The sequence below is a fragment of the Ailuropoda melanoleuca genome, chromosome 8 (assembly GCF_002007445.2).
Source record: "Ailuropoda melanoleuca isolate Jingjing chromosome 8, ASM200744v2, whole genome shotgun sequence".
NCBI lineage: Eukaryota > Metazoa > Chordata > Mammalia > Carnivora > Ursidae > Ailuropoda > Ailuropoda melanoleuca.
This window is the reverse complement of record NC_048225.1, coordinates 91,177,969-91,250,057: the sequence shown is the minus strand read 5'-3', so window position 1 is coordinate 91,250,057 and position 72,089 is coordinate 91,177,969. Positions and strand designations below refer to the sequence as shown.

Sequence of the window (72,089 nt, the reverse complement as noted above, 5' to 3'; positions counted from 1 at the left end):
AACACTCTCACTCCACTCATTCCCATCTCTATTCACATATCGCCCCTTCTGGAAAGGCTTTCCCAGACCATCCCATTCTCGGGTAATACTTATCCCTTCACCCTGCTTTGCTTCATATGCTTACCAAAACGATAGCATATTATATAATCACGGGTGTGTTTACTATCTTTCAACAAGAATCTAAATTCTCTGAGGGTAAGGATTTTTGTTGGCTAGCTCGGTGCCCTATCCTAGCGTCTGGCACATAGTAGACACTCAAGAAATATTTGTTAAATGAATGACTGAACTGATGAATGAATGTGCAAGGCCCTTAGCTCTATACCCTGTGAGAGCCCAATAGACACTTGGTGATTGATCAGCTGGGCCAACAGTTTAAGAATGACATGGGACTAGGATTGTGCTTCTGCGTGAGTTTGTCATTCTTGGAACACTTTCCTTAACATGATGACCCCTACCTCTTTTTCCCATCAGGATGGAGGATTTCAGAGCAAGGGGCCAATTTCTCTCCTTCCATTCTGTCTATCCAAGGCATTAAGACTTTGTTCTTCACGCGGGGACTACGGGATCTTTGATGCTGGTTATTACAACCATACACACACACACACACGTGTGCGCGCACACACACGTGCGCACCAAGAATGATAGAAACAATCACAGGCTTTCGTTAAGATCTTACGAAGCACCAAGCACTATTCTAAGCTTGTTTACATAAACGACCTCATGTCTGCCTCGTCCTAACAGCTCTGTGAAGCAGGTATGAATGTCATCATCACGTTCAGATGCGGAAACTGAGGCACAGAAGGGACTAAAGTAGATCAAAGTTCACACAGCTGGTAAAAGAAAAGGTCAAATATCTTTGAGATTTTAGTTTTGGAAAAGGACTCATAGGAACTACTACCCACCGAGCAAGAGGTCTCCCCTCACCCTCACTCCTGTCAAGATTTAGCTCCGATTGCTCAAAGCTCTAAAGAATACCGTAAGCACATGAACAACAAACATTAGGGACATCTGACATCATAGTGAGAAAGACCCTGGATCTCCATGCCTCCTAAGGGAATACAGTTGCACCAACTGTCATCAAGTCACACCATGAGGCTCTCTTCCCTCACTGATCCTGCGAGGGCCCTCTGCCTCCCTCATGGCAGACCTTCTCTCCTAGCCCAGTTGTAGGGCTATGCCTGCCTCACACCCTCAAGTAAACAACCAAATCTATGCAGCAACTGGTTTACCCACCCCTCGTCCTGCCCCGACCTCACCTGTTAGCTCAGCTCCATCTGATAAACAGAGTCCTGATGCCTCAGGTTCTCAACCCCCTCACCTGACAGGTAGCACCTAAAAACACATACCTCTTGAAAAAAATCACAGCATCTACTCTGCCAAGAAATGGGGACCCCCCCCATGCCTGTGTGTTGATGCCCGCCTCCTGCTCTGCTGGCAGTGGTACAACTAGGCTGCCTGGAGGCCTGCTGCTTTTCTCAAGGGAAGAACTGACAGGAGCCACTGGGGCCTTGCTCCCAGCAGGCCTCTGCCCCCTCCAGGCAGTGCCAGACCAGAGAAGGAGTAAGGGAAGGGCAGGGATGTCTCTCCAAGTAAGAGAACAAGTAAAAAGATAAATGGAATCAATTTCAAAAGGAGTTACAGGGCTTCTGGAGAAGTAAGACTCCTGGGTTATAGTGAAGGCTCTGAAGCATCAATAATGTGCTTGACATCCATGCCACCCTTCTTTTCGATTCATCAAATGCTTCCAGGGATCACCCCCAGGTCCCCTCCTCACAGCTAGACAGGACTCACCTTTCACAGCACCAGAAACAAAGACAGCCAATACTCCAATATTATGTGCAAAGGCTGCTAGTCTAAATGGAAATATGGAAAGATTTGAAGACACACTTGTAGTGCATGTCTCCCGGAAAACATGTGGCTACCATGAACACAAGAGCTGGGAGACAGAAGACATTAGCTGAAGAAATGCCAAGCCTCTCCCCAGTGTGAGATGGAAACTGAGTCGGGACTGAGACGTCTCTGTCATTGTTCTATGAAGTAGTTAATGCCAGTCCTAGATGCTGCACCCGGCCCATCATCACTGGACTGCCCAAGGTAATCGTCTGTGCCCTGGGACGCTGCCCACCACAAGGACCATCCTCCGTCCCATGACCTAGGACACTGTGAAGCCCTTGTTAAACAACAATGAACTGTGTGACTTTCAGACAGCTCTCCCTTTGTGGGTGTCAGTCTCCTCAACTACAAAATGAGGCAACAAGGAAATGATTTCTGAAGTTCCACATTCCAGCTCTCATATGCTGGAATTTAATAAGGGCCGGTAGTGGAATATTATCAGGAAGAGCCTTTATTCTTCATGGAATGGTTGCTGGCAATTTCCATAAAAATAAGCAGCAGCACTCTCCCCACCCCCAACTTGGCTTTTAAATCTTAATCAAAGCTCACTAACCGAGCACAGTCCACATAGGTGATGGGCAAGGGGCTGATTGTATATTCACGTCATTGTTACTTGGATATATTCACCATCCCTCATGAGGTGGGTGGTCATCTTAGTGGATAACTTTAAAATTATTTCCTGACTAATCACTAGTTGCCAAGACTGTGATGGGCACTTTAGAGAATGCAGAGAACTTACATTATCTCCATCTTTAGAAGAAAAAATGATGAATCTATAAAAAACAACTAGAGGTTAATACAAGAAATTTAGAATCATACTTTAATTTTATTTTTTCCTTTTATTTTTTTAAAGATTGATTGCTTGCTTTGAAAGACAGAGAAAGACCATGGGGGGAGGGGCAGAAAGAGAGAAAAAATCCCAAGCAGACTCCCCACTGAGCATGGAGCCCGACACGGGGCTTGATCTCACAACCCTGAGGTCACGTCCTGAGCCAAAATCAAGATTCAGATGCTCAACCAACTGAGCCACCCAGGTGCCCCAGGATCATACTTGAATTTTTGAAGTTCAAGATCTCACTACTGTTCATTTCAATGTTGAGCAACCACAGAAGTCCAATTCTACCTTTGAAACACACATAGAAATGAACAATATTACTATCAAATTATATCACTAAAGGCAAGTAATCACTGGCTCCATGCAAATATGCATAAAATATTTATGTTAGCTCAAGTATCAAACAAATTCTCTTAAGGGAAAATCTGATCTTTCTCAACAAGGTAACGCTCTTACCTTTTGGCATCAACATTATACAGACTTGAGATCTCAGCACCATAGCCTTGCAGACAGGACCAGCTATATAACTTGTGGAATCCAGTACAAAATGAAAATGGAGGGTTTCTGGTGCAAACATTACTAAGACTTTCAAGCTAACAACACCAGAGTATTCGACATGCACGGAGCCTTCTGCTGCTGCACAACATACCCACGTGTTACCCGTCAGAGTTGATCCAGAATTAACCAAAGCGAACCTTTAACCAGTGCTTCCTGAGAACTTTCCATCCATTGACTCCTTTAATCCTCAGAATAGCTTTAGGGGAGAAGTGCTATTATTCTCCCTAGAAGAGGGAAACTGAGGCATGGGAAAGTGAAAGGTCCTGCCGTGGACGCACGGACATGAGGTAGAGCCAGGAAGGGCACAGAGGCGGGCTGGATCCAGGTTCTACACCGCCTCTAGGAACTGTGCTCCAGAACCGAGTCTGGAAATTACATGAATAGATTTCCACTCCGAAGTCTTCACTTTCTTCTCTGCTAAGATTAACACGGGGCTGGCCTGACTCCAAGGAGGTCACAGTTCCAGGGACCTGCCATGATGGGGTCTTCGGCATGTGTGTCACTGGGTGTATGTGGGCAAAGTAAGTGTAAGTGCAGGGAGCTGGGAATGGTTTCCCCAAAGCCCCCATTGGAAGCCTGCTGACGCTGGACAACTAAGGCTCCGGGGAAAAGCCATCCCTCCTGGCCACACTCCCTTTACCTTAAGAGCAGAGCACATTATAGTGCCACTTCCAGAAGAGTTTAAGTAGGTCTGCTGGTCCCCCTGAAGGGGCAAGGTGGCCCCAAGATGGGCAAGTGGATGGTAGATTCCAAGACCAAGTTTTGCTTTCTTTGGCCACTAATCTTAACCACTATTTTTCTTTTCACTGAAGAGTAACCCATGACCCCACATCCTGACTTGCCACCCACAAAATGCTAAGCTTTCTCAGGCAACCTCTACTCTTACAAACGGCTTTCAGGCCTCTTTCTCTCTCTACATGTTGGTTTCTCTAAAACCCATTTACCTTTAAAGGCTCTAATTTTGAGAAAATTCCTTTTTCTCAGAATGAATGAGAGTCATCAAAAGAAGCTGCTGAAACAGATGTGAGGGAACAGTCAGCCCAGTGCCTCCACTCTATAGACTGGGAACCAGGGACACAAACTGGGGTCCACTCTCACAGGTATAGGTGAGGCCACACGAGCAGAGCCCACATATCTGTCATCCACAGACCCCCCCAGGATGTCCCTTCTCCCTACAGGGCCACATCATACCAAGTAAGTGGACACCGCAGGGCATGTCTAGACTCTCTTCATTGGATTTCCCATTAAAGAGATGCTGAGACGGTTTTTTAAATCTCTGGGAATGAATAGCTATATCGTATAGCAAAAACACAGCAAAGGGGCCAGAAAAAATCCACTGTGCACATATAAAAAAAAAAAAGGTTATAAATAAACAGGATGGTCAGAAAGCAGATTAAATTTCCAAGTTGAAACTGGGAAATAGAAGATGAAAGAGCTGACCGACTCAGAACGATGGTACCAGCTCAATGGTATAACCCTTCCCTGGCTGCAAACTCAGAGATGGACTCTCAGACCCAAGAAAGATCTTCGAGGTCAGAGATGATCTGGACCGACTTCTCACCTTGGAGACGAAGCAACGCAGGCTCAGAGAAATGAGGACACTTGTCCAAGGTCACACAACTCAAGTCTGTTCATCAGCAGGGGCTATTCTTCCAGCCACTCAAGGAACCACAATGGATGGGTTATTTGGTCTCAGGCAAAGAAAACTTATTACCTAATAGCTGGATATCTTTTCTGGGTGGTATGAAAACTTCAAACACATCACCTAGTAGGGAAATGTAATCACAGTTTTTAATTAACATAAAGTCTCCATGACTTTTTTGTTGTTGTTGTTATATGACTTCTATACAGTGTAAATCAATTAGCTGAAATGGGCTAGTGGGTACAGAGACTGGCAGTCAGTCACTGGACAGATAATTGCTCTGTTGCTGAGATTAACACCTTATCATGCTATTAGGACTGCTTATGAATCTTGTAGTCCTGACAAAGCCTACAATTTAGGGACTATCCATTCCAGCTGTCTCCATTTCTGTGGCCTCCTACATGCAAACAATTGTTGCACTAAGTGCTGCATTTAATTAAAGGCTCTTCCCATGTCATGGCTATAGTCAAGACAAGAGACCTCGTTTGTTTAAAACACACACACACACACACACACACCCTTCTTGCTGGTGATTAGTTAGCTTTAAAGCAATCAGGATTGAAGTCAGGGAGGCCACCAAAGAAGGGTAAGATATTGATGACTTTCGAATTGGAAATTGCAAAGTACACATTGTCTCTGCTTTTAGGACTTAGGGGAAAGTCACAAACAAGAACTACGACCCTGGGTCTCTTTTCACTTTAAAGGGGCATTTCATCCCAACTTGGAGTTCTCTGCCACTTCCCAAAAGTCCAATGAAGCATCTCACTCACATTGTTTTTAACTCCTAGATTCTGATGCGGGAGGAGAGACCAGAAGTCTGTGACGGATGAGATCGGTCAGAGTACGGAAAGGCTGGACGAAGGCATTCAGATCGATTGTAATATCCGAGTAAAAAGAGAAACCCGTCTTCAGTGTAGCTTTGCTTCGATTTTTAACAAAGGGAAGCTTTTCCTGGGACAATTCTTACTGGAATAGGAGACAACCAAAAAAAAAAAAAATCAAACAGGCAACAAATAATTTTACCATTACCAGGTAATATGTGTTAATTGCTCAGTTTATATACTCAGAATGACATACCATTAGAGACTGTGTATGCATTGTAACTAGAGCATTAATAAATTTAAAATGTGCCTATTAGGATGACAGCTTTGAAGGTGCAAAGGAATAACAGTTATCACTTGGCAGAAGCTGCTCTCACCCCATCTGCTGAGACTTTGCATACATTTTCAGCTTCCTGAGCAATGATTAGGCCTGTCAGAACCTCTTTAACCTTCTAACTGCTGGTCCCCACTGGCCGTAATTAGAGACTAATGAATTCAGAAGATGCAGGCCGTGAGGAAAACTGCCTTGACAGTTTGTGTACAAATTAAGCCCCAATTACTTCATGCATCTTTTGCATCGCTGATACAAGTCTCTGTTATTATTTTTGAATATGGTCATTTTAGCAGAAACGAAGAACTTGGCTAATGTATTTTGTCATTTTTATGGCTCGTCATAAAGAAAAAACATACTGGGCGGGTCATGAATATGTGAAATAAACTACGGCGGATTATAAAAAGAAATTAATTTTCCTCTTGGGAATACCCTACCACCTTTTTATCCCCCCTGCTGGATATACTTATTAATATGGTTATTGTTATTCAGACACTAGCTGCCCCCGAAGGAGCCTGACTAACTAGCAGGTTGCTCGGTCTAGGTTTGGGCCCCGAGTTAAGGAGCATTTGCAAGTGAGATGTTCTTCATCTACGGTCTTGCCAGTAGAGGTTGTTCAGAGCACACTGGCTGAAAACGCTTTGTTCTCTGCCCTCAGTGGCCCCTCCACCTTCCAGGGCCCTGGCCAAAGTTTGCAACTCCAAGAGGTAGGACTTTAAAACCACAGTACTAAGGTCCAGTGTCATATTCCTTGAAAAACTCCTACGTGATGATATTTCATCTTGCTTCAATCTCCGCTGGTCAGCTCAACCCGGTATTCAATCTCAGTCTGTTGGGGGACCCATTCCCCTACTCCATGAGGTCATGCAAGAATCCTGGCAGATACGTTTCCAGAAAGCCAAGGGGAGTAGGCAGGCATTTCTACACGACGCTCATCTCCTTTATGGCTTCTTCTTTAGCTCCAAGATGCTGCTGCTGAGAACTGGTCCTGCCATCTGTCTCTAGACCCTACAGCTCTGGGCGGCTCAGAGACCCTTCTAGCAATGTACCTTCCTTACTGAGGACTGCTGTCCAGCAGGCTTCCTCCACTGAAGTTCCTGCATGCTGAGGGACTTCTGTCTCCGCCCCTTCTCCCTGCCCCACGTCAGCCTCGGAGGAATATAACAGTCTCCCTTCTGTCTGGTCACCTTTGCCTCCCTAGCTCAAAGCCCCTCCCTCCATTCCCTCCTGCGGTAGGCAGAATAGGTAGGCAAAGTCTACCTTCTAGTTTCCAGAACCTGCAAATATGTTATCTTACACAGTAAAAGGGAATTTGCTGATGTGACAAGTTAAGGATCTTGAGACGGGAGGACCATCTGGGGGGCCCTGTCTAATGTAAAAGTCCTTATAAGAGGGAAGCAGGAGATTAGAACCAATAGCAGGAGATGTAAAGGCAGAAGCAAGAGGCTGGAGTGATACAAGGAGAGGTCACAAGCCAAAGGATGCAAGTGGCCTCTGGAAGCCAAAAACACCAGGTAATGTATTCTGCCGTTAAGTCTCCAGAAGGAAGCAACCCGGCCAACACCTTGACTTTAGACTTCTGACCTCCAGAACCATAAGAGAATAAAGGTGTGTCATTTTAAGCCACTAAATTTGTGAAAATTTGTTATAGCAGCAATAGGAAACAAATACACCTTCTCCTATGGAAACATAAAGATTTGAATTTGTGTTCCAATAACTATTATTCCCATAATCTTGGATAAATTATTATACTCTCAGTCTTCTCAGATTGAAATGATAAACTATCAACATGAAGTTATTATGAGAATTAAGGGAATTAAAGAACCTAATTTGATATATGGAACATAGCAGATACTCAATAAAAAGCTGATGGAGTGCAGCTCAAAACTGAGTCTTAGTGTGAATATGAACCAAGAGTGTCAGCCCCTACTCGGTTCCTCCATACCTTTCATCCCCAGCTCCTCACAACCAGATCTATTGATGGTCTCCACATGCAGGTTCCAGCCTATCTGTTGCTGAACGGCAGGAAGCAATAGTCTGTGTCCAGTGGATTTGAACTTGACCTACTCTTAAGCTCTGAGTCCTGTGACCTAGATCCAGATCTCTGGTCTCACTGCAGGTATCTTTATCAGCCAAAAAATTATGTGGGTTGCACATCTGCTAAGGAAGATTCTGGCACTTGAGTAGCTCCAAGGTTCTAGCTGAACCTGCCTAGTATGTTGGCTTCATTTTAGGATTAGATGTCCACCCAAGCTGCACCTCAAGGAAGAAGCCTTAATTCTATTTGCTTGCCCTCTGAGGACTCCTGTCTAGGACCAGAACCCACACCCTCAACCCAACCCACTACAATAAGGGCATAAGGCCCCACCTAGTTCTTACCTATCTCCTTTCTGGACTCATTTCCTTCCCCTCGACCCCCAGATTTAATCACATACATTAGTCACCCTTGGAAAGATTCATGGATGACACTAAAATCTAACTTAACGTACGGGATTTGACCCACACCTTAATACCTTGCTGTTATACTCCAAGCAACTGATCAGATACTTTGGGGCCAACATTATTCAGAATTAGGACTGAGGTTCTTATACTCAGTGAATGTTCCTGGACCACTAAACTGTCCTCTTCATACCTACCTGGGTAGCAGATTTTCCCCAGATCGGGGAGTTCCCACCCTGGATACTCCCTTCCTCATGTTCTAGATTGCCATCAGCACATATAAAAGTTATGTTTACACTATACTGTAGTCTGTTAAGTGTGTAATAGCATTATGTCTAAAAAAAAAACAACGCACAAACCTTAATTTAAAAAAATACTTCATTGCTAAAAAATGCTAACCATCATCTGAGCTTTCAGTGAGTCACAGTCTTTTTCCTGGTGGAGGGCTTGCCTCAATGTTGATGGCTGCTGACCGTACAGGATGGTGGCTGCTGAAAGCTGGGGTGACTGTGGCAGTTTCTTAAAATAAGACAACAGTGACATTTGCTGCATCCATTGACTCTTCCTTTCATGAACAATTTGTAGCATGTGGTGCCATTTGATAGGACTTTATCCACAGGAGAATTTCTTTCAGAATTGGAATCCATTCTCTCAAGTGCTACTGCTGCTTACTAAGCTAAGTTGGTGTAATATTCTAAACCCTGGGTCGTCATGTCAGCAGCCTGCACAGCACCTTCACCAGGAGTAGATTCCATTTCAAGAAACCACTTTTCTTTGCTCACCCATATGAAGCAACTCCTTATCCCTTCAAGTTTTATCATAAGATTGTAGCAATTCAGTCCCATCTTCAGGCTCACTTCTAATTCTAGTTCTCTGGCTATTTCCACCACATCTGCAGTGACTTCCTCCCCTGAAGTCTTGAACCCCTCAGAGTCATCCATGAGGGTTGGAATCAGCTTCTTCCAAACTCCTGTTCATGTTGGTATTTGGACTTCTTCCCATGAATCATGAATGTTCCCAGTGGCATCTCGAATGGTTAGTCCTTTCTGGAAGGTTTTCAATTTGCTTTGTCCATATCTATCAAAAGAATCACCATCTATGGCAGCTACAGCTTTCAAAATAAATTTCTTTTTTTTTATTATATTATGTTAGTCACCATACAGTACATCCCTGGTTTCTGATGTAAAGCTCGATGATTCATTAGTTGCGTATAACACCCAGTGCACCATGCAATACAAATTTCTTAAATAATAAGCCTTGAAAGTCAGAATTACTGCTCGATCCCTGAGCTTCAGCATGGATGTTGTGTTCGCAGGCATGACAACAGCATGGATCTTGTTGTCCGGCTCCGTCGGAGCTCCCGGGTGAGCAGATGCACTGTCAATGAGCAGTAACATTTTGAAAGGAATCTTTTTTTTCTTTTTCTTCTTTCTTTCTTTCTTTCTTTCTTTCTTTCTTTCTTTCTTTCTTTCTTCTTTTTGTTTTTTTGAGTGGTAGGTCTCAACAGTGGGCTTAAAATCTTCAGTAAACCATGTTGCACACTGACGTGCTGCCAGCAGACTTCTTTATTCCATTTCTAGAGCACAGGCAGGGTAGAGTCAGCAACATTCTGAAGGGCGCTAGGATTCTCCGAATGGTACAAGAGTGTTGGCTTTAAGAGAAAGTCACCAGCTGCATTAGCTCCTAACAAGAGAGTCAGCCTGTCCTTTGAAGATTGGAAGACAGGCACTGACCTCTCCTCGTTAGCTCTGAAAGCCCTGGATGGCATCTTCTTCCAGTGTAAGGCTGTTTCATCTACGTTGAAACTCTGTTGTTTAGCATAACCACCTTCAGGAATGATCTTAGCTCGATCTTCTGGATGACTTGCTGCAGCTTCTCCACCAGCACCTGCTGCTTCACCTCGCACTGTTATGTTACAGAGACGGCTTCTCTCCCTAGACCTCATGAACCAACCTCTGCTAGCTTCAGACTTTTCTTCTGTAGCTTCCTCACCTCTCTCAGCCTGCATAGAATTGAAGAGAGTTAAGACCTTGCTCTGGATTAGGCTTTGGCTTAAGGGAAGGTTGTGGCTGGTTTGATCTTCATTCCAAACCACTAGAACTTTCTCCATATCAGCAATAAGGCTGTTTCCCTTTCTTCTCATTCATGTGTTCACTGGAGCAGCACTTTTAATTTCCTCCAAGAACTTGTCCTTTACATTCACAACCTGGCTAACTGTTTGGCACAAGAGGCCTAGATCTCAGCCCATCTCAGCTTTCGACATACCTTCCTTACTAAGCCTCATCATTTCTAGTTTTTGATTTCAAGTGAGCGATGTGCGGCTCTTCCTTTCAATTGAACGCTTAGAGGCCATTGCAGGGTTACTAACTGGCCTAATTTCAATATTGTTCTGTCTCGGAGACGAGGGAGCTCTGAAGGGGGTGGGGTGGGGGGATCGGTCAGTCAGTGGAACAGTCAGGACACACATAGCATTTATTGATTAAGTTATGTAAGCATGGTCCATGGCATCCCAAAACAGTTACTATAGTGATATCTAAGACCACTGATCACAGATCACCTTAACAAGGATAATAATCATGAAAAAGTATATTGCAAGAATGACCAAAATGTAATGCAGAGATGTGAAGCGAGGGAATGCTCTTGGAAAACCGGTGCTGATAGCCTTGTTCAATGCAAGTTTGCCAGAAACCTTCAATTTGTAAAAAAAAAAAATGCAAATCTGGGAAGCACAATAAAAGGAAGAATAATAAAAAAGAGGTATGCCTGTATTAAAGAGAAAACCTAAATAAAAACTTCAGCTGTGGCTTAAACATTCACTTAGAAACTCATTTCATCATAGACATTTATTAAAAAGCAATATCGAGAAGAAGATGCATTTCTTTAGCATTATTCTATTTTGTATAGGAATTGTGGCACGAATTGCAACTGAACAGCTTTTCTTGGCTCAACAGGATTCTATACTTGGCGGGATGCTTTGCATTATTCTTAGGGTGTGCAACAACAGAGTAGGTTAACTGTATGAAATTACTGATATTCAACTGTTTTTGACCTACAAAAACAGCAATTTCATATGGCCCAACTTAACAGAATGCTGTTTGCCGAGGAGCGGAATAAGACACCATTAGTTGAATTACTTGAAAATTTGCCCATGAAACTAACCCTTGTGGACTCTCCTCATTTCCTTAGATACTAGAGAAGGTCAAATTCAAATACTATAGAGAAAGTACAAACTGAAATTAACCAAATTACATAATTAGTGTAATATTGCAGACAGAGAGACCCTCTTTATCCGCTTTGTTGCTCATAAATTTAAAACCGGTGTTGCAGACTGGTCTGCCTTTACTTGTTGAAAGCCAATAAGAATCATAATCCTCCTTCTCTGTCCTGGTGCCATGTGAGGATAGTTCAGGTGTGGGAGATGATAAATACAGCCACACACAGCTCGGCGCAGAGCTCTCTCATTAGCAAATTTGAAGTCTAGTCTCACTGACTTTGCACAAAAATTTCTGTAGTCACCATGTAGAGGCCTTGCCAAAGACAGGTCATGAAAACCCTATGCAGTTCAGTTTTAAACTTTTTTTTTAAACGATTTGGTTAACTTACAAGTAAAAGTGATAATGTCTGTGTATACACACGGCAGGTAAGCCATGCCCTAAACAGTGAGATCTGGAAAACACCTATAGTGGCCCTTTCTTAGTAGCTGAAATTCTCATCATTCAGCACTCTTTAATTAACATTTGGAGGGCTTCATAAAATTTCAGGTGTGCCATATGGGAGAGATAACACATAACTTTATTTATTTATTTATTTGTTTATTTATTTATTTATTATTTTTACTGTTTTTATTTATTTAGTTAGTTTTAGTTTTTATTTGAATTCCAGTTAGTTAACACACGGTGCTATATTCGTTTCAGGTGTACAACGTAGTAATTCAACACTTCCTTACGTGACCCTGGATAGCACATAAATTTATAACTAAACATGTACTTATACCTTAGTGTGAGCTGTTTGGTATATCAGCTCTTTTGATAATCTGTGATATGTATGATAGCACACAATACAGTGAGAGGTAAGTAGGCAGTGAATGTAATGGTCTCGATCATAGAACACGGGACAGTTTAACTGGTATACCTCCACAGAGGGCCTATGGCCATGGGGTAAGAGCAGAGGGCCAAGGAAGTGATTGCAAAAGGGTGGATGCTCAACAATGATTTTCCCACATCATAATTTTCATAAAGTTCTTCTCTTTCCTATAGAGCAGAGTGACTGCCTTATAAAAGCAGTATATTTCAGAGGGATGAATGTTCTGAGCCATCTTGACAGAGCATGGCTAGCATATAGGGAAGGCTCCATGGTAATCACTAATCAAAAAATTCCTGGGCCATACTGGCACCACCACACAAAGGGAACACCTGAAAACCCTCTCCAGATAAGGATCAAGGCTCCCAGGTTATTCTTATTTGCATTAAAGTGACTTTCTAGGGATGCTTTTGGAGTTAGGTTTATGAAGGAATATATTCAGCCTCGTGGAAAATTATACCCAGAGAGCATCTTGCAGTGACAAGGTACAAACCACCACAAACTCAGGCTTCCTCATAGACTTCCCCTTTCTGTGAAGTCCTAACTTGGCTACTGCTTGACAGAATGGTAATGGAAAGTATTAGAACTGCGGAGAGGGGCGCCGGGCAGGGAAGAGCTCTCCAGCCTTCTTCAGCCAGGCTTCAGGGAGGGCTGAGGAGAAGAAGGAAGAGCAGATGACAAAGCTTGGAGCTGTGTGTTAGATTCACAGAACCCCACAGCAGGAAACTGTGGCCCAGAAAAAAGTCATGGCCATGTTTCCTTTTTTCCTCTGTGATAGAGACACGGCAGTCCTCTGACTCCCACTAAATGCTCAATGCCTAACTAGCAACTCAAGACACTCCTTATATAATCAGATGTTCACGGCAATAATCTTGAAATGAAACTCAAGAAGTGATGCTGGGGGCCGGGACCAGAAGGCTGCATCCCATTGGTAACCAGGAGCACCGGCTTCTCACACAGTCTCTGGGAAGCCAAGTGTTGTACCTTCATTGTCCCTCCTGGGAAAACGAAAATCATTTCAGATGTTCCTACTCAAATCCAGAATCATTCATTTGTTAGATAACATTTACGAGGCTACTAGCAGCCCTCACCCATGGTTGAAGCCCTGAGGTAATGGCCCCTCCATGCTGTCTGGAAGGGCTTCTCTTTATGTCTCTTCTATTCTCCATCCTCCACCTCTTGGCACTGAGATCTTTACACTCATGCAATCTCCTCCTATTTCAGAGGAGATTCTGTGGCCTTTATCAATGTAAAATTAATATACATGGAGGCGTGGTAAACAACTTAGGATCCAAGGGGAGGATCCGCCTGGCCCTCCCACACCCCAGCACTACTTTACACAGAAACGTCATCCAGTTCCAAAGCTAAAGGATTCTACAGACAGGCTGGTGCAAGCGGATGGAGGCCATACACAGGGAGCATGCTGAGCCACGGGCTCCGAGTCCGCCTCAGCCCCTGGGGGTGTGAGAGTCAGGGTAGCCTGCAACCGCAGGGGTGAGAGGCTTTTTCAGCTCATTCACATTACATTCATTGTTAGAACATATCCCAGGACTGTCCTTAGAAAGGCTCATTCATTCTCTGGGTTTGCCTTCAAAGTATAGATCAAATCACCATTCCTTCTTTTAGGAGGATTTGTTAGATTCATCCAAGATGAGTTTAAATAAATTAAAGTGTGATTGGTTGGTAATGGTTTGATATACCAAAGTCAAGGAAGTTCACCGCAATACTGGGACAGTCTGAGACAGGCCTGATGTCCCAGAACTACAAGAGCGTTGCTCCCATGGCTGTTCAAGGCCACTGCCTTATTGTGTTTTTACAAGTCTCTTTATCCCACTAAAAACGTTCTCCTTTAAAGATAGAGATTGGTTTATTTATCTGGGTATCTCGCCAGAGTTCCTGGTCTACCTCCAGGAAAGTCTTTGAAACTTTGTAAATCAAATGAAAAGAGATCCCCAACAATGAACATCTTCCTAGTGAAAATCTATTCTTAATAGTTCATTTCTAAAGGGCTCCCTTCCATGTAGTCCTGCTTATAGACACACGTATCCACAGTAAGACGACTTCAGAAAAGCGAGAGGCAATTTTCACAGTGTCACTGCCTTCCAAGTGTAGACTTTCTAAAGATAAGGACCATATATTTTCTGTGCCCCATAGTTGGTATACTACCTATTTTATAGGACTATCCATTAATTCCACAAATGTTTATTTAGTGTCTTTGTGGGGCTGGGGAGATAGCCATCACTGACATCCACGCACAAAGAGTTTGCATTCTTGTGTGCAGTGGGGAGGTGCGGGAGTGGGAAACAGATAATAAAGAAAGCAAATAAGAAAATCGCAGATACTATAGAGTCTTAAAAAAAGTCTTAAAATCTTAAAAAAGAAGACGATGCACAGAGAGCAGATGGGTGGAGAATGCCACTTCATATTGGGGTTCAGAAAACGCCTCTCAAAATCAAAATTTTAAAATGTATTGGGTGTCCATATGGCCAGAAGGATTTAGCCACATGAGCATCAGGGGCAGGAACATTCTGGAATAATAGGAATAGGCGACAGCCAACGTGCCAAAGGAGGCACAAGCTTGGAATGTTGAGGGCCTAAAGGAAAGCCAGTGTGGCCAAAGCATCACAAATGACGAGGAAAGGTCCAGAAGAAGAGGTCAGAGAAGTGAGCAGGAGCCATATCATGGGAAGCGTTGAGGGTCCTGAATGGCGTTTGGATGTTTGCAAAGGCAATAAAAGCCAGGAGGTGTCTTAGGGAGGAAAGTGACAGGATGTTGATTTATGTCTTTAAAGACCACCCCAATGGGGGCACCTGGGTGGCTCAGTCTCTAAGCGTCTGCCTTGGGCTCAGGGCGTGAACCCGGCGTTCTGGGATCGAGCCCCACATCAGGCTCCTCCACTGGAAGCCTGCTTCTTCCTCTCCCACTCCCCCTGCGTGTTCCCTCTCTCGCTGGCTGTCTCTCTCTGTCAAATAAATAAAAATAAAATCTTTTAAAAATAAAAAATAAAAAAATAAAGACCACCCCAATGGCTATGCAGGGAATGGCAGGCGGGTAAGAAGAGAAACTGAGAGACTCGTTAGTGAGTTATTGCCACAGTTCTCCCAAAAGACAGTTCTGCCTGGGGGTGCGGACAGTCCTCAGGCAGTGCAGGGAAAGGCTTTCTGCCAGCGGAACAGCATGAGCAGAAGCAGGAATGCATGGAAGACATCCACAAGTTTAGTGAGCCAGAGAGGTCAGTACATTTGAAAAAAAGAAGAGAAAATGGTATCAAGATGTAAAAAATACATATAGATATTCATAAGGGAACCAAATTATGCCAAGTACATAGGAGTCAAAAAGAAAGTGAAAAATGAGAAGCATTTGTAAAAAAAAGATAACATAAACAGAGCACAGGGATATAGGAAAAGACTAGAATAAGTGCAGACACGCCCTGCACACTTGGATTGGCAGATTCAATGAAGTAAAGATGTCAATTCTCTCCCAAGCTCTGTTATATAATGCAATGCCAATCAAATTCCAAAGGGTGTCCTTGGATGGCTAACTTGGCAAAAATGTTCTCAACTTCGTATGGAAGAATGTGCGTGTAAGAACCCTGGAGGAGCACACACACAGCTAACTGTGTGACTAGCCCTGGCATGTGTTCACAGGGGCGTGAGAAGTCCGGAGACTCCATCACCCCCGAACTTTCCAGCTGAGGTTGTCAGCTAAGGGGCAACTGTCCTCGTAGACTTCACCCTGCCACAGTATTTTTCAAACTTTTTTGACTGTGACCCATGTAAAGAAATATGATTTATATGAAGATGCACACTTATTATTGGAACAAAAATTTCATAAGTAATGCATACCCTTATGTGTGACTCACATTTATATTTTCTATTCAGTGTTGTTCTATTCTGTGCAACTCTACTGGGTTAAGAAATAATACGCAGTCAGAGCCCTCTTAATTGATTTCACAGTTCCCTAATGTGTCAGGACCCACAGTTTTAAAAACACTGTCCTTGGGGCATTGGCTCTGCGGCCTGGTCCCATAAGGTGATCTCATCGCCAACCCCTTCTCATTGGCCAAGCAGCCACGGCCCCTTTAGCTGAAGGTCTCACTTGCTTTGCTTAAATAGGAGATAAAGAAAGTGCTTCCTGTAGATTTCCTTCTAGCCCAAGAATTGTGAGAACAAGTAAATCTCCATTGACTGTGAAGCAAGGAAAGGGAAGTGAAATTTATGGTTTGTTTAGTTGTTTGTTTGATGATTAAATAAAGCTCTCAGGAGTTCCTTGCAGGGGACCCCAGTTCCCATCTCTGTGTGTAAGCTTTTCTCATCCATTTGGTAGGCCATTCAGCTCTTCCATTCCATCAGGCCAGTTTTTAAAAAATAAAAGGATTTAAGAACATATTCAACGTCATTGCATGGAAGACAGTAACCTTCTAATGCAAGATGTTTGTTTTTAAATGCGCAGAGCTAAAGTACCTTCTAAAAAAAAATCCAAGCTACAGCTCTGTTCTCTCTCTATAAAAATTTAGAATCACATCGATTACCCATCTGGCATATCTCCTAATTATGCATCTCTTAGTGGACTAATACTCCCTTCAGAAGCAAAACAGTAAATATACAAAGGGAAACATGATTAATAATTTCTTTTTGTTCTGTTTTTCAGGACAAGTCCCTGCTCATTCATGCTCTCCACTGAAAATGTTTCATAACTATACCCCGAAACAGATATGATAAACTGTCTCCTGATTCTCTTTGTAGCGGGAAGGGAGAGAGATGGGAGCAAAATTCACTTTTCAGCAGAAAGGCATTGATAAAGCAGGCACCCTTGACTGGTTTTTATATTTATTGCCGGGTGTGTGTGTGTGTGTGTGTGTGTGTGCACGTGCGTCTGTGTGTGCATTCTGAAACCTGTTTACTGACGTTTACCTCTATTCTATCATATACAAGTAAGTTCGGTTGTGCCTCCACAAGGCAGTTTTCTGGATAATCAGGTGAATGTATCCGGCTGAGCAAGCCAACCCTGTTTCCACTTGAAACAAAATGCTCTATCTTTAAAGAAGTTACAGCATCTTATAAGTCTCATAGTTCCAGAATATTTGACATCTTACTAGACAAATTATGTACATTCAGTCAAAATTGTCTGGAGTACCTTACATATTGCCAGTAATTTATCTTCAATGCTTTTCTACCATTTTCTTTACCCCTTTGTCCGTTTTTAGCACCCTTTCTCCATCAACAACCTACAGGGACCTGAACCTGCTTGCTCCCATCAAAAGGGAAGTCACCAGTTTCCCACTATAAGTTCTTTTGTTATGCAATTTCCATAACAAAACTTCAAGGTGTCATGTTTTTCTTCACGAAGTCCATAAGGAGAACAGCTGGGCTGTGGCTCACACGACCAGTTCCACAGCCACACCTGCGTTCTTCCTTGACAACACAACCCCAATATTCCTGGGAGTGGCGGCTGGGTTCACTAAATATTTCTTTTCCCAGAATCTTTTGCATCTTAGAGAGACCATGTGACCTGTTATTTCAGGTCAAAAATACCTAGGCAGAGGTCTACTGGAAGTTTTCAGGAAAGCCCTTATTTTCTTGATTTGAAGAAACAGATATGGCTGACACTGTCCTTCCATCTTCCTCCTTCCCTGAGCAGAAATGTGATGGCCGGGGCCGAAGCAATCTCCTTTTCTTTAGATCATGAGCCAAAAAACAGAACAAAACAAAACAAAACCAAAAATCACAAAGACATTTGCTCTGAGATCTCTGAGCCACTGAACCAACATTGGCAGCTCACTGCCTTCGACTTTTATTTTTACAGGAAAAAAAACGAAACCTGATTTCGTTAAGCTGTTGGTTAGTCAGGTGTTTGGTTGCAGGAAGTCCGCTTCTCCCTCTCCCTCTGCTGCTCCCCCTACTTGTGCTCTCTCTCTCTCTCCCTCTCTCTCTGTCAAATAAATAAATAAAATCTTTTAAAAAAATAATTCTTTTAAGAAAAATAACTTGTTCTGGGGCGCCTGGGTGGCACAGCGGTTAAGCGTCTGCCTTCGGCTCGGGGCGTGATCCCGGCGTTATGGGATCGAGCCCCACATCAGGCTCCTCCGCTATGAGCCTGCTTCTTCCTCTCCCGCTCCTCCTGCTTGCATTCCCTCTCTCGCTGGCTGTCTCTATCTCTGTCGAATAAATAAAAATAAAATCTTAAAAAAGAAAAAGAAAAATAACTTGTTCTGTTTAAGATGCTGTTTAAAACCACTGGGTTAGGTATTTTTTTCCATCGGAAGATTCGTTGGCTTTATTACGGAAAGAAGCCCAAAGAAATGAATCATTACTAAGGGAATTTTAGCAATATGGTGTCTATAAAAGGAAGGGCATTTGGATAAGGAAAAACTGATCTGGATCCCCTCTGATTACATCACTTTTTCTCTCTCCTCATTTAGCCTGTTAGCCGGCTCTGAGTACCAACCTGACATCATCGATTGCTTTTCCCAATTAGGTTGGTTATTCTACCACGAGATGCGAAGAGGGCCCACATGATCTATGTCTTCACTGAATTCCAGGAATCAAAGCCCCTGTAGAAGGTAAATACAGAGACCTACAGGATGTTTTAAAATTAATAACAGGTACTTCATAAGAGAAGAACCTGTGTGTGGGGGGGGGCACGTATTTGCTTTTCTGTCTGTCTTCTCTGGTGGGCCTGGCCTTCAAGGCTGAATGGGTGGGGCATCTTGAGACCAACGTTCTGATAAGTTTCCTTCTTTACCGGAAGGGCTCGCTGCGTATGTTATCTAACATTGGTGTCCTGAAATGGTTTGCAAAGCCTAGATCTCAGTGTCCAGACTCACACTTTCAATTCTTTATGGGCTCTCACACGTTCACACAAAGAATGGTTCAAGAATGAAACAGTGCCTGTCCACCTCTCTTTCCCTCTCCTTATGCAGCCCTTCCCCATCTTGACACCCCATCCCTCCTGCAAGGTCAATATTGTATTGCTCAACACGCTTCTTCTCTCCTCCTTCATTTAGCATCTTAGACTGTGGGCTTTGAACTGGAGAGGCTTGGGTTAACCCAGCTTAGCCACTGCCTGTGTGACCTTGGGCTCCTCTCTGAATTTCTGTTTCAGTGTCTCCATGCCTAAAGAGGGTATAACAATAGTACCCACCTGGTCGCCTCTGGCCATCCAGCTAGCCTGGAGAGAGCTGGGAGCCTGTGGGAGAGGTCTCTGGGACTGCACCTCTGGCCATCCCTCTACAAAGCCAGGGCCACTAATGCCAGCCCCTTGGACCCATACTGGCCTGACCCCCTGAGGCTGGACAGCTTGGGGCTTGTGATGAGCCATACATAATTTAAAACACACAAAGTGCCTAGAAACAGTTCCTGGAACATAGTAAGTACTAAATGAGTGTTAGCTGTTGTTGTTATTTATCTGTTACCAAGTTTCATCCATCCATTGGTAAATGGGGGTAACAATGTCCCACCCAATTAGCTCTTAGCCCATGGACAATCAATTGACATGATAATTGTCTTTGCCAGCTCCTGCAATTTTCTCCACTGGAAATGCACCTCTCCCAGGGCTCAGGGCTCCGCCTATTCAGAGCTTCTCAGCCCCTTAGATCCTGCATAATTCAAGCTTCCTTTTCTAAGCCTTCTATGGCTTCAGGGGCCCACCCTGCCTTCTCCTATTACAGATAACCGCAGCTACTAATATCAGTCCCTTACAATTTAGAACCAAATCTTAGGTTGTATTTTGTTGTTCTTTATCACCTCAATTCCCTCTTAAAACTTTGGGATCTCTCCAGGCAAGGACTCATTCCTCCACTCTTGTAATACGTTTTAGTGTCTTGCCCAGTGCTAGGCACATGGGAAGTGCTTCATATACGTTCGTTGATTGCTCTATTCATCTTTACTCTAAATTCACATTTTTATCTGCATGCGTGGGATTTCTTTCAAAGCAGGTTACATCTGTAGTAAAACAAAGTACCAGAAAAAGCGTCCACATGATCTCATCTAAACTAGAATTAGACATAAAGCCAGTATCAGGGGAAACTTGGATAGGGTTTCCTCCCTCTGCAAGGCTGGAGGGAGACAGGGTTTATACTCCCCGAAACAGAAAAAAAAAAAAAAATGAGGCAGCATCTTCTTGATCTTATTTCATCAATCGAAATTCCGCCTTCCCCTAGGCCTTACCCTGGCCAAATTCAAGAAACAGATGTTTGCATAAAAAAATCTCCCTGGAGTCAGCGTGGCTGTTTATCCGATTTTCACCCTGCCATGCAGACTTAGGTTATGTCCAACAGAGTCCAAACAACAAGTTGGAATGTTCAAACTTCAGCCTGTGGAAGGGTTCAAGGAGAGGTGAGATGGCCCCACATCAGGGATGCTGGAGACAAGGGCTCACTGTGGAGAGAAGTGGGACAAGAGAACTTCATTTCTCACGACAAGAAAAACCTCCTTCCTCAGCTGGGGATCCATAATCCTCTGAGCCCTACCATTTTCTACGTGAAGACCCTCTCTGGGCTGCCCCTCTCTGCGTCTATCACTCTCTCTGCCCTCCCCGCCACATACACACAAAGTACTGTTGAAATTTTCCCGAACCTTCTGAGTCTGCAAAACTGTTCCATGTTGATGAACCGAGTGTGTGCATCTTTCATTTTGATTCCCCTGTTGAATTTATATGTTTTGATTGTCACCTGAGCTGTGAGTAATTACATCAGCACAGATGATGGCTCTGTCTTAGCGATCTACAGATCGGTTAAGTTTGTCTATTTCAACTTCTTTCCCCAACATGACCCTAATAAGTTGTATGTAAAACATGAAGACTAGGAGAGATGCTTCTTAACACAATTTACAACATCTCAGAGGTGAGAATTGAAAGCCCAGCTCTGATTGCAACATCTGCTCTGAACATGGGCATCGAGGGACCTGCCATCAGATTTTTTTTGTCTTAAGGATGATCACCATGTATGTTCACAAATAAAAATGTGAAGCGTTCTGACAGCCAAGCAAACCGTGAAGAATTAAACTTCCCAAACAGGAAAACACACAGCAACATCCTTTCTGCTATTCATTTGAGAAAACTCTTTCATTGAGAGCCTCGCCACTTCCTGCCCCTGCTGGTCTGCCCAACCCCTGTCAGGTCACCCCCACAGACATGTTTCTGCAAGAGGGCAAGATTCCATCTGGAGGGGGAATGGCCCAATTTTGAAGGAATCAGTTTCTTAATGGTAAAATCAGACTTTTCCAGTAAAGATGTTTGAAGCAGTGTGTTCAGAGCAGTAAAAGGAAGTTTATAAAATAACCAGTACCTCCCTAGGCAAAAGTTTTTGGTGACTCACCAATACCTTCCCAACAAGTCCCTTGGAAAGGCAGTCCCTCTGTTCTCTGACCTCAGTCTACCCTTCTTACCACAGTCCCTGCTACGCTAAAGTGAACACCAGACACCCTGGATCAGCCTGTCTTCCCTGACCATTTCCAACCTGTGTTCTTCTCTCACTGCTTGTCCTATGCCAATCTTTATCCTGAAGATCGTTCCTGTCCTGTCACTGGCCAAACTCCCTCCCCGGTTCAGTGTCTAACGCAAGGGCTCCTTCTTCGGGAGCTTCTCCTGATCACCCAGCTGTATGCAACCACTCCATCCCTTACAGTCCTGTCGACCCTTGCTTTTAGCATTTATCACATTCTGCTTCGTGGTATAGGTGGTATAGACATTCGTACACTTGCCTAGTACCCCCCACAGCATTGCATCTCCCGGAGAGTACCCAAATAAAGACATAGCTTGAGTACTAAGCAGAGTGCCTTGTTGTCATGGACTGAATTGTGTCCCCGCCCCCACAAATTCATGTGTTAAAGCCCTAATTCCCAATGGGATTGTATTTGGAGACAGGGCTTTTACAGGTAATTAAGGTTAAATGAGATCATAAGGATGGAGTCTTTCTCTCCACATTCATGCACTGAAGAAAGGCCATGTAAGGACACAGCAAAATAGGTGGTTATCTGTAAGCTGGGAAGAGAGCCCTCAAAAGAAACTGAACTCTACTGGACCTTGACCTTGGACTTCCCAGTCTCCAAAAAATAAGTAACTGTTGTTTAGGCCACAGTCCATGGCACTTTTTATGGCCGGGGTAGAGCTGAGTAAGACACTTGTACACAATCAACCATCAATAAACACTGATTTTTTGTACACTGACCTCATGAAGAGGGTATCAGGAAGATGGGAAAGGTGACATCTGAGGGGTTTTGTCCCCATCTCCCATCATATTTTTGCCCCTTTCACTAGCTAACTAGTAGTGTGAGGCATTTGGGGGAAGTGGGTACAAGCAAAAGGGCCTCTTACATGCTTTTTAAATTTCATTTTGTCTTTTAAGACATTGACATGGTTCTAAACTTCATATAAGAAGGTATACATTACAAGTCAGGGTGAAAACTGCCGCTTGATATTTCCAAAAGCCACACCTTGCTGGGGTGATTCAGCCAATTCCAATAATAGCCACTCAATACTTCCACAGTCTTCAGACATCAAAAGATGCATTTAATTGACAAATCCTCAGGGACTTATTCTAACCAGATTGACCAGTAAAAATAATGTATGTATTTATCAAATAGGTTATCTGGTATCACGTAGGCAAAATCATTGTGATTGGCTCTTTAGTCCATTTGTTGTCTCAAGCAAACCCGGCCCCAAATCTAGTTTTCCCTCCTGAGAGGTCAAAAGTGTGGTTGGTACTATAAACTTACTACTAGTTTAACTTAATCAGTATGTTGGATTAGTCAGGGTTCTCCAGAGGAACAGAACCAATAGGATAGAGATGATGATGGTAGATAGATAGATAGATGATAGATGATAGATAGGAGAGAGAGAGATAAAGAGATTGAAAGATTATTTTAAAGAATTAACTCACAGGATCCCGGGGCCTGCTAAGTCTATAGAACAGGCTGATAGGTGGGAAATTCGGGATAGAGTTGGCATTGTAGTCTTGAGTCCAAAATCTGCAACTGCAAACTCAGGCAGGGTTTCCACACTGCAGTCCCAAGGCAGAATCTCCTTCTCTTTGGGAAACCTGTCTTTGCACTTCAGGCTTTTCAACTGATTAGATGAGGCCCACCCACATTATTGAGGGTCATCTGCTTGACTCAAAGTCCGCTGATCTAAATCACATCTAAAAAACATCTTCACGGTGACATTTACACTGGCCCAGTCTGTTAACTTTGACTAAACAACTGGACACTGTAACCCAGCCAATTTGACACATAAAATTAACTATGACAAATGGAGGCAAAACTCTGAAGGTCTTTAGCTAAGAGAGACTTTTAGCAGAGTAATATTGTTTCCCAACAGTCCTTAGAAATCCCTTCATCTTGGCTAAGTTCCTTGAAACATCTAAGCCAAAAAAACCTACGCATCCCAAACTGAAACGGTGGAAGGTTCTGGAAGTTCCTTCAGTGCAAAGTAGTAGAACCTAGTCCCAAAGTGTTTTTACTTCTGTGGAAAAAATTTCAGGGACCTTCCCAGTGAATCCTAGGAAAGTGCTGGCCAACCCAGCTCTCAAAGGAAAACTCCAGATCAATCCCATTTGAAGTAAAGTCTAACAATTTAGCCAAACAATTCTTCAATACTATAATAAGAAGTTCATGAGAGAATACAGTTGACGACGGAATAAAACTTAATGAATGAATGTACCGCTCAAGAAGAGAAAGGTCATTCTTCTCCTCTCCTCTTCCCTCCCCTTTTTTTTTCTCCCTCTTACTTTTAAATATTATTTTTATGGCTTCTTTGCAGGAGAAAAATACTCTTTAAAACTCTAACCCAATGCCAGGCAGAAAACAGACCAGTCTCTTAAACTAATGGCTGTTGTTGAGGGCTCCTTTAGCAATAGGGGGAAAAAAAAAAAGCAAAAAAAAAGAACTTTGCAATAAACGACCTTCACAGAAGACTCTCCATGTTAATTAGTAGCTCTTTTCAAATATGATTCATATATGCATTAGGCCATGCCATGCTGAACAATGCATGCATTGTAGTAAACATCAAGATAAGTCTCAAGTGTGGTTATCAAAAGTTTAGAAAACTCTAGCTAGGGAGGTTTTTTTCTTACGATTGTGACTTACCGCTCCTAGTGCACTGACAATGGTATACTTCCTAATGGCTTTTAGCTTTTGCCACTGCCAACTTGTATATTTAAAACCCATACAATTATGGACAATTTATGAACATTATGAGGCTTTTCTTTTTTGCATGGATCCTTACTGATTCGAGCCAGCTTTTATCCTCAGCAAACCAAATGCATTTGCTTACAACACTAGATTCGTTCTCACATATTCCACTTTATTCTTATTATTAGTATTCCTTATTATGCATATTTAATTTAAGAATGCATTTTCTCCATTAAAAAATTAGAATATGCTGAAAGAAGTATTAGAAAGTGATTATTTGCTTTAGTTTGCTTTTATTAACTGTGTAAGCCCTGATATGGTCCTCTCAAAGTTATAAGCAAGAGGCAAAAATCGCTAAAAAGCAAAACGAAATTTAAATAAAAATCTGCTTAGATATCACAGACCTTATTTATGTAATGATGGTATAGAAAGGGTCAAATTCAAATAAGAGAATGGCTGAAAATCTTTCATTATTACATCAAGGGAAGCTATAAATCTGCTAGAGTTTTTAAGCAAATACACCACTAAGTATGGTTCTTTAGAGATGAGTTCAGCGAGATATACCTTGAAAAAAGCAAAATGCACCTTACCCACGTCCGCACATCACACCCCACTTCACCACCCCACTCTCCCCAATAACACCAGGAAATTAATGGGGCAAGCCTCGGTGTTTGTCCTTACATTAGACTCCTTCAACGAAATAGCTGGGAGTTTAGGGTCTGAAAGAAAATAAGTAGCCAGTTCAAGTTGCTTTCTTAATTTTGTGAGCTTCGATTGGAGGTCATCAGCCAAGTTATTTGGTTGCTTTTTCTCTGTGTTGCCTGACAGGTATGAAACTGTCCACTTCCACTCCAAAGTAATTGATTTTACTGGTTGTTTTAAAATTGCCAGGGCAAACCAAAGAACTGAGGTCCCATCTCTATGTGACTGACGGGAGCAGTTTACCCTCCTCCCTACCTCACCACCAGACACACCGATGCAACTCTGGTTACAGAGTAGGGGTCCTCTATCAACCACGCTGACAGCGGCATGGAAGAACAAAGGGCACGTTTCTCAGTTTCTTGCTTGTACTGTATTTAAGGGTTATCATTTCCTATTGGCTTGAAACCTAGAAATCTGTAAATACCAGTTGACTTTGTCTTACTATGAAATCCAAATAAATTAGTACTACCTAATATATTCTGGCACCTACTGAACATCTATTCTAGGAAGGACATCATGCTAGCTACTTTTGCTAAACTAATTATAATAAACCTGTAAGAATTTCAGCCCACATCATAGGGATAAAAATCCTTATCAACCACTTACTAGCTCTGTGAATATGTACATGGTACTTAATCTCTCTATGCCTCAGTTTTCTCATCTGAAATATAGGGACAATAAGAAAACCTATCTCAGGGAGGAGTTGTGAGGATTAAATGTAATGCAGATAAAAACCCTCAGAACAAAGATTTTCAGGCCCAATTCTTTGTTGTATGTCTTGGATCCTATGCCTCTAGAGGCCCTCAGGATATTTCTTTCCACTTAATAATCCTTAGTATTTTGGAATTTTCAATCTCATTCTTAGCTTAAAAAAAAAAAAAAAGGATAGAGCACAGCCAGCTCCACAGGGCTCCCAGCTACACACTGTGCGTCAACTCAATGGCCTCACTGCCCCTTTATGGGCTCTAATGACTTGAATGAAAATAGGATATTTTAGTCAAGACCAATAAATGCCTTGAAAATAAAAATATAAACAGGCCTCAATTAATTAATTGGCTAATTATTCTCTCCTGAAACCAATATTTTTTAGTTCTCCCACAACCATGATCAAACACAAAACATCAAAAAATCGTTAAGAGTGCACTTTTTTGCTATCTTGGCAATTAAGGTTAACCAAGTGCACAATTAATCACAGAGAGATCGGATACTAATATTTGGAGAGTATCATTGAACAATACCATGTATACATTTTCTACCTAGTTTAAGAAAAATAGAGGTAAGGGTAAGGTGGAAGGGGAATCTTTCTGTAGTCTCAATAATGATGCAATGGTGATTCAGCAACCTAAGCTCAAATTCTGAAGTCCCAAATTAAACATCAGAAGCTTATGCCACTTATAATCTGTTAATTGCCTTCTTTATAGGGGTGCAAAGATCCAAATGTAGTTTTCATTGGGTGTTATTTTTAAGAATATATTTTGGGATTGACGGCTCACCTCCAAACGCTGTGTTGATGTATCATTCTACAGCAGTGGTGGGACCCTGTGAACCTGTACCTCTTTACCCTCGGTGAGGGCTAGGTCTGATTGATCATGGCATTATTATGTCATGCATTGTAACAGTCTGCCTCTGGAAGAAAGTCATGTCTGCTGCACTACAATTATCTAAGAATGATGATACAGACCAAAGCCATTAGAATAAAATTTATTTGGCATGGCTCTTCTCAGCCACTGTTCCAACTTCACAATCCACTTACTAGGCACGAAGGATTCTCCCTAGCGGAGAAGTATTGAGACCACGCCAGTAAAAAGCAAAGGCTCTTTAATGGACATATTATATGCAAAATAACATAATCCTCCAGTAAGGGGAGACGGGATGTGGCTCGCGGGAGATGGATTGCCATCACGAATATCACGGTTCCATCAGTGATGCTGGAGAAAGCCAGACAACGATCTATCAATAATCAGGGCAGAAGCAGCTCCATTTTCTAATTTCTCCACAGTAGAAAGTCTAGACATTTGCCAAATGTTTGTGAGATTTGGATGAACAATTGAGGTGGGGATGATAATCAGTGGTCAGCAGCACGCTGTCCTTTAAGCATATCCTAGAAGAACACCCACTGAGAGCATGGAGAGGGCTCCTCTGGGTCTGGAATTTTCTGTTCATCCCCTGACCCTCTCCTGTTTCATCCTTTATTTATCTCTCAGTGACTTCTATCGTACACCGCCCTCTCCTCAACTACCTGCCCATCGAGGACCCTCATGTCACTTCATATTGTAGAACATCGGAGGTCATCAGACTGGCATGTGTTCACCTCAAATTCCTCAGTGTTCCCCCTTACTCCAAGTCCCATGCCTCCAACTGGATTCTGGATTCCATGCCTCTGGAATTTCCTCACCACCAAAAATCCCTTAGCATTTTGGAATCTTCAATCTCTTCTTCCTCAGTTTCACACCCATCTCCCCCCCACCCTTTCTCTCTCTCACACACACACAGGGAAGCAATTACAGGTGTGTCTCTAAGTCTATTATAATAATATAATATTAGATGGGAGAAAAAACAGTAAGCAAAGGAATAATCAGGATTGGATAGATTTCATCCAGCAAGAAACACAGGAAGAAATTTTTTTTAAATTAACTTTCTTTAAACATAATTTATATATTAACTATATCCATTTAAAGTGTGCAGTTCACTGAGTTTTGACCAATGTATGTATCCAGGAAACTGCCACTGCTATCAAGATATAGAACATTTTCATAATCCCCTCCCAATTACCTTGTGTCCCTTAACCCTCCGTCCCTCCCTGTACTTCTGGCCACAGGCAGCTACTGATGTTTCTTGCTGCTTTAGATCAGTTTGCATTCCCCAGCAGGTTCTATAAATATAATCAAACAGTAGGTGGCCCTTTGCATCTGGCTTCTTTCACTCAGTAAAATTACTTGGAGATTCATCCATATTGGTGTATATATCAGCAATTCACTTTTTTTATTGCTGAGTAATAATCAATTGTATAAATGTACCACTATTTGCTTATTTATTCATCTGTTGATGGACACGGATTATTTCCAGTTTGAGGCTATTTCAAACACATGGTCATGAACATTGTGCCCAACATTTCGTGTGGGCATATGTTCTATTTCTTTGGGGTAAATACCTAGGAATAGAACAGCTGGTGGTATGGTAGGAACATGTTTAACTTTTCAAGAAATTAATAGTTTTCCAAAGTAGTGGCACCATTTTATGTCTCCACAGCAATACGTGAGAGTTCTGGTTGTTTCACATCCTTGTCAACATTTAGTATGATTATCCATTTAAATTTCAACCATGTAGTGATGTCTCTTTGTGGTTTTAATTTGTACTTCCTTGATAGCTAAATTATTTTGACCATCTTTTCCTGTCCTTATTAGCCATTTGCAGATCCTTCGTAAAGCACGCTTTCAAATCTTTTGTCTATTTTCAAATCAGGTTTTCCTCCTCTTGAGTTATAGGGGTTCTTCATATAATCTAGATACAATTTCTTTGTTAAATACATGTATTGAAAATATTTTTCTTTCATCTGGCTTGCTCTTTCATTTATTAACAGTATCTTTTGAAAGCAAAATTTTAAGTTTTGAGAAAGTCCAATTGTTACCTTTTTTCCTTGATGGTTTGAGCTTCTTTTTTTTTTAAAAGATTTTATTTATTTATCTGACAGAGAGAGACAGCCAGCGAGAGACGGAACACAAGCGGGGGGGTGGGAGAGGAAGAAGCAGGCTCCCAGCAGAGGAGCCTGATGCGGGGCTGGATCCCAGAACGCTGGGATCACGCCCTGAGCCGAAGGCAGACGCTTAACGACTGTGCTACCCAGGCGCCCCTGATGGTTTGAGCTTTTTATGTCCTAAGGAATCTTTGCCAAAGGTGCCAAAGATTTGATTTTATGTTTTTTCTAGAATTTTTATAGCTTCATCTTTCACATTTAGGTCTATGGTCCAAAATCATTTAAAAATAATATCTTATGATTACGGGGGCAATAATTATTCTAGAAAAAAAAAACGAGTGACTCACCATTAATTTTTTAATGTTTGTGCTTCTATTTCTTGTTGAGTTTAGCTTAATTTTGTCTTGGAGAAGATGTGAAAGGAGAGAAAAGAGTTGCACATATTGTGTAAGCCCTTTGTTTTCTTTTTTCACTTAAAAGTTTATTTTGCATTAGTTTTATAAGCATTTTTATATTTCTGCCTATATCAAGAACATTTTTCTACAACCTTCTATATTTTCAAAACCATAATTTGAAGTAAGTGCAGAGAATCCCATCTTATTCATACATAAAAATGTATTTAAACAGTTCCTTTCTTCGGTATTTATATTGTTTCCAATTATTTATTATAAATGTGGCTGTGAATGTACTTCCACATAAGTCTTAGATCTCTGGTTATTTCCTTAGCATAAATTTTTATATGTGGATTTACTGGTTTAATGAATAGGAACATTTTTAAACCTTTTGATACATATTGCCAGAAAGAACATAGCAATTTACAGAACTCCAAGTAGTTTGCAAAAGTACAGATGCGCCCTCTCTGATTTGTAACACTGCCTTTAGTTTGAATTTTAGCAAATCTTATCAGAGAAAACAATAAATCATTGTTCTTTTCCTTTGTATTTCCTTGGCTTTAGTAACCCTGAATGTTTTTTTCATGTGTTTTTGGATCATTTGTGTTTCTTTTTTGTGGATTACTTCTTCAAGCCTTAGTCTATTTTTCTAATGAGACGTGTTTTTATTGATTTATGAAAACTCTTCATATATAAACCTACACCAGTATATTAATCTGTTAATCTGTTTAGACCAAAGGCATTCCAGATATTTTTTGTTTGTTGTTACTTAATTTTGTTTATATTTCTAATCTGCAGAAGTTTAAAATTTGGAAAGTTAAACCTATTAAATTCTTGCATTAAAAAGATTTTCCACACCTCAGTAACATACACATTTATAGACAAACTAATAGTTTTTTTCATCTTTTATGCAGTTTTTGCACTGTAAAGGTCTCATAGATCCACGATGTATTTTAGCATGCAGTGCAAAGAAAGACTGTGTTCCTTGCAAAGCAGGAAAAGCTTTACATGTTAAAAGATTGGGGGGAAAGGGATCCCAGGGCATCAAGAGTGAGAAGAAAGGGAAAATGAGGAAGGGCAGGAGGAAAGAAAATCAAAGGTGGTGCATTATTACCAGGGTTGGCCATGGCTTCACAGTAAAACCCAACTGTTGGTCAGTCATGCAGGATGTCAACAGAGAAGCTCACAGAGCCAATGCCTGAGTCCGATGGAACAGAGAGAGGATGAGGAGAAAGGAAGTGATCTGTCGACTCTCTAACTCCTTTCTTTTAATGGTCAAGGTTTGTGCTTCTGAGGTGTTTTACCCACGCACTGCTAGGGAAGGGTGGACTCCATGGACTCAGCTGGGTCCGACTTGGGTGCTGGAACAGCTGTATGTCCTGTGTGACAGACAGGAGCGATGGAGGCTGAGCTCTGGGGGCTGGAGGGGCCTGGCAAATCCAGACAGGCATTTACACTGGTCGAGTAGAGGACGTGACTTTAATAGCCAACCATTTGCTCTAGCTCCACATAATGGATAATCAGTCCTTTTTTCACCAATTTAAATTTCAACATTACCATAGTCTAAGTTCTTCATTATTCTAGGGTTTGTTTTGGGTTCTATATGGGTCTGTGTGATGTACAAATGCACAGTTATAATAATTTTAGCTCCCTGGTGGTACAAATTTCCTCTCGTTTTTTTTCCAGTTTTTTCTTGGCTTTTATGAGAATAAGCTCACATGTGTAGGTAAAGTCATAATAATTTTAACTAGTTTCATAAAACAGTTGGGGATTTATATATAAATCATATTAAATTAACACATCTGTTTGGGGACTAACAATATTTTTATACTGCCATATTCTACCATTAATGAATGCAGCAGCAGTGTCTTATTTCAGGGTTTTTTTTTAATGTCCCTCAGTAAAATTTTCCCATTGTTTTTCACGTAGCTTCTGCAGAAGTTTTATTAAATTTATTCCTAGATATTTTAGATTATGTACTCCAGTGAGCAGGAATTTTTTATGATGCTTTTTAATTGATAAAATTCTGGCATGTAGTAAACTTTTTATATATTAATTTTATAACTGACCATGTTTCTAAACTCCTAACTAGTTCCCATAATTTTTCAATTTAGTCTCATGGGTTTTCTAGGTAGAAAATCATATTGTCTGTAAATAATAATTTTTCTACCTTCTCCAAGAATTATATTTCTTATTTCTCTTTTCTGCCTTTTTACATTGGCTGTAAATTCAGAACAGTGTAAAATGAATAGCTATGATGTCATCTTTTTTTAATAATAATTTTTTATAATGTTATGTTAGTCACATACAGTATATCCTTAGTTTTTGATGTAATGTTCCATGATTCATTATTTGCATATAACACCCAGTGCACCATGCAATATGTGCCCTCCTTAATACCCATCACCGGCCCATCCCAGTCCCCCACCTCACTCCCCTCTGAAGCCCTCTGTTTGTTTCCCAGAGTCCATAGTCTCTCATGGTTCATTCCCCCTTCTGTTTACTCCCTCTTCATTCTTCCCTTCCTTCTCCTACCGATCTTCCTGCTCTTTTTTATGTTCCATAAATGAGTGAAACCATATGATAATTATCTTTCTCTGCTTGACTTATTTCACTTAGCATAATCTCCTCTAGTCCCATCCATGCTGCTGCAAATGTTGGGTAATTGTTCTTTCTGATGGCTGAGTAATATTCCATTGTATATATGGACCACATCTTCTTAATCCAGTCATCTGTTGATGGGCATCTCGGCTCCTTCCACGATTTAGCTATTGTGGATAATGCTGCTATGAACATTGGGGTGCATATGGCCCTTCTCTTTACTACATCTGTATTTTTGGGGTAAATACCCAGTAGTGCAATTGCTGGATCACAGGGTAGCTCAATTTTTAACTTTTTAAGGGACCTCCACACTGCTTTCCAAAGTGGCTGTACCAATTTGCATTCCCACTAACAGTATAAGAGGGACCCCCTTTCTCCACATCCTCTCCAACATTTGTTGTTTCCTGCCTTGTCAATTTTTGCCATTCTAACTGGTGTAAGGTGGTATCTCAAGGTGGTTTTGATTTGAATTTCCCTGACGGCTAATGATTTTGAACATTTTTTCATGTGTCTGTTAGCCATTTGTATGTCTTCGTTGGAAAAGTGTCTGTTCATATCTTCTGCCCATTTTATGATTTGATTATTTGTTTCCCATGTATTGAGTTTGAGAAGTTCTTTGTAGATCTTGGATACTAGTCTTTTATCTGTAGTGTCAGTTGCAAATATCTTCTCCCATTCCGTGGGCTGCCTCTTAGTTTTTTTGACTGTTTCCTTGGCTGTGCAGAAGCTTTTATCTTGATGAAGTCCCACAAGTTCATTTTATCTTTTGTTTCTCTTGCCTTTGGAGATGTGTCATGAAAAAAGTTGCTATGGCCGATGTCAAAGAGGTTGCAGCCTATGTTCTCCTCTAGGATTTTTGAATTCCTGTCTCACATCGAGGTCTTTCAACCATTTGGAGTTTATCTTTGTGTATGGTGTGAAGAGTGGTCAAGTTTCATTCTTTTGCATATAGCTGTCCAATTTTCCCAGCACCATTTATTGAAGAGACTGTCTTTTTTCCACTGGATGTTTTTTCCTGTTTTGTCAAAGATTAGTTGCCCAAAATTCCATTGGTCTATGTGTCTGTTTTTGTGCCAGTGCCATGCTGTCTTTGTGATCACAGCTTTGTAGTATAGCTTGAAATCTGGCAACGTGATGCCCCCAGCTTTGTTTTTCCTTTTCAACAATTCCTTGGCAATTCAGAGCCTTTTCTGGTTCCCACACAAATTTAAGGGCTGTTTGTTCCAGCTCTTTGAAAAATGTCATTGGTATTTTGATCGGGATGGCATTGAAAGTATAGATAACACAGACATTTTAACTATGTTTATTCTTCCAATCCATGAACATGGAATATTTTTCTATCTTTTTGTGTCTTCTTCAATGTCTTTCATGAGTGATCTGTAGTTTCTAGAATATAGATCCTTTACCTCTCTGGTTAAGTTAATTCTGAGATAACATATGATTTTTGGTGCTACTGTAAATGGAATGGATTCCCTAATTTCTCTTTCTTCAGTCTCATTGTTCGTGTATAGAAATGCAACTGATTTCTGAGCATTGATTTTGTATCCTGCTACATTACTGAATTGCTCTATAAGTTCTAGTAATTTGGGGGTGGAGTCTTTTGGGTTTTCCATAGAGAGTATCATGTCAATGATGTCATCTTTTATCTTGCTCTTACCTTTAATAAGACTGCTCCTAAGGAAAAAAAAAAAAAAAAGGAAAAAATGTTCCTGATATTTTACTTCTAAATATCATATTGGCTGTTTGTCTCAGAGAGAAATTTTAAATAATCTCAAGATAGTACATTTCTATTACTAGATTATGAACAGGTTTTTTTTAATTGATGATTAATGTTTAATTTATATTTTTTGTCTTGATTAGACTGACCAGAACATTGTCTGTTTTACTGGGACAAGGAAGCTGAAGCTTTTGATCCAAGGCTCTTTTTAATTGGACACTGGCCTTCTACTGAGGACTCAGCTGCTTCTCCAGGGAAGGACCCTCTGCTCTGTCCTTCTGCCACATAGAATACAAAAGCCCTCAGCGTTGGGTCAAACTGGCCATCTACCATCTGACACTGCTCTTACGAGTTGCTAAGCACTCAAAACTGTTTAAATTTGTGTCACCCCAAAGTTATAGACTGCAAACCTAGCTTGCTACCAGCATAGCAGTGTAATCTATCTACTCTTAGGCTTAGAGTAGTTTTTATTTGTTTGTTTGTCTGTTAGTTAGGGGGAAGGGCATCATAACAATGGTTTCTATCCACAGTCCATACTAGTTGTTTCCTCTTTGATCCTTGGGTACTTGTGATCCCAATCCCAACATAGCTCAAAGGCTACTTTGCTTGGCTTTTCTTTTTTATTTTGATAAAAAAAAAATTTGTGGATTTTCATACTTCATTAAGATATAGTTTCTGTTATACAAGTTATTTAGAAAATTTCTGTACTTCGGAAATTTCCATCCTTTTTTCTGACAGTCAGAAATGTGTCTTCCATCAGGGAAGTGAAGACGTGCATGGGATTCCATTAGAACCCCTCCAATTCATGACTATGTTTATATCCAAGCAGGTCCTCTTCCAATTCCCAAGGTTCCTATTCTGCCTTTTTTTCCAATTTTCTTATTTCTTTCCAACCATCCACCCTCCTTCTTTCAGCAAGTGAACTTAGCTCTTACTTTACTGAGAAAATATGGGTTAATAGATAGGAATAACCATCCTTTCATCTATAACTAATTCTGGAGTCCTCCCTACCCTCTCCCCCAATTTATTCCCTTTCCTTCCATTTCATGGAACCCTCCATCTGCTCCTCTACCCGTGCATGTATGGGTATGAGATCTACCCCTCTACCCATTCTTCATCCAATTCCATCATCTCTCTTCATATAGAATGTTCACCTCTGCTGCATTTGCCCCTCTCCCCTTTGTTGATTTGTAAACTTTAAACTCCTTTGGTCTTCGTTTTGGTTTGACTCTCTGGTTGCTTATTATTTTATCTCTCTCCTTCCCAGTCAGAAATGTAGAAATCCACCAGTTCCTTCTCTGGCTCCTGTCCATTTCTTAAATGCTGAAACCCTCTCCCTACCCAGGATTTTATTTTTAGTGCTGTTTTTATTTCATAATACATTGAATGAGATTTTCCCTAGGTCATCTCTTTCACTCCCTGAACTTTCACTGGTCTAGATGCTGCTGACACCAATGTCATCATTTCTGTTTCAAACCCCACTCCCAGATTACATACTGCCTGCTGAACCATCTCAACCTGGTATTCCACAAGCACCTCCACTGACCGAATCCCCCTCCCCAGATCTGCTCTTCTATTGTCATAAGTGGCATAACTGTCCACCCAAGTCACTTAAGCCAAACTGGGAGTCACCTGACCCTTATCCATTGCCTGCATATCCAGTCAGTGCCACACACTGTCCTTTCTCTTCAAGCTCTCTTGTGTCAGTCTCCTCTCCTCTGTGCCCCCAGCTGCAGCATGATCCTAATCGTTTCCTCTTTGGTACCCCTTGTATGGTCTCTCTGCCCTGAATGTTGGTTTGTTTTGTTTTGTTTTGTTTTGGTGAACTAAGCCTTTCTGATCTCTAGCTTTCCCACATTCTTCCCACTAGTCCCTCTCCCTAAAACGCTTGTCTACTCTGATCCCAAGCATGTAAAACACCCCTGAACACAATCATCAACTGAGATCTTCCTTAACAACAACAACAACAAGCAGTTCTATTTAAATCACTTGTGCTTAAAAACCTCTAGCAGACCTCCATTGCCCTTAAGATAAAGTTCAAACTCCTTAGCATGACATACAGATATTCTTCTCTAGAATTTTCTCTCATCAAACTTCTGTCCACCCCTTTGCTCTTCACAGCAAATTTCTCACGTCTCCCATCTCTGTCGTTCACAATGCTGTTCCATGCCGCTATGAGCCATATCTCTGCTCAGCCTTTTTTTCTGTCTGCAATGCATCTAATACCTCCTCCCCTATCCCTGTCAAGCAAACCAACATTTATCTTTTTGAAATGATCTCCAAAATCACCTACTCTTTGAATCTTTTTCATGCCACCACCCATCACTTAGAACCGATCACCTTTCTTTTTTGCATTCCTGTGTAAACTTCTTACAAGGCCTTTAATGAACATATTTGTTTTCAAATCTATTTGTCTCCCTGTAATAATAAACTTCTTATATTTTTTCCCTTATTCCTTTATCCAAAAACCAATATGGCCATCCAGAACTCATTTTTAAGCATTATGCCACCATTGGCAACATAAAGATTAATAACATAGACTCTTTGCTCCAAGGAGCACACATAGTGAAATGCACACATACAACACATACACGTACAACATAGCAAGTACCCTGATAGTGATATTCACCATCTACTTATCTCATAGGCACAGAGAAAGAGATTAAACCACACACTCTTGAACAACCAATGGGTCAAAAAAAAATGACAAGGGAAATCAAAATATATCTTGAGTCAAACAAAGATGGAAATGCAACATACTAAAACTTATGGGATGCAGAAAAACAGTTCTTTTTTTTTAAGATTTTATTTATTTTTTCGACAGAGATAGAGACAACCAGCGAGAGAGGGAACACAAGCAGGAGGAGTGGGAGAGGAAGAAGCAGGCTCATAGCAGAAGAGCCTGATGTGGGGCTCGATCCCATAACGCCGGGATCACGCCCTGAGCCGAAGGCAGACGCTTAACCGCTGTGCCACTCAGGTGCCCTGAAAAACAGTTCTAAGAGGAGAATGCATAGCTATAAATGCATGCATTAAGAAAAAAGATAGATCTCAAAAAACAACTTAACATTACAAGGAACTAGAAAAAGAAGAAAAAACTAAGACCAAAGTAAGTAGAAGGAAGAAAATTATAAAGATTAGAGCAGAAACAAATGAAATAGAGAATAGGAAAACAATAAAAAGATTTTTTAAAAAAACTAATAGTTCTTTGAAAAGATAAAGTTGACAAATCTTTAGTTAGATTAAACAAGAAAAAGAGAGGGAATTCAAATAAAATTGTAACTGACAAAGGAGACATTACAACTGATACAGAAATACAAAGAATCGTAAGAGACTACTATGAACAATTTATGCCAAAAATTGGATGACCTAGAAGAAATAGATAAATTACTAGAAATATGCAACCTGGTGGGACTGAATCATAAAGAAATAGAAAATCTTTACATCCAATAATAGGTGAGGAGATTGAATCAGTTATTGAAAACCTCCAAGGAAAGCCTAGGACCAGATTATTTCACTCATGAATCCTACTAAACATTTAAAGAAGAATTAACATCAACCTTTCTCAAATTCTGCCAAAAAACTGAAAAGGAGGGAACTCTCCCAAATTCATCCCATGATGCTACTAGCATTACCTTGATACCAAAGCCAGATAAGTATAGTACAAGAAAAAAACTACAGGCCAATATCCCTGGTGAGCATAGACACAAAGATTCTCAACGAAGTACTAGCAAACAGCATTCAACAACAATTGAAAGGATCACACACCATGATCCAGTGGGATTCATCATTGGAATGCAAGGATGGTTCAATAAATACAAATCAATAAATGTGATGTATATTACATTAATAGAATAAAAGATAAAATTAATATAATCATCTCAATAGATAGGGTGGATAATTTTTAAAAATTCAACATCCTTTCATGATAAAAACTCTTAACAAATTGGGTATGGAAGTAACATATCTCAACGTAATGAAGGCCATATATGACAAGTCCACAGCTAACAACATACTCGATGAAGTGTTCCTGTAAGATCAGGAACAGAACAGCGGTGCCCACTCCTATTCAACACGGTACTGGAAGACGTAGCCAGAGGACTTATCTGGCTTTGGTGCCAAGGTAAAGCCAGAGCAATCAGGCAAGAAATAAAATAAAAAGCATCCAACAGAAAGGAAGAAGTAAAATTGTCTTTGTAGATGACTTGATCTTATATGTAGAAAACTCTAGAAACTTAATTTTTCTGTGTTAAAGCAGACATTCATTAAAATCTATTTATATAGTGTTTATAAACAACAACAAAAAAGTACACAGTCCTCATCATTCAGGTCAACAACTCTATTCCCAGAAGTGCTTTGAGAGAAGACAGGTTTCTCTGCCCTTCCCTTAAGAAAAAAATTCTGTTTATATTCCTGAAAATGACACATTTATTATACCACCTCTTATAAGAACAACCCCATTGAGATCCCAAAACCTCTGCAGAGAGTGAAGAGATTTTAGCAAAGAACCTCCTCCAGAATGCAGTGCCTTCTCGCAGAAGTGTAATGCAAGAGACACATAAAAAGGTGGCTGTGTCAGGGGAGAGTATGTAATCTGACAGGTGAGCCATGAAGAACCTGATGGCCCAGGTAGCAGTCCCACACTGGGGAGCATGGCCAGCTAGGACTGCACAACTTCCAAACTTTTTTCTACTCCTTATTTTCTGAGGTGGCTTTGGTCTCCAGAAGTATATCAGTCACATTACAAGGTGCTTTGCCAAAGGTCCCTGCTGTAATTTCAAACAAAACTTTATCAATCCCACTTTTGCTGCTTCTTCCATTTCTTCTAGACCATCCATGCTTTCAAGCATATCATCTACCACCTCTTCCATGATCCCAGCCTTCACAATCTTTTTGGAGAATTCCTGTATGGTGCCCTGGATTGATGAGATCTTCACAGACTCTGAGTGGCCTTCATCACTTCGGTGCTCTTGTGCAGGACAGGAACCAGCCACCTTCAAACCACAACTGATTCTTCATCCCCATAAGCAGAGAGTTCATGTGAGCTTTGGATGCACAAAGCTTGCTCACAGCCTTCCTTGACCTATCATGTCATTAGCCGGAACCATACAGACATCCTTCTGGCCCTTCTTGGCAGCATCTTTCATAGATTATTTCACTCTTTCTTTTTCTCTTTGGATATCTCTTATTTGCCTATCTGCAGCTCTCATTTCCTTTTCTAATCAGCAAGATCAACATAAGAGAAGCAATTGCATTGCTGTACACTAACAAGGAACTATTTGAAAACAAAATAAAGACACCTCCCCACCCCAGCATTTAGAATAGCATCCAAAGAAAATTTCTTAGGAATAAATTTAACCAAGGAGGTGAAAGATTTGTATAGTTTCAAACTATAAAACACTGATGAAAGAAACTAAAGAAAACATAATTAAATGAAAGGATATTCTGTGTTCATGGATTAGAAGAACCAACATTGTTAAAACGTCCATGCTAGCCAAAGCGATCTACAGATTCAGTGCAACCCCCGTTAAGATTTGAATGGTATTCTTTATGGAAATAGGGGGGGAAAGTCCTAAAATTCATATGGAAACATGAAAGGCCCTAAATAACCAAACCATCCTGAGAAAGAAGAGCTAAGTTGAATGTATCACAATTCCTGATTTCAAATTCTATCACAAAGCTAGAGTAATCAAAAAATGTAGGTATAAAAACCAACATATAGACCACTGGAACAGAATTGAGAACTCAGAAATAAACCCATGCATATATGATCAACTAGTATTTGGCAAAGGAGCTAATACTTCTCAATGGAGAAAAGATAGTCTCTCCAATAAATGGTGCTGGGAAAACTAGATATTCACATGCAGAAGAATGAACTACACCCTTATCTTACACTACTCACAAAATGGGTTAAGACTTAGATGTAAGATCTGAAACTGTAAAAGTTCTAGAAGAAAATAGGGGTGTAAGCTCCTTGACCTTGGCCATAGCAATGGATTTTTGGATTTGACACCAAAAGCACAAAAAACAAAAGCAAAAATAAATGAGTGGTACTACATCAATCCAAAAAGGTTTGGCAGAGGAAAAGAAATAATCAAAAAAATGAAAAGGCAATCTCTGGAATGGAAGAAAATATTTGCAAACCACGTATCTGATAAGAAGTTAATGTCCAAAATATATAAGGAAGTCAAGCTCAGTAACAAAATCCAAAAAACAAAACCCAAATAAGCCGACTAAAAATGGGACCTGGATAGATATTTTCCCAAGGAAGATCTACAAATGGCCAACAGGTACATGGAAAAGTCTACCACATTCATCATATTGCTAATTGTCAGAGAAATGCAAATCAAAACCACAAGGGGCCATCACCTCATATAGGTTAGAATGGTTATTATCGAAGAGACAACAAATAACAAGTGCTAGCTGGAATATAAAGAGAAGGAAATACATATACTGTTGGTGGAAATATAAATAGGAATGGCCATTATGGAAAAGAGTACGGTGGTTCCTCCAAAAAACCAAAACAAACAAACAAAAAACTTAAAAATAAACTACCATATGATTTATCAGTTCTATTTTGGGCACATATCAGAAGGAAATGAAATCACTATCTTAAAGAGATATCTGTGTCCTTAGGTTTATTTTAGCATCATTTACAATAGTCAAGACATGAAAACAACAATGTATCTATCAACAGATGAATGAAAAGACAATGTGAAATGTCTATCTATCTATCTATCTATCTATCTATCTATCTATACACACATCTATCTAGATGTGTGCGTGTGTATTCCATTCATATAATGGAATATTATTTGCAACAACGTGGACGAACCTTGAGGGCATTATGCTAAATGAAATAAGTCAGAGAAAAACAAATACTGTACGATCTTACTTATATGCAGAATCTAGAAAAACTGAATTATAGAAACAGTAGATTGGAAGTTGCCAGGGACCGGGGGTGGGAGGGGAGGGGAATGTGTGAAGGCAGTCGAAGGATATAAACCTTCAGCTTTGGGGTGAATAATATCTGGGACTTAATGTACACCATGATGACAATAGTTAACAATATTATACTATATACTTAAAAGTCACTAAGAGAGTAGATCTTAAAAGTTCTCACCATACACACACATACACACACACACACACACGAGTAACTATGTGAGGTGATAGATGTGTTAACTAACCTTATTGTTGTAATCATATTGCAATATATACAGGCATCAACTCATCACATGGTACACCTTAAACGAACACAATATTACATATTAATTTTATCTCAATAAAGATGGAAAAAATTTCAAGCAAATATTAACAAGAGAAAAAAGGGAACAGAAATTCAATAAGGCGAGAAAGCAGGAAATATATTCCCTATATGTGTGTACCTTTTCCTGGACAAGGGGCAGGAGCCAGAGAGCTTCCCATTCCCCTCTTCCACCTCAAACACAAATAAAATAGAATTCATCCCATCTAGCAGAACAGAGAATTGTTGCCTCCAGCAGGAACTGTATTCCCCACTAATCTCTGAAACTGTACTTTTTTGTAACTATTTGTAACAAATCATTGAATTAATTTCCTTTTTATTTCCTTATGAGAAAACTAAATTACTAATATTATCCAAATGTTCTCCCTCACTGGAAAATTCCCCTGTTTCTAGTGTTTGAGTTTATATGATTCCATTTGGAGTTGATCTTAGGAGGCATGAATTTTTTTTTAAAAGGAATTATTCAGTACTAAAGTCAGTCTAAGCATTCTCCTCTTTGTAGGATTTTTTTCTTTTTTAGGTTCTTTCTCTCATCTTTTATTCACTCTCTTCTTTAATAGTGCTACTTTCCATACAGCACTTTTCATTTTCAAAATGTATCCAGACTTTTCAAAATAAATGTTGGCCTCACAAATAAAAACCTTGGGGCTCAGATGGACCGTTTGGGGATAATCCATCAGCCCCCATAAAGAAAGCCAAAGTTTTACCAAAAGCCTTCACTTTACAATCTTCTCTGACTGAACACAGCCTACAGGAGATTGGGTTTGCAGATATTTAGAGCATTTCTTTTTTTCTCCTTAGTCTGCTTGGGCTGCCATACCAAAATACCACAGCCCATGCAGTAAACACAAGAATTTATTTTCTTAGGGTTCTGGAGACAGGGCAGCCCAAGATCAAGGGGCCAGCTAGTCCTGTTCCTAGGGAAGGCTCTCTCCCAGCAGCCAACGGCAGCCTTCTTGCTGTGTTCTCACCTGATGGACAGGGAGTAGGCGCTCTCTGGTATCTCTCATCACGACATTAACCCTATCAGAGCAAGATGCCACCCCAAGACCCTATTTTGCCTTAATTACTTCCTTTCACTCCAAATAGAGTCACATTGGGGATTAGGGCTTCACATGGATTTTAGGAGGACACAGGGCAGTCCACAGCACCCCTGAAAAAACTATACTACAAAGTCAAAATGGACAAATGCACACAGAAACTATCCCTTTCTTTAAGTCAATTACCCAGCGGCAGCAATTAACGGTGAAAAACACTTAGCGAGTCGTGTCACCCGCCACTGCCTCTTCTGCCCCTCCGAAGGTGGAATCTACTTTCTCTTGTGTTTCAAAGCACTTTAGGAGAGCTCTACCTCCACAGCCCTGAGAGCTGACACTGCCTGGGCACTTCTGCAAAGACGGAGATGTGCTCCTTCTGCCCACCACGCACTCCTCCCTCTCCACTGGAGCAGCGGAGCACCTCTTCGTGAGGCAAGCATCTGTCCTTGGGTGCCTTCCATTTTCTCTCTCTTCTCCAGGGACCTGTGTGTGCTATGCTTCTCTCTTTCCAGCAGAAATCTTCCCTTCCATCTCCCTTGCAACCCTTCTAGATGTGGGAGACCATGCACGCCCTCTGCAAAGTGCTATCCAAGAGCAAGCCCCCCCCCCCATCACCGCTCCTTGGCCTCTCAGCTCTGTGTAGTACATCCAACACCAGCTTCTGCTGGCTCCTGGAAGCCTTGGCTCCCTCAGTGCAGTCCGCCCTGCAGGTGGAGCTGGAAGACGCTCGGGTTCAGAAGGAGTTCTCCATCTTGGTGTGATCTCCCACATCCATTGCTACCACTGAGTGCTGGTGGTCCATGGGATGCAGGCAGTGCCCCCGGAGGCCAGCAACCTCCCCATCTTCTCCAGGCCTCCTATCTGCCAGGGCGGAGGATGGCAGAGAGCTGAGCAAATCTGAACCCCTGAGATGTGACTGGATGACAAGAGAGTCTGGCTGTCGTTCGGTCCTGCTCCCAGGCTGAAGGGAACGTCTATTTGAGCTGCCCTCGGTGCCTGGGGTGGAGTTGCACACAGGAGAACAGAGACATCCTCCCTTCTTTACTGTAATCCTGAGTCACCCCACCTCCCCCACAGTGGAGGACACAGAACTAGGCCCAGTGTCGAGGCACTGTTAGCCACTTCTCTGAGAAGAGCACACTATAAAGAAGCAGGAAGCATAAAGAAAGAAAATAGGAGGACTTATAAAGATGCACATGGTTCCTATTTATACCATCAAATTAATCTCCTATCTTTCCTTTTTTCTTCCTTTCTCTCTCTCTTCCTTCCTTCCTTCCCCCACACCTCCCTCTTTTCCTCCCTCTCTCCTTCCTTCCTTCCATGGCCTCAGACCAATCATTGAGGGCCTGCTCTACAATGCTCTAAGATTTGTTTTGCATAATTTTATTAAGTTTTTACTAAAGTTATACTCATAAAAACATTCTGTTGGGCCAAAAATTAAAATGTAGTCAGTCAAAGAAGCACCTTAAGCGGATATTCCCCTAATTCAACACTTCGTTTCTCTTGAAAGCTGCATGTTACTTTTGGGGGGCCCCTGGGTGGCTCAGTCAGTTAAGCATCTGACTTCAGCTCAGGTCATGGCCTCAGGGACCTGGGATCAAGCCCCACATCAGGCTCCTTACTCAGCAGGGAGTCTGCTTGTCCCACTGTCTCTCCCCCTGTTGGTGCTCTCTCCCTCTCTCTCTCAAATAAATAAAATCTTTGAAAAGAAGAAGACGACGACAACGACAAAGACAACGACGACAACGGATGCATGTTACTTTTAAATCAAGTCTGTAGGGCCACCAGCATATGGTTTAATGGGCTCAGAGTAAGTCAGCCTGGGTGGAATTCCAGCCCTACCACTGCTGACTGTGCTCTTGACCAAGTTACTCAGGTTCTCAAAGGCTACATTTCCCCACCTCTGAACATGGTGATAATAATGCTAACTATCTCGTTAGACTATTGTGAGGATAATATTAATCAACACATGTAAAGTACGTATGAAAGGGCCTGGCATCTAGTAAGACTTTAACAAATATCATATAATATTATTATCATATTAGTCTTAAGTTTTTATTGAGTACCTATATTATCTGCCTCAAATTTCCCTAGGCAGGTGAGATGTGTGCGTTGACTGGCCTGACTTGCTGAATTGCTTGACCCAGGTGAGTGTTTCAGAGTGGTGGGAACAAGGACTTGCAGGGCACCTGGGAGCATCCCAACCATGAGGCGTGTGGCACCAGCATCTCCAAGACACCACTGTCATGACCAGTGGCTGCCATTGTGAGCATGTGGGATTTCTTCCATTTGCATTTAAGACTCCTCATGAAAACCTGGCAGACAACATTGTACAATAATCTTTCCACAAAGCAACGTTGTAATGTGCTTATAAAAAATAACGAGTTCTAACACATCCGCGTCTTCATATCATTTTCAAGGGCGGCCATGATTCCTTCCATCTTTCCATGTTTCGACCAGGAGGGAGATAATTCTTCTCAGCTTCCTCGATGAATAGCCCCTTTTGTACGGGGTCTAGGCTCAGTGGCAGAACAGTAGATGCCTGTAGAATGGAACCACAAGGCTCACAGGCAAAATGAAGTAACATGTTTTTAAGCAACCCAGGAAATGGTTTCTCTGTCCTGACTCTCCTCCAGGTCAATAGCTCACATACTTGCCTTCTCTGGTACAACTCCTCTTGCCCTCCCTCTGTGACCGCCTCACACGAAGCCGGAAGTGCAGCCCCAGTAGCGGGCCCCACCCTGGTTCCTGTCAGGAACATTCCCATGAGCACATCAGCTACCCCCTCACTCAACCACAGCACATCAGGACAACGGCTTATCCAGGGATAGAGTCTCTTAAGAGTTCACAAAAATAAAAAATCGTGTATTATTTCAAAAATATTGGGCATTTTTTGCAACGACATGGATCGAGCTGGAGAGTATCATGCTAAGCAAAATAAGTCTGTCAGAGAAAGACAAACACCATATGATTTCCCTCACATGTGGAATTTGAGAGACAAGTGAGTAAAGGGGGAAAGAAGAAAGAGGGAGAGAGACAAATCAAGAAACAGACTCTTAACTCTAGAGAACAAACGGATGGTTCCCAGAGGGGAGGTGGGTGGGGGGATGGGTAAAATAGGGGATGGGGAGGAAGCAGCGCACTTGCGATGAGCATCCCGTGATATATGGAAGCGCTGAGTCACTCTGCTGTCCACCCGGAACTAATAGAACACTGTATATTAACTAACTGGAATTAGAAACTTACAGGGCGCCTGGGTGGCTCAGTCATTAAGTGTCTGCCTTCGGTTCAGGTCATGATCCCAGGGTCCTGGAATAAAGCCCCACATCAGGCTCCCTGCTCAGTGGGGAGACTGCTTCTCCTTCTTCCTCTGTCTGCCACTTCCCCCCTGCTCGAGCTCTCGCTTGCTCACTCTCTCTCACTCTCAAATAAATAAATAAAATCTTGAAAAAATAAACCCTTAAAAAAATGCAAGACATTTGGCCAAGGAGCCATGTTGAAATGTGCTTTGACAGATAGGCTTTAGAAGCACTTACATTTCCTTCCCTGGAAGCAATTGCTCCTCACACCTGCTGAGCTCTGCACATTCACAGAGCACATGGGCGGCGGCTCCACCTTCACACCCACAATGTGCAGTAGGCAAGCAGCTTATATCAATAATAACAATAATAATAATAGTAATAATAAAAACTCTCACCGAGAGTTTACTTGGTGCCAGTTATGGAGCCCAGGGTCTCGTATGCAGGAGCCGAGCTGTCATTAACCACTCTGAGGATCCCTGTTGAAAGATGAGGAAACCAAAGTTCGAGACAGCAACCTATCCCCATTTTACAGATGAGAGCTCCAGGGATTCACCCCAGCAGGGGTGGTATGTCCAGGTCTACCACCAAGTTCCAAGACCTTTTCTAAGACACCATACCGTTTTTCAGCAGCTCCAAGTCACCCATGGGGTCTGAGACCTTTTGGGTACCACGTGGGGGGCTTACTGTCCCAGCCCAGGAGAGGTCAGTCACAGTGGTCAATCGGCTGTGCCTGCAGGCCACGCTCTGTACACAGACACAAAGATATCTCACAACCAAAGGCAAAGGGCGTGATCCCAGTTGGAAATGACTAACGGGGATCCTTTGCCTCTGAGGCCAGAGCTTGAATCTACAACTAGTTCGCGCCAGTTCCACTGGCGTGCTGTCTACACAATATAAACCATGGCATTTGGCAATGGCTCTTAAATTTGGCACACTCCACGCTCCTCCTGGACCCACGAGATAACATAACCAAATGTTTTCTGATGCTGTAAGAAATGAGTGTTTTGCAGGTAGGAGGAAATGCAAACATCATCTGTATAAGGGGCTTGCTCCATCCAATCCCAAGGGCAAAATGGCTCACTCCTTCCCGACCCTTCAAAAGGTTAAATGTGAGCAAGGGCCCAGATAAATGGTCACAATGCAAACAAAGTCATGTAAATAAATGCATCTCTGATCTATGCAGGCTGGTGATGCCAAATATGCCATCTGCACCATTTCTCATGATGAGTCGATTCCCCCCCCCGCCCCGCAAATGTCCCAAGCAGTGAGAAGATGACCATGTTTATGCAGACCAAGGCATGCATCATTTGATACTCCTGGAAATTTTTTTTAGAGTTCAGATCCACAGAGAATTAGTAGCATTTGTGTCTTTCTAGGTTAGCTTGGAGTTGGAAGAAAGAAAGAAATCTCACTGGAAAGGAATGGGGCTCATATCCAGGGCCTGAGAGGGTACCTGCAATTGATTGTGATTTTTAGTGGGTTCTAGCAGCATCTGCAGTCTAAGACTGCTCCCCTTGCCCTTCACTCATTCACTTAGCAAAAGCCTTATCAGAATCTAATTATGGTGGGAGCATGTTAGGTATTATGGATGCCAAGTTAGATAAAAGACGGTGCTCGCCTTAGAGAGATATTCCTTGTACTGTGAGAATTTGCTTGGCACGATTTATGGATAACTTCTTGAGAAATAAAAATCAGGAGTCTGTAATCAGAATCACGTGTGGATGGAGTTTCTTAAAAATACAAATGACCAGGATGTATCCCTTCAATTACTAATCCATCCATAGCAGGGCTCAGGTATCTAGGTTATTTAAAAAAACAAAACAAAAATGGAACTTGTAGGTCAAGGGTCATCAAACATCTTTTTGTAAAGAGCCACAGAGTAAATATATTCAGCTTTGTGGGTGACACAACATTTGTTGCAAAGACTCACCCCTGCCATTGTAGCCTGAAAGTAGTCACAGCCAGCATGAGAGTAAGAGGGTGTGGCTGTGTTCCCATAGAACTTTACTGTTGCAAAAACAGGCTGCACGCTGGATTTAGCCGTGGGCTGTAGTTTTCCATGTCCTGTGCTAGATGATTCTTATAGACAACTAGGCTTGAGATCTACTTGCCTAGAAAATATTGTGACTTTGTGGGTGTGGGACGAACACTACCACAGATATGAACAGAAGGAATACTGCTTTTCCCACATCAGAGCGCAGAAACCTTCCTTCAAAGCAAGCTTTACAATGCTTACATTCAATCTTATCAAATACTTTGCAGAGATCCATATTCAAGCGCCCTTGTTGTTGGAGGTAGGGACTTTTACTAGATAGACAGTCTACACCAAAAAATTAATCTACCTGCATTCTAAGTTTTTCTGAGATCAGAAAAAAAATAGATATTTCTATGATTATTAGATGTATCATTACATCTTAGGATCTGGTGTAGAAAAGAAATAGAGAACTTTCGAAAGACAGTTTTTAAATTCTAAGGTAGGTCTAAGCTCTTAACTTATAATTATTATATTTGGTAGACTTAAGGAAAACACATCAACTTTTAACTATAAACTATTTGATATTCTTTTAGTTCTAAGGTTTTTGAAATACACTTTGTGCTTATTGAACGGCAAATTCCCTTCAACACTTATGAAATAACTTTGGAACTAATATTCCAACTCTGGCATAATACACAGTTTTGTGGGAGAAACAATAACAGAAAGTACTCATAGCCTAAGTGGTAAATGCTATAGTCAGGGAAACGCAGCCACAGGAGTAACTAATTTTCTTTGAGCCTTTGAGCGGGGATAAGGTAAAGGAGGCAGAGCAGGGAAAGCATCAGGGAACTCCAGGAAGAGCCATAAGAATGAGGCAGCATTTGAGCTGGACGCTGAAGGATAAGTAGGAGCTCTCCAGGCCCACAAAGTACAAAGGAGGGGGGAATTATTTGAGCAAGAGCACTGAGTCAGGAAAAGCACCCATGTGTAAGGAGTGAGGTCTAGGCTACTCTGACATGAGATCAAGATGTGGGGGCAGAATAGTGGAAGAAAAAGCAAAGGAAACAGCCTGAGAGGAGGTCTGGGGATGGTAATGCCAAAGCTTTGAGATTTCTTTGAATAGGCTAAGGGAAGTCGTGTACATTTTAAAGTAAGGAATTGACCTAATCTTGTCTGAATTTCAGAAAGATTATCCTGAGCCAGAGAAGAGCCGGCCTTGAGCCAGTTCAAATGTTCAAAATCTGACCACCAAACAGGGGTGGTAAAATCTACCGCCCACATCCCGCCACCAGAAGCTAAACCAATTCCCCAAATGCCAGGATCCTGGAAACGTGTATTCAGGAAGCAGGCCCTCGTTGTCCCATTCGCTCTAGAAGGAGGCAGGGTACCCCCTGAGGCCCAGGACCCAGCTTTGTCACCTATCCCCCTGACAGCCACATGTGGAGAAAAAAATGCAACAGAGCAAGAAAAACAAACAAACCAACAAACAAAAATCCTTTCAATCGTCTGAGAAAGACTTTTGAAACACAGGCGCTTTCCTATTGGGGCCCTCATGCTCTCTCCATTCAAACCAGCTCGCAATCAGGGCACAAACGTACTCGGTCTGTGGGTCAAAGGCACTGGCCACCCATGCTTCCATCAAGCTTCGCTGGTTTTTGAGTGAAAAAACCATGTTTGTAACATCCTCGTTAGTGTAATATGCCCTTAGGTGTACCTGTGAGGCAGGCACCTCACTGTCCGGTCGTGTCTGAAATACAGGCTTCTGCTCTCTTGACTGTCCCTACCCCGCGCACGTTTCCCCCACCATACCTAGTGCTCCCGCGGGGCGACAGCGACCCTTGCCTTCACTACAGCCTTGCCGCCTTCTCTGCGTGACCCCCACTCCCCAGCTCAGAGCAGTTACGGGACTTCAAGGAGACCAAAGGAGGCTGGTGCTTAAGGAAAAGCAGTGCCCCCTCTGTTGGAAAGGTGGCCAGGTGAGCAAACCCCCCGGAGCGGAAACTGGTGCATCCCCGGCAGGCCGGCAGGCACTTAATGAGGGCTTTTAAAGAGATTCTTTCAATAAGCCTTTATTGACCATTTGCTGTGCCTGCTATAAAAACCTAATAAGGCCCAGCAGTGATAAGAATTTTCTCTGTGGTGTCGACTGCTTCATCATAGAAGCTCTGAGATTTTTCTAAAATCATGCAAGGGAAAGAATAAAATCCTTCCAGGCCACCTTTGGCACCACGAAGACCTTTCTCTCTCCCTCTGGTCAGCCACGTCAGACGGGGTCTCAGCAGAGGAAAAGCAGCTGGCCCTGGGCCACAGAGCAAGCTGCTGGTCTAAGGAGAGAGAGAAAACCTGCAGAAACACGTGCTCACTTGACTTGATTTCTGGTCATAAAGCAACCAATTACCCAACGAGGATAAAACAGCAGTTGTTGGGGTTTTTTTTCTTTTTTTCCCCCTATTCTGCTTTCACAGTCAGCTTTCTTCCCTGTTTCTAAAATTGATTTCATTCCCATTTAGCTAGAAGCCAAACAGAGCCCTTAGTCCGCTGTGTCCCAGTTCACTCTCCATCATGTCATTTTATTTTAAATTTAGAATCCAAATCCTTGTTTACATGTAAATAACTCAGTGTTATTTATGCTTATTTAAAAACAAATAAAAAGAGACCACTAATTATCAATATTGTTTGACATATACCATTTCCAGCAAAAGATCCTATCACGAGTGCTCATTTTTCATTATTTAAAGATAGTTTTTAGCTCTTTTTCTCTTGAGGACTGGGTTTGGATAATTGAGCTTTAAAGAAAGATTGAAAACTCTCTGGATATAAAGAGAGGGAAAAAACTGAAATGTTAAGTACAAAGTTGTCGTCCACTATTGCCCTTCTCTTCAATAATGGAAATCAGTTTAGTGCACCATGCAAAAGAGCATCCTTATATTTTCAAATTGCAAGTGTCCAATTATGTGCAAGGGTCAAGGCAGAATTGATCTGAAGGAGCTCAATTTTAAAATCCTTTTAAAAATCAGGACAAAGGATGCTGTATTATTAAACGAAATGTTTAAAAACGAAAAGTATTATGTGTGCCGCATGGGGGAAGATCAGATTTTTATTAATGCAAGTTTTAAATGCTGATTAATCCTCTCGAGAGTCAGTTTCCCAAAGCATTGGACTGTATTCAAGTCTTTTTCAAAACGGCACATCGCTTCCATTATTCTGAATATTAATTGAACAACATTATAACTAAGGATACAAAGCAAGATTTAAAAGATGATTATGGCTGTCAGTGCTTACATCTAAATAAGTCTTCAGAAATTCAAGCTTAGAAGAAAAAAAATGTTGGAAATTGGTCTTAGGACAGCAAAGATCTCTCTTAGCCTTTTTTAAAAAAAGAATGTGATGCTTAAGAACTCAAAGCTTCAGCTGTGACTTGGTCTTAATGTATTTATCCGGGCAATCCTCAGTCAGAAATCAGAGTTACTTCTGACTTGTGATTTGGGACAACGTCAAGGGCATTTTCTTTAGGGAAGGAAAAGGGGAACCAAAGAATATTATTAGTTGATAGAATTTTTCCATTTCCTTACTTCGTATTTCTATTTTGGTCTCCTGTCTAAACTCAAAAAAATCAAAGAATTAGCCAAATTTAATCAAATAAAATATTACTATGGTTTCAAAACAACTCATTAAGCTCAGAGTCAAGCAACTGCAAGTCAGTAATGACTTATTTTCACAATAACTAATTGTCTAAATTCTATCTCCCAAATCCAGTGTGGGGGTACATAAGATCCCCATTTCCCCACCAGAAGTGATGGAAAATATTGGCTTCTCTTATGACCTGGGGGAATTTTAGTTTCGTTTTGTTTCCTTAAATGTTTGCTATGTATTTGAGCGATAGCTCTTTGTTTGAAAGGATGCAAAAGCCACTCTTACATCTAATTCTAGCAAGATAAATGGCATTATGAAGGGAATATTAAAAATTTACAGCCCTCTTTACTAAGTTTATTCGTCAGCCAAACATGCTGAATATTGCATAACACACACACACACACACACACACACACACAAGCATGCCATCCCAACGATGAAAAAGATATGAAGAAATAATGATGCAATGATAACAATTCTGATGGAGTTTGCAGATCTCCATCGCTGTTTGGCAAGTCATTTAATTGCATTGCGCCAAACCAGCAGAATCACGCAATATGTTAGCGTAAAGGGTCCACAGTTTAAGGGGAAAATCTAGAAGTGTTAACTATACACTGTCTAATTATACAACCTTACTGTCCCAGAATGTGATTTCAGAAACCATTTCTGACATATGGGAAAAGGGTAGAACAGCTGGTCATTAAGGTTTTCTCAAGACTATTTAGCAACACACTTGAATGTAATTAAAGTGAAACACTAAATACTGCACTTGTGCTACAATGTATTTTTAATTTTTATGGCATGTGGTAAAAGTAAATAGATGCAGAGCGTTCAAGTTTCTCCATTCGGCATCCAACTTGTCAAAGACACAGTGCCTGGCGGAGTGTGAGCAGCGTCCTGGTATAAGTCACAGACGTCCATGTGGGGTGTTTAAGGCTGTATTAAAGGGACTGAATTTGGCAATACTCCGAGGAATGTCTACTGGGAACTCCCAGACAAAGCATGAGATGAATTTGTTCATTTATTCATTCATTCATCAAACACAACCTGGAATTATTTTTTGAGGAGAAAGACATTAGCTTGGCCCTCGCATTGCTCACATCTCACTGTGTTTAAAACACAGTGACAGAAGGTGGTTTGAGGGTAGTGGGAGCCAGGAAGGGGTGTCTGGCCCCCACTGAGCATGTCAAGCAAAGCCCCCCAGAATAGGAGTCATCTTAGCTAGAGGAAAAAAAAAAAAAAAAGCTTAGGCAAAGGCTAAGAGAGGAAAAAGAATGCTGTGCTATGAATAGAATCTTTACAATTATTGAATGTTCACAATGTTCTGGACTGCGGCTAAGCTCCTGACATTCATTATTTCATTTACAGATGAGGAAACTCACAGGACAGTTAATGACAAAGCAGTTAGTGAGTGACTGGGTCAAACCTGAGTGTGTCAGATGCCAAGTCTAACTTCTCCATATTACATGCCCAAATTGACATGTATGTAGCATGTTCATTTCACCTTCAAAGAACTACATGTATAAAGTCAGTCCTTATAAAAACCCGATGATTAAGATAATGAAAAAGCAAGGTGCAGAGTGGGAGAAAATATCTATAAACCATGTGATAAAGAACTTGTATCCAGAATATATAAAGGACTCTCAAAACTCAACAAAGTAAGCAAAAGATTTAAGCAAACACTTCACCAAAGAATAAATACGATGGCAAATAAGCACATGAAAAAAAAGTGCTCAACATCATTACCCATTAGGGAAATGCAAATTGAAAGCGCAAAGAAATCCCACTGCATCTCTATGCGAATGGCTAAAATAATAAAAGTAATGACTATCCCAAGTGCTAGCAAAAATGTGGAGTAACTAGAACTCTCACAGATTGCTGGTGGGAGGGCAAGATTGTCTAGCCATTCTGGAAAAATTTGGCAGTTTCTTATAAAGTGAAGCATACACTTACCATGTGACTCAACAAGCCCACTCCTAGCTATTTACCCTAGAGAAACCAAAACCCATGTGACTATTTAGAGAAGCATTATTCGTAATCTTAGAAAACTGGAAATAATCCAAATCACCTTCAACAAATGAAGTGACAAGCTGTCTTACATCCGTACAATGGAATACTACTGAGCCACGAAAAGGAATGACCTAATGAGACATGTGCACCATGGAAGAATCCCAAAGGCCTATGTTGAGGAAAGAAGCCAATTGTAAAAGGTGGCACACAGCGTGACATTCTGAGAGAGGAAACCCATATGGGATTGTTGCCATGGGCTGGGGTGGGGGATGGTTTCACTTCAAAGGGGCAGTAAGTAGGAGGGAATTTTTAGGGTGAGGACACTGTTCTGTATCCTAATTGCAGTGGTACGTACACGAACATATGCATTGTTTAAACTCAAAGAACTGCACAACAAAAAATAAAGTGTACTGAGTATAAACTTAAAAATAAAAATAAAAACCCCATGAGGTACACGTTCTGGTTTGGGTTCTCCAAAAAAAAAAAAAGAAAGTCATGAGATAAGAAACTGGGGGTTAAGAATTTATTTGCAAAGTGAATCCAGGCATCACAAGTGAAGAAATGGGGACAGTGAGACAGAGAAAAGAGAAAAGTAAAAACCAAAAAGTGCGTTAATGAGAGGGTTTGCACTGTGGACAACCTCAGGTCAGTCCTGCTGAGCATCTTCTGAGAAACCATATGGAATATGGCTCAGAATCACTCCAAATGGCAGGTATCTTTCAAATTAAGTTTGCCCCCAGGAGCACAAACTCTTAGGCTTCTAGGTTTTGTAAGTGTCTTTGAAAGCCTTCAGGCAAAGAAGAGGAAAGACCCAGATCCCTGAGGTGGGAAGACATGGACTGTCTAGCATAGCTGGTCATGAGTGCAGGTGCGCTGAGGGATATGGGAAGGCAAGTAGCAGCATTTGCTAGGGAGGTGTTAGTAATGGATGCTCTACACATTTGGTTTTGCAGTAAAGTGGGAGAAATTTGCCAAACAATTAAAATAAATATAGCAATGTTGATAATAAGAACTCTTGCCATTAAGGAAAACACTTGCAATATGCCAGGTACCACATTGGACGAGCCAGACTTCTTCATATTCTATCATATAATTTTTCCAATTCCCTATGAGGTAAACGTTAATATCCCCATTTTACAAGCAAGGAAACTGAGGCTCAAAGCAATTAATTAATTAATTAATTAATTAGCTTTCCCAAAGATGCAGGTGCACACGCACACACACACACAGCTAAGGAGTCAACTTAGAAGCCCATAGTTTTGTTTTGTTTTGTTTTAAGATTTTATTTATTTATTTGACAGAGAGAGAGAGACAGCCAGCGAGAGAGGGAACACAAGCAGGGGGAGTGGGAGAGGAAGAAGCAGGCTCCCAGCGGTGGAGCCTAATGCGGGGCTCGATCCCAGAACGCCAGGATCACGCCCTGAACCAAAGGCAGATACTTAACTACTGAGCCACCCAGGCGCCCCTAGAAGCCCATAGTTTTCCCACCATTCTTGCTTAATGCCTACTCTGATTTATGTTGCTACATAGCATTACAGAAGATACAGTAATTCTGAGAAAACTGTGCATAGCAGGGGGAATTGTGAATTGTGATTACAAAGCCAGATCTAAGTCACTCCAGGTCTGAGCCCTGCTTGTGGGAATAGTCAGGCCTTCTCTTTCCAGCTATCTATGAGCATGTCATCATTCATTTGAATCTCCAATTGATAGTGACTGAGAAAAAGAAAAAGAAGAAGAAGGCATGGGGGCGCCTGGGTGGCACAGCGGTTAAGCGTCTGCCTTTGGCTCAGGGCGTGATCCCAGCGTTATGGGATCGACCTACATCCGGCTCCTCTGCTAGGAGCCTGCTTCTTCCTTTCCCGCTCCCCCTGCTTGTGTTCCCCCTCTCGCTTGGCTGTCTCTATCTCTGTCAAATAAATAAATAAAATCTTTAAAAAAAAAAAAAAGAAGACATGAAACTCATACCAATCCACTTTAACTCATACACAAATGTCCAGAAAATTTTGAAACTTTGGCTTATAAGAAATGGAAAATGGGCTGTAAATAATAATATGTCTGCTGCTGCTTTCGTTTCATTGCCGTAAATGACCAAGCTGACGCTGTAGCTGTAAGCATTGATCCTGTGGCTTCAGACTCCGTAACACCACCAGTGTCTATATCCTTCATGTTCCTTACTGCTTCTTTTTTTTTTTAAGATTTTATTTATTTATTTGACACACAGAAAGAGAGTAGCAGAGGGAGAGGGAAAAGTCGACTCCCCACTGAGCAGGAATCGCGACGTGGGGCTTGATCCCAGGACCCCAGGATCATGACCTGAGCCCACCACAGACGTTTTACTGAGTAAGCCACCCAAGTGCCCCCACACACACTTGATTTAGGGCAAAATTGTGAATGCAATTCAGGTGGGGGAAAGATGGTCTTACAGGGAGTGGGATCAGCTGGAGATTCTCACGGGGAAAAACGCTGATTAGTATTAAATTTTAAAAAGCTAAATATGCATATTAAAGGAATAAAAACAGACTGAATAACGTCCAACTATGCAGACAAAATGGGAAGGGGATCAGAATACGGTACCCTAAAATACACCACTTTGGCATGGAAATCGTTTTGAGCTATAGGTACTGAGAATGAACAAATGCGGGAAGAGTTATCTGCCACCTAGTATCTGCCTAAAAGCAGGGTGTACGTGGAAACTCAGCACACCTGCCCGCCCGGGAGAGTAGCATTTCTTATCAGCACAGAGAAGGGTGGATACCACGGTGAATTTGCACAGACTGTTTCTTTACGGGCAGTCCTCCAACCCTGAAGGTGACTTGGCTGCAAAAGGACATGAAGTTGGAGTTGTTCTTCATTACAGGAAGTCTAAGATTAGAGAGTCATCCACCTTCCCTTACTCTCCCCCAATCACCATTGTCTTCATAGTCGCTGGACACAGAGGCTATGGGCAAACCTCAGAGATATTGCAGAGTTGGTTCCACTCCGTCTCAATAAATCGAATATCACGGTAAAGCAAGTCAAATAACTTTTTTGGTTACACTATCCTGTAGTCTAGTAAGTATACAATAGCATCATATCTAAAAAACTGTGTCTACCTTAATTAAAAAATACTGTATTGCTAAAAAAGGTAATCATCATCCAAGCTTTCAGCAAGTTTAATCTTTTTGCAGGTGGATGGTCTCGCCTTGAGGTCGATGGCTGCTGACCGGTCAGGGTGGGGGTGGCTGCTGAAGGCTGGGGTGGCTGTGGCAATTTCTTAAAATAAGACAACAATGAAGTTTGCTTCATCCATTGACTCTTCCTCTCATGAATGATTTCTCTGCAGCAGGTAGTGCTGTCTGATAGCGTTTTACCCCCAGTAGAACTTCTTTCAAAATTGGAGTCGGTGCTCTCCAACGCTTCCGCTGCTGCTTTATCAACTAAGTTTATATGATAGTCTAAATCCTTTGTCGCCATTTCAACAGTCTTCACAGAATCTCTACCAGGAGTAGGTTCCAACTCAAGAAACTGCTTTCTTTGCTCCTCCATAAGAAGCAACTACTCATCCATTCGCATTTGGTCATGAGATTGTAGCAGTTCAGTCCCATCTTCAGGCTCCTCTTCCAATTCTAGATCTCTCGCTGTTTCCACCACATCTGCAGTAACTTCCTCCACCGAAGTCTTGAAACTTCAATTTCTAAAACAAAAACAAAAAAAAAAACCCCAAAGAATCCCCACAATGTCCGCGAGGTGTGATGAAGTGAAGCTCCATAAAGTGAGGTAAGCCTGTGCAGACTTTTGGCCAAAGAACAAAGGAAAGCTAACGGACCCACGTGGGCACTGAACCCTTGACCTCATTAGCATTGTTTTCTTACCACCTCTGCTAACAGACAGCCCAATTATGAACACTGAATCAAAGACGGAAGTCACCTCCTCACCTGGAGCCAAGAAAAGCCCACAACCACTGGTCATTAAGAAGAGAATACTTCTCCAGTCAAATAGACACAGTACGAGCATCCACAAGCAATTTCTAAGAATCTTCCTTCTTTGCGTGGCTGTATCTGTCAAGAATTGCTGTCAGGGTGGTTTTCAGGCTGGAAGGTGATGAAGGCTTTGGGGCATTGTCCTGGGATGGCTCTGCTGGAGTGTGCTTCTCACAAAGACTCTCACATCGGAGCCAACTTGAATCTTCTGCAGTTGTGATCCCCCAAGCCTAGACTCCTCTCTGAAACCCTTCCACACTGTGAGTCCTGACACTTGAAGCTCTGCCTGTGAACAGAACACTTCTTTGGAGTGTCTGCTGAGGGGTCTGTGGCAGAGATAGTGCCGCAGTGGATTTTACAATTGAAATGACTCTTGTTACTCTGGTAGTATAGAGGTGCTTCAAAGTGGTTCTTAAAACTGTGAAGTACAACTTCCTTGTTCTGAAAGGTAGCAAATTTGTATGTGTCTCTGTGTGCACGAGTCCGTGTATGCATATACTTTTTAAACATTTTTTTAATTAGTTGAATTACACCCAATTAGTTGTATTCCTTTTTTTTTTTGAAAGCTGAAGTGATTTCAGTAAGTTCTCGGGATACAATGAGTGTGTTGGTCAGTTAACGCATAAATAAAACCAAAGAAGATGACTTGGTTCCCAGACCAGTTATGGGGCTTATCTCTAGCCATGGGACATCACCCTAGGCAGGGCCACCTAGCTCACATATGATGTGATTTACATCATGAGAACAAGTAGAGATAGAGCATGGACAGTTCATTGTAGAAACATATCCTCCTCTGGAGAATACAGCCAATTTTGATGGCCGGGTTTAGTTTATATTGTCCTTATATACTAAGGGCAATGGATGAGAAGATACATGCCCAGAAGTAGAGCTGGCCCATCCAAGGGTGAATCATGGTTCCAGGCTACGAACTGTGCCTATATTTCAGAATATATTTCACTTTATAGAGTATTTTTAACCCTGTGGATTTTACAGCTAACCTGGCCTTCCCTCCTATTCTACTCTTTCCAGTATGAGGCAACAATGAAGAGTCCCCCAACCTTCCACCAAGCACATACATACAATTCACAGCCATTGCAAAGTCCAGTTTATGAGTTGATTCTGACTCAATTCGATAGGCATTGCTAATGTTCCAACATCCCGTTCTCCTCTGCTTCCAGGTATAAGAAAATTACAGAGTCCTGCCCTTTGAAGTGTGCCCACATGAGTCATGCAGGCCAATGAAATGTGACCAGAAGAATCCAAAACATTTGATTGCTTATATTCAATTCTCTAGGCTTTACATTGGGAAACTCAGAGGCAAACCTGAGCCTCCAAATGAGAGGTCAGCCCCAGGAATGATGGCACCCCATCAGCCTGGGATCCTGAGTGATGTCTATGTGAAGCAGAGCTGCTCCTGACTTAAGGCCACCACCTCTTGATGACAGGGTAAGCAAGAAATCAACCTTTGTTGTTTTAACCATGGAGAGTTTGGGGTGGTTTCTTTCCATAGTCTAGCCTAATGGCCTTACCAGAAAAGAAAGCATCTCAGCATCTTAGCATCTTAGCCTCTCAGACAGTGGGGTATCTGAAGTCTTGGCAAGAGTCCTGGAAGCTTGAGTGCTCACTAAGGCACTCTCCACAATACTGACCTGGACTATGTAACTCGGCTCATGCCTCCATTTTCTCTCGGAGCTGGAACTCAACCCCACACTCACCTAGCACTGTCCAGATCTCCATAACATCAGCACTAATGTAGTTTTAGGAATCTTCTGCCTGCACCTGTACTTCTGCCTGCATCACTGGACACCACGCCCTGCCACCTGGATTGAGTTTAGACCCCATCTGAACTGCTCCTGGTTTGCCATCATCCCTGTCACACGGGCTGTTCATTGTGCTGCTCTCCCAGGGTTCAGTCACAGGCTTCAACTCTCTGCCTGTCCTCTCTTCAGGTCTGATCTCAGTTGTCAAGTTGCCAGTGAACCTCTTGTTGAACCCATCTGAGTTTGAAGACATTTGCTCTTATCATGTCCTAGGATATGGTTCAATTATATAAGAGCCCAGAGCAAGCCAAGAAGGATGAGGTTCAGGACAAACCCCACTTCTACACTAGAGTAGGCAAAGGCCAGATTCTACAACAGGCTTGAAAGAAGTTGAATCCAACAGTCGACTATGGACTTAGGTGAAAATTAGGCAAAAGATTGGTGTTAAGAGGCTTCATAGGACTTAAAAAGGGAAGCTTTACTGGGTAGATCCAGTTGAGGTCAACACCAGGGGGCCCAGAGAGGCAGGCAGAATCAGGGAAGTGCGCAAGGTGATGTAAACTCTCAATAAGACAGATTCCGGAGTATTGGTTACATTTCTGAGATAGGGAACCCAGGGCAAACGTCTCAGAAATAAGGCCAAGGTCAACTATTCAGCTTTCTAGCCTAAGGTCTCGAGTATGTAAATCAGAGTGACTGCTGTTGTTCCTTAAATCTTTCATGGGTAAACTTAAGGTTTGACCTAGAGTTTGGGAGAGGGGCATGCCTAATAAATGGTGTCTAGGACACTTGACATGAGGTGAAGAGGCTGAGAACAAGGCAGGATCTGATAGTCTTCCTACGTGAAGCACATTGGCAGCAAGGCCAGACCACTGTGCTAAGCAAGAAGGTAGAATTTCCAAAGTGAAATAATTGGAGAGGGGCTCCCCAGGTGGCTCAGTCAGTTAAGCATCTGCCTTTGGCTCAGGTCGTGATCTCAGGGTCCTGGGATCGAGTCCCGCATCAGGCTCCTTGCTCATCAGGGAGTCTGCTTCTCCCTCTGCCTGCTGCTTCCCCTGCTTGTGTGCACTCTCTCTCTGTCAAATAAAGGAACATAATCTTTTTTTGAAAAAGAAACAATTTGATGGGACAATTCACAATTCATGAGCTTGCATAAATGTTAACAAATTTGTCAATGCATAGAATCTTTCTGGATTGGGTATAGAGAAGATAAGTCTGGACTCTAGTGTATCCTCAGCCCTCCAGGTATGTGTTGTCGTGCTACTAGCCTAGATGGTTTTGGCTGAGGGATAAGGAAAGAATAACTCCATCAGCTAGTATTCACCAAGAGTACTAGCTGTGTGCCTACAAAAAATGTATGAAGATTTGGACCCCTTCCTTAATAGCTCTTAACTTTAGGGTAAAAACAGTTAATGAACACGAAGCACAGGGCAAGCATTATGCAGTAATAGGTGTGTTAGTGTCAACTTGCATTGATATGCCTCTAGATACCCTAGGATTGCAGAGAGGAGAGACATGACTTGCCAGAAAAAGTCAAGAAGTCTTCATAGCGAAAGTAGGGTTTTATGTAGAAAGGTGAGAAACTGGATAAAGCTAAAGAAAGAGTAAGTCTGACAAGAGAAACACAATGAGCAAAGGCCTTGAAGTAAGGGAGAGAGTCATATTAAACAGCATGAGACCAGCAGATGAGAGACTAGGGGTGTTGATCAGTAATAATTTGAGGCAAGCGGGTCATCTAAAATGTAGCAAAGCTTGGCAAACAGAGGGGTTGAAACTTGCTGATGTTGAAATTAGAAAGCCACAGCATAATGCACACAGCTTTGAGTGGGGGACAGAGAAGGAAAGGACCGTGCAGCAGGTTTGGACTGTGGTACAAGCAGCCTGCCACTTGTTCTATACAACCTGTTGGATCTTATGGTATCAAAAGATGTTGTGCAGAGTATATGGCAAACCCTAGAAGAAGAATCAAAATGCAGATCCCTAAGCTTCTAAAGCAAGGGTATGCCATTGATACCAAAGAACTAAACACCATTCAAAAAAGAGTTCCTTGCATACTATTGGACTCTGGGAGAAATGGAGCACTGACCATAAGATATCATGTGGCCATGCAGCCAGAGCCACCCATCATTTATCAGACCCACCAAGTCATAAAGTTTCGATCAGGCACAAAAGCCATCGATTATAAGATGGAAGTAGGACACCCAAGATCAGATATGAGCACAGTCAGACAGTACAAACTGCAAAAGCAGGGGGCCTGGAAATCCATGTTATCCATTACTGTTGCATTTGCCTTCAGCTCATATCTATGACCACATGGGAGGCACCATATGACCACCTGATGGAGGTGAGAAAAAGCCAAACCTGGTTTATGGATGGCTCCGTATGTATGTGCAAGCTGAAAATGTATTCCTGATGAACTATATAGCTCCATTAACTGGTGGCCTTCAGCAATAAGGAGAAATCCTTCCAATAGGCAAAGCGTTAGATGGTATATGTGATCACAAATTGTATATGAAAAGAAAAGTCATCTGAAGTTAGAATATACCTAGACTCATGAGTAGTGGTGAATGGCTTGGCTAGATAGGGACCTAGAATGAAGAAGTTGAGAAGATTAGAGACAAGAAAATTGAGAAACATGAATCTATAAGAGTGGGCATGAAATAGGAAAATCTTTTTATAGTATGTTAATGCCCATCAGAGAGTAACCACCATGGAATAAATAGCCAACTAAATAATCAACTAAACATAACAACGAGGCTAGTCAATGTCAGCCAGCCACCATCACTAGTCACCCTAATCCTAGTGTGATTGATGGGTTCATGAATGGGACAGCCACTGTGACAGGAATAGAAGGCATGCATAGGCCCTAAAGTATGGGCTCCCACTCACCAAAGCCAACTTACTTGTCGCTGCCAAATGTCCAACTCAACATTCACAAAGACCAGGGTTGAACCCCTTATGTGGCATTATCCTTCATGAAGACCAACCAGCCACTTGATGGTAAATTCATCAAAATGGATCCCTTTCACCCCGGATGGGCAGCGATTCTTCTTGACGGAAACCAACATAGATATTGCTTACAAGGCTTTGGTCAGCTTGACTACAGATGTTCAATCTACTGACATCCACTTAATATGGTACTTATTATGTCACTTGCTATCACCTCTGACTAAGGGACCCACTTTACAGAAAAGGCAGTGTGGCAGTAGGTATACAACCAAAAGATCCAGTGGTCAATTGAAATATCGCAACACACAAAATCCGTAGACCTGGAAAAAGCGATGAAATGGTTTTTTGAGGGCATAGTGGAAATGCTCACTTGACGATCATACAGTAAGAATGGGACACCATCCTTCAGGACAAGAGAGACATCTTAAATCAACAACTGTTATATGGTGCTGTCCCCTGATAGGGAGAGGTCATGGAAATGGGGACCAAGAAATGGAAGTAGGGCTAGCCCTACTCACCATCGCTCCTGGTGGCCCGTTTGAAAAATCCGAGTCTTCCACCCCCACAACTTTAGGCTCTATGGGTCTAGAGGTCCTGGTTCCCAGAGTGGGGATGTTTTTATTAAGGACACAATAAAAATATCCTTAAGGCTTAAGGTCACAGCTGCCACCTGGTCACTTCAGGATCCTTGTGCCCAGAGACAAGCAGGCAAGAAAAGGAGTCACTATACTCGTAGGGATAATTGACCTTGATCATGAGGCGGAGGTAGGACTCTTATAATAGGGGCAGAAAAAAATACACCTGGCACACAGTTGATCCACCACAGAACTTTTTTGGTACTCTTCCTGCCTAATTTTGATGGCAAATAGATAAGGCCAGCAAGTCATGGTCTGATGAGGACATGGTGACTGGGGGCTCACACCCCTCAGGAATGAAAATCTAGGTAATTCTGTCAGGTAAGCTACCCAGACTTAGGTGCCAACTGAGGGCAGAGGTGCAGATGTTAAGGGAAAATAGGAAATCAGTAATAGAGGACAAAGATGATGGGTGCCAGTTGTGGCCTGAAGACCAGCTATATAGCGGAAACTAGCTTGTCCCATTAATCTTAATCTTGTAAATTTTCTCAAAGGGTCGGGACGCCTGGGTGGCTCAGCCGGTGAAGTGTCTGCCTTGGGGTCAAGTCATGATCCCAGGGTCGTGGGATCAAGTCCCACATTGGGCTCCTTGCTCAGTGGAGAGCCTGCTTCTCCCTCTGCCTGCTGCTCCCCCTATTCATGCTCTCTCTGTCTCTATCTCTCATTCTCTCTCTCTCTGAAATAAATAAATAATAAAATTAAATAAATAAATTAATTAATTAATTAATTAATTTTCTCAAGGAGGCCACTCAAAATCCTGGAGGAGCTATTCCCAGACTGGGCAAATTTACTACACAAATGAAGTGTATCTGAGGGCTAGGGGTGGCTCTAGTGTTAGCCATGGTGTACCACCCAGCCACACACACACACACAGTGCTATTAGACCCTTTCCCCCCCCACCACACACGGTCTCTTTCTCTTAAAGAACCAAGACACTTACTCCGCCAGCATCGTGAGGTGGTTCCTGAGGTTCACAGCTGAGTTCCTCTCTGGGAATTTCCCTCAACTGAAAGGAGCCACCTCACTGAAAATGCAACCCTTTCCCAGCAGCCCCCATCTACTGCCAAGAGCTGGCATAGTGACTGGCTTCTGTGGAACTCCTTTAGCTCACTCAGCACCAGGAAGTACAAAATTCCTGGTACACTCGCCTCAATTTGGGACAACTCTGAAAGGCTATTCCAGCCCTAGAACTCACTGTGAAGTTGGCCAAGCCTCTGTTAGAACTGTATCACAGTTCCACTTGCCCCATTACCCAATCTTGCTTCCTTTGGTCCCTTATAGAATGTTGTTTCTGAGACTACTCCCCACATACACACAAATCTCTGACTGAGAGCCTATTCCCTAGAGAACTCCATCTGCAAGAGTCAGGGAGCAAGCATCAGAGATCCAAACAGACACAAAACGTGTGGACAACGAGAGGATAGGATCTAGGCAGGGCTGTGGGCAGCTCCATATTATGCCATCCTTCAGAAACAGATTAGCCCACCCCCCCTTCTTGGGGCCAGAGATGGCCTTGAGGTGTGTGTGGGCCTGACCTATTCATATGAATAATCACATAGATTATCCAATGATACCCAGTCTAATCCAATGGTACCCAGTAATATCCAATAATGACCACATAGAATCACTCAGGCAAGTCCCGAAGAAATCCATATGTAACTCAATTTCCCTAAAGTTAAAGACTCCAGTGACTAGTTTCTTGGGAGCTTTGGAGGCAGCCCTAAAGCTGGAGCATCAGGGACAAGCTCGCAGTTGGACATTCGGAGGTATGAGTAAAGCAGGGTCACTCTCCTTTCACAGAGCCTCCCAATAGAGAAGAGCAGCACTTCCTCAAAGTTGTGTCACAGCACAGCCAGGTTCCACAAATGGATTACATGTGTGCTAGGAGATACTGCTCTTAGCCTGCAGGACAGCTGGGCAGGGCCTGGGACAACCAGAGTTCCCTCCCGCCAGCCCCATGCAAATGAATGCTACCTCTTCCAGACCTCCTCAGAAAAGCTCCCTAAAGAAGCAAGAAGCAAAATCTGATAATGCTTCTCTCAAGAAAACCCAGGAAGCGTCTGAGTAGAAGAACGGCGTGCGAAGCCGTGTGAGTCCTACAAAGATCTTGTTTTGATGTTTGTCAATTTCCTCTTCCCTTCTAGTGGCCATCTTGGAAGGGATCAATGTCTGAATTTTCTGAATTTTATTTAGATTTCCATAAAGAATTCTTCATAGAGCTATACGGCTTCTCTCTCCTGTGGCCCAAGCGACCAATTAAATCGGCCATCAAATCTTATTATAAAGAAAAATTCACCTGAAAGTTGTCCCCTGAATAAGAAATTACCCTTGAACAAGAAGTCGCAGTCAGTTTAGAGCTGGTCTTCCCTCAGGCAGGCATTCTCCCTCCCTGGCGTGAAGGGCTGTGTAGACATTGCCCAAGAAGCGAGAAAACATTTTTCTTCCCTCTTATACAACGTATCCTTACAGGTATACATACTTTTGAATCTTCCCAGGCCTCCTTCTCCCCGCCTCCCCACCTTGATAGCACCATATGCTTTCATCTCAGAAAGAAATGCTGGCTTCTTCTTTTCCTTTATTCACTGCAGGGCAGTGTCAGATGGTGTGTCTATCCAGGTAGCGAGATGGAAGGAGACTGTAGGGCAGAGGCATTGTCTGGCAGGAAGCCATGCTTGCTGGGCCGGCAGTCTCCACGGGCCCTCCAGCATGGCCTTGGGCAGGCCCCTTGACCTGGGTCTCAGAGGAGTTCAGCTCATTAGTGTAAAGCTGCTGGGGGTTTAGGGTGAGCTACTCTGACACCCAGAGAGAAAAGAAGAGCTGCAGTTACCAGGAGCTGTGACAGGCTCACCTTAAGACAGTAAGCTGCTCAATTCTGTGTGAGAGAGGTTTCCTCTGATGTGTGAGTCAGAAGCAAACTCAGGCTCCAAAGCAAGTTACACCGGCTCCTCCAGGCTCACCAGCATTGGCTCTGCTGTACTGTTCGGCCAACTCTGTCTTCCCACTGCTGGGAGCAGGGAGAGCAATATGCTGAAGAGTCTTGGGGGTTTATTATGTCCTGGGGCTTGTTTGTTTTTTATGATAACTTTGCATAGTTTTTCCCAGCTACTGAACTCATACAGATCGGGGGAAGTTCTCTTTGCTTCGACCCTTCCCCCTTTATAACAGCAAACAGACACTCCTGAGGCTGGAAACGTTGGTTTTCTCAGGCCACTAACTCCAACTACACCACATTTCCCCCTTCTCATCACTACTTAGTCTGTAATTATTCCAGTCTGCTAACCCCTACAGAGGTGGGGGACCCCGTGGCTCAACTGCATAAATCACTGATTTGGGGTCCTTCACTGTCATTATTAAACTCAGGACATGGGAGTCCCTAGAGATCCAGCTCCTCAAATTTGATGAACGTTAATGTTCACATTCCAGGGACAGAAAGGGAAGCTATTGGCAAGGACCTTGCCATGAAGATCAGCAGTTTTATGCAAATCCACTGTGATCACGGGTTCTGTTTATTCTCTTGTTGTAAATGGCTAATAATAAGCTAATTTGACCATGTTATGAGAATGGCATCTAAAACAATGAAGAAATGAAAATTGAATTAGGCACAAACCACCTATTCCCAAAGCTTCAGATCACCATATCCCAAGCTACCGTGATGTGTGACGCTGGAGGGAATTAAAGGGAACCCACCTGCAAGACAATTGCAAAAACATCCCATTCCCAAATGCTATCACTTAACCTCACATACCGAAGCCAGTGAACAGCAGCACTGGTGGTGGCAGCTTGGGGTCAGGGGAAGACCTTGAGAGCAGACCCTCAGTTTCGACTGGAAATCACTGCCCTACAGGCCTACCTTAATTTACAGAACAGACTGTAAAGCTGCAGAGCTCACTATGTTTGGGTCGATGTGCCCAGGAAGAAGCATGGAAATGAGCAGCTCTGCTGTTCAACAGTCCTCTTCATCATCAGCTAGTTAGAGAGATTCCCAAATTGTTTCGAAGCCCCGTATACACAGAAAGCTAAAAGATCAGGGGTGCACACCACACCCCCACCACAGAATTATTTATCCTATAGAAGGCTATATGCATTCTTCTCCTGCTTCTTAAGTGATCTCACTGATTAGAAATCCAGTTGTGCATCTTAGGAGGCTGTGGCAGAGAGACAGAGGTCTGGGCTGTTTCTTGGCTTCGAGTTGGTAATCCATCCTCAGAAGAAGGTGGCCTACCGTGCCCCTGCAGGGCTCCGTGGAAGTCATTTACATATGCTCTTTAGAAGTGCCCCTCTCTCACTGGCCCTTGGGGATGTCACAGATGGCAAACAGGGAAGGCTTGCTGAACCCCAACATCTGGCCAAGTGGTTCCACATAAGGAAGGAAAGTGAAATCTCTTTTATGAGAGTAGGTTACACACCACTCCTGGACCCCCATTCCCCATGCTTCAGAAACAATTATCTTTAAGCTTTCAATGGATTTTGAAAACATTCAAAACCCAAGAATAGCTGTCTCAGTACGAAGAACTTATGAACACAGAGATTTACATATTTGAAGCTCGTCAATAAGAGACTTTGGGGGAAGACGAAAGGAAATTCAATGAAGAGAAAAGGGTGAAAAACTCAATAGTTCAAAAGTCTGAGGTTTATTTTATTTCCCAGCCTGTGGATTTTGACGCACTGGGTCTATAAAAGAAGAACCGGTTAAAAATTAAGAGAGAGGAGAGCCTTCAACAAATGGTAAAGCTAATAGAGACCGAGGGACAGAGCCTTCTCTCAAATACACAGCTTGCCGCTCCACGTATAGTATCTTGAAAAATCTTTACTGCCTTCAGAGATACAGCCCTTGGCACTGAGCACCATGCCTCCAAGTTTAGAATGTGGACCTCCATATTTATGTTCCCCAGATGGTGGAATTTATAAATGCACCATGGGGTGCTATTGAAATTAATAATTTAATTCATTTCCGTGATTGTGCTGTGATTGCTAGTCATTATAGCAATAGCAGTTAGCAGAGTCTCTCGGTTCTGGGATGGAGCTGAAGGGTAATCTCCGTGAGAGTAATTCCTCTGTCATCCCATTTCAAATGCAGTCAATCCCTTCTGAATGTGGAATAGCCAAAAGTTTCTGGAATGGAAATGAAGGCAGCATCAACCTAGTTAGATGAAGATAGCTTCAATTTATGTGATTTCCAAAGTTTGAAATCAGTGCTCTAAGGACCACTAACATGATCTGTGATTGTTTAGCTTGGAGAAGGAACAGAGAAGAAGATACCGGATCATTATTGCCAAAGACACAAATTTCACACTCTTATGCCTACGGACGATCTATATCCAAATAATTGAGAATTAACTGCATTTTACTTTATATTCCCACTTGTCTGCTTATCGAGGGAATACGCTGGCAGCTGGACTAAATGATTTTTGAAGTCCCTTCCAGAGATTCTCAGAGATTCCCTGAATCAATGGCGAGGCTGGGAGAATAGTGGAGCAGTGACTCTGGGTTTCCTCAAGGGAAGCCCTTTTGCTTCTCTCAGCCTAATGATCTGGAAGCCTAAATGTGCAAGAGGGGAAATCGCTGGGCACTGGCTCAAGGAAGTGCGGCCAATGTGAATGAGCCCATTGGAATTTTTCACCCAAGGGACTGTAACTGCCTCGGATTTATAAAGTGCCTTTTCTTCTTTGAGAAGCCTGAACCCTTTTCCGTATTTCCCTCATTATCCTCAAAGTTTTTGTTAATCATTGAAGTCAGTCCTGAACTACAGATCCTCATTCAATCGCAAAGATGCAAATACATGAATAATAAAATAATCCAAAGTGGTGGCGATAGATTCTGCTACCTTGGCTCCTGCTAGGCTTTGCTCCATCCAGTAGACTCTATTTCTGCCTGGCCTGCAGAGTCTGAATGAACAAGGACAGAAGCAGAAGGGTTTCCCGCGTGATTCCCACCATTGGTGATCCTGCACAGGGCCCAAGCTCAGACCCTGCCCACCACCGAGTTAAGGGAAAGGGACAGTTGGGAAACAGAGGCAGAGGATGAATGCAGACACTCCCAGCCCCCGGGAGGAGGACGGGAACTCAGCAACACCATACAGACCAGGCCACCTCTCTTTGGCTTCTCGATTCACTCTTCTGTGGGGGTGAGGGTCAAGGAGCTCTCAGGGTGCAACCAGGGTTTAGAAACATAACTACCTGTTGGTTCCAACCTGGTATCAAGGAAAGCTTTCAGAGGGCTGTGGGATTGGGAAAGTGGCAACAAAAATGTGTCCCACAGTGGTTGTGTTTTAGGGGCTATGCAGTCACGGCCCCCAACGCACGGAGGACATGGTAAATGCAAGCAGGACACCCTCAGCAATTGTTCGGGGCGATTACCGTGGACGTTATGGGCTCTACATACCCAAGACTCCCTCTTCATCCCGCTACGTGCCTCGCCTCCTGCTTTCCGGGCAGTTACACCTCTTCAGTCGTGCTTTCCACGCCCAGCCTCTCCATTCAGATGGCAGGCTCTGAGAAAACGCGCCCCACTCACCTGCAGTGCTGTCCCCATGGCACAGCCCGGGGGCTGGCCCACAGGGAACCCCACGAAAGGTTACGGAATCGCGTGTGTCTCAGTGGAAACAGTGGGTAACCCTAGACGCGGTGCGGGGGGTAGAATTTGCTCTATTTCCTTGTTGGTCCTGACAGGAAGAGGTGAGGGGAGCCAAAACCCCCTCTTTCCGTCGCAGCTGTCCCAGCCCCTTACCTGTCTGACAAAAGAAACAAAGATGGGGTGGCATCTCTCTCAGAAATGTAGGATCACATCTATTTTGCGACACTGAGGCTGCGGAGGGGTGGACAGGAGATTTCGAGCTCCAGCATTTTTCCTTCTCCCCGTTGCTCTCTTTGGGTTGTTATTGTTGCCGCTGTCAGTGACATTTCACAGGTCATTACTTATTCTTGAAAATGACCTCCAGTGACCTGGCAAAATATGTAGAAGAGAAGCCCTTGGACTAAAAGTCAAGTGAATTAGCACTTTCCCAAACTCCCTGTGTGAACTTGGGCCATCTTTCACTGCCCTTGGTCTCAGCCTCGTCTTTCAGGATGGCGTCGTGGAAGGAGAGAAAGGAGAGTGGATGTGGGGGCTAAACAAACATGTTTCAACACCAGACCTCCTTGTATAAGTTCTGTGACCTTGGAGAAGTTCTTCACTCTCTTAGCCACAAAGTCTTCACTTCTAACATGAGCATAACGTGTTCTAATACGGAGAGCTGATGAGAGCTTTAAATGAGCTCCTATACATAAGACACTTAGCTCAATCCCTGGCACGAGCTAGGGGTCCAAATATGTTATTTGCCTCACTTTTTCTATATAAAATGGGTGCCCTAGGCTGAATGTTTGTCGTCCTTCCAAATTTCATAGGTCGAAACCTAATGCCCACTGTGATGGTGTTAGGAGGTGGGGGCTTTGGAAGGTGATTAGGTCAGGAGGGTAGAACTCTCGTTAATGGGATTAGTGCTCCTATAAGGGAGACTCCAGAGAGCTCCCTAACCTAGTCCGCTGCGTGAGGACAAAGCAAGAAGTCAGCTGTCTCCAATCCGGAAGAAGGCTCTCACCAGAACTCCCACCATGCTGATACCCTGATCTTGTACTTCTAGCCTCCAGAGCTATGAGCAATACATTTCCGCTGTTTAAAAGCCATCCATTCTGTGGCATTGTGTTATAACAGCCCAAACAGACTAAGACAATGTGATTTCGTCATCTCCTTATAAAGTTGTTTTAAGGATCAAATGAAATTCTAGATGATAAAAATCCCTGAAAACTGCAAAATACTGTGCATTTGTAGTCACGTGGGATTTAAAAAAAAAAACAGAACATAAATAACAAGATTACTGTTGTATTATGCTCTAATATCCAAAGAAAGTTACCTAGTGTTTTCAAAGGTTTTTTTAAAGATTTTATTTATTTATTTCAAAGAGAGAGCATGTGAACAAGAAAGAAAGCAGGAGCAGGGGGCAGGGGCAGAGGGAGATGGAGAGGCAGGCTCTCCACTGAATACAGAGCCCGATGTGGGGTTTGATCCCAGGACCCTGGGATCATGACCTGAGCGGAAGGCAGAGGCTTAACCAACTGAGCCTCTGGTGCCACACAAAGTGTTTTTAAAACAATTTTTAAAAAGGAAAACAGCATGGGTTGTTTTATTATAAGAAGATCTTTGAGGGTAGGGGAAGGAAAAGGTAAGTGTGATAAGATAAGGAATGATGAAGGGCGCCTGGTTGGCTCAGTAGTTTAAGAAGCTGACTCTTGGTTTCGGCTCAGGTCATGATTTCAGGGTCCTGGGATCAAGCCCCATGTTGGGCCCTGCACTCAGCACGAAGTCTGCTTGAGGATTCTCTTTCTCTCTCTTTCTCTCTCTCTGTCCCTGCCTGTGTGCTCTCTCTCTCTCTCAAATAAATAATCTTAAAAAAAAAAAAGATACAGAATGATGATATTAGTGGCTCTGAATTACAACTGTATCCTGGCTCATCAGCAAAGTGAGTTCAAATCCAAACTATAAGTGTCAGAACAACAAGATTGGTCCAATTACCATTACAGCCTATCTTTAGTGACTCATGCCACCTGGAGACTTTGAGAAGATGGATAATGCCTAATGTCATCATCGTGGCCTCCCACTGAGTGTGCCTGGCATACAAGAACATCTTGGACTTCCATGGTTTCAGTAGGGCAACCCTTTCCAAACTCTGTTGTATGAAACACTTTGCCACATAACGTGTATAGTGCTCTGGAGTCAAATAAGTTTAGGAAAATCTCTACCTCACTCTCAGACATTAACAGAGTATATTTGTAATGTAAAGATTCTGGGAAATCCTGCAGACTTAAGTACATTTGTTAAACCCAGCATTTTCCAAACTAATTAGACCGTAAGACTCTTCCCCTTTCTTCAGTCTACAGAGTCACAATTAATATCTCTTAGAATAATATTCTATGTGAACACAAATCTAAGAAGAGGTGTGTCCACCCACCAAAGGCCCTACTGGACTGTTTGGGGACACAGTCAATATGCCACAGAGCAAGGTTCATGGGAAACAAGGGTTTCAGGGCCTTTGCAAAATAATCATATATAACTTCCCATCAGTGTGGTGGAATCAGGATGCTACTTTGAGGAGCAAAACTTATAAATGGCCTCTCAACATAGTGAATGCTCACCATCATGTGGTCATTGCAAGGGGTCTTGGGCAAGGGGGGCCCAAATCACCCCACGCAGTGCCAGAGCACATTCCACTCCTGGGTGCAGACATGAGACTGGCCCTTAGCAAAGGGAAATGCATAGAGGAAGAAAACAGAGGCATTGCCCTCATTCCAGAATGATACAGCAAATGCACCAAAAATCAACCAAAACTACTTATTCTCCTTCCCCTGCCCAAAACTCTTTCAGATCTAAACAGTAGCTAAACTTGCCATGGAGAGAAATATGACCTCTTCAGCATGGTTATCGTTTTCTAAATTCTCTCTCTGAACATGGCTCTAGTTTAAAGAACAAAAGCTTAAATTGAGCAGTAAAAATCATACAAGCTAACAGGGCACACATTTCACATCCTTTTCCCAGCACTCTGCACACACACACACACACACACACACACACTTATTCTTCTATTTATTTTCCTCCACTATTCAGATTCATTGGCATCATTCTTCTCTCCCAGTGATGATCTACTCCATTGTCTTCTTGCCACACAATTCAATTCAAGACAATTGTTTCTTATCCAC

The 72,089-nt window shown here is 42.3% G+C and overlaps 1 pseudogene; it reads right to left on the bottom strand.

The window, feature by feature from the left end:
* Nucleotides 1-37,899: 37,899 nt before the first annotated feature.
* On the bottom strand, nucleotides 37,900-46,085 carry LOC100466000 (annotated as a pseudogene).
* Nucleotides 46,086-72,089: the final 26,004 nt, after the last annotated feature.